The 72,089-nt window shown below is 45.6% G+C and overlaps 1 protein-coding gene across 1 annotated transcript; it reads right to left on the reverse strand.

Annotated features, from left to right (window-relative positions):
- Positions 1 to 8,994: 8,994 nt before the first annotated feature.
- On the reverse strand, positions 8,995 to 44,608 carry GALR2 (galanin receptor 2). The gene is made up of 2 exons (XM_044299992.1): positions 43,937 to 44,608; positions 8,995 to 9,993 (listed from the first exon to the last, which is right to left on the reverse strand). Exons 1-2 carry the CDS (start codon positions 44,278 to 44,280, stop codon positions 9,216 to 9,218), a joined length of 1,122 nt encoding a protein of 373 aa, XP_044155927.1. The 5' UTR covers positions 44,281 to 44,608; the 3' UTR covers positions 8,995 to 9,215.
- Between the last annotated feature and the right edge of the window lie 27,481 nt (positions 44,609 to 72,089).

Here is a 72,089-nt window from a genome sequence, read left to right on the forward strand (position 1 = left end):
TTCTGTACACCTTCCGTGACAGTTGCTAGCCATTAAGTTGGCTTTGAGGAATGGCATCATTGGTTGGAAGGAGCAATTCATCCTATTACGGTAATTACCAATCACAAAAATCTGGCTTACCTGGAGTCGGCTAAATGTCTGAACCAAAGGCAGGCCAGATGGTAATTGTTTTTTACCAGATTTAATTTAGTTGTCACCTATCACCCTGGGGTTAAGAATGTCAAGGCGGATGCTTTGTCGCATAGCTTTCCTGGGTGAGGGGGGGGGGGGGTCGATTCGGAAGATCCTGGTCTGATATTGGCTGAAGGGGTAGTAATATCCGCCCTTTATCCCGACCTTGAGGCAGAGGTGTGGGAGGGTCAGGGAAATGCACCAGAGTTCTGTCCTCCGGGGAAGTTGTTTGTTCCTTCCAAGTTATGACACAAGGTGTTCGAGGAACATCACTGTACAGTTCTTACAGGACACCCTGGGAGCAGATATCATTTCTCGTAGATTCTGGTTGCAGCTTGTGGTACTTGTGCACGTGCTAAGGTGACACATACTCGGCCTTCAGGATCTCTACTTCTGTTGTCCATCCCGTCCAGACCTTGGACTCATATATCCATGGACTTTATCACAGATTTGCCAAATTCTTTGGAAAAAACTGTCATTCTGGTGGTTGTTGATCGCTTCAGCAAAATGTCACACTTATCAGGTCTACCTAATGCTAAAACTCTCGCACAAGTGTTTGTCGATAACATTGTAAAGCTACATGGTATTCCCTCTGATGTGGTGTCTGATAGGGAGGCTCAGTTTGTTTTCAGATTCTGGAAGGCATTCTGTACTCGCCTGGGGGTATAATTGTCCTTCTCCTCGGCCTTTCATCCTCAGTCGAATGGACAGACCGAACGAATGCACTAACCAGAATCTGGAGACTTATTTGAGATGTTTTCTCTCAGAGAATCAGGAGGAGTGGTCTTCATTTTTGTCTGTGGCCAAGTTTGCCATAAATAACCATAGGCAGGAGTCCACTGATAAGTCGTTGTTTTTTGGGGCATATGGGTTCCATCCACAGTTTGCCACATTTTCTGGTACTGAGAATTCTGGTATACCTGAAGAGGAAAGATTTTCCTCTTCTTTGTCATCTTTTTGGCGGAAAATTCAAAATAATTTTTTTAAAAATGGGCAACAAGTATAAACTAATGGCTGACAAGAGATGTATGAGTGGTCCGGACCTGAGAGTGGGTGATTTCTGTGTGGCTGTCCACAAGAAACATTAGACTAAAGAGTGGAGTGCAGCATAAAGAAGGAATCAAAGTTTCTAAGCTAGCCTGTCTGTACAGCAGAGAGAAAGAGATAAAGCAGAGTTGAGTTTGCCTGCCAGTTCAGGCTAAAGCTTGCTGGAACCAAGACAAAGCCCGAAAACTGTTTTGGAGAGACATTTATTCAAGTAAAGCTTCCATTAAACTTCATCTCAAGGTCTGGACTGAAGTTATTTTTCCTTCATCCCTCAATTTTCCCCCCTTTTACTGCTTCATTTGATCGTGCCGCGGTGAACACTCGCTGGTCATTGGATGTGCAGTACAGGACCTGCGCTCTAGTGTGATGACATTTCACAGATCCTGTTGCTTCCAGTCAGTTCTGCAAAATGTCATCACACTGTAGCATAGGTCCTCTACTGCGTAACCAGGGACCAGCGAGTGTTCTCCATGGCGTGATCAGATGAAGGAGGTGAGATTTATCATTTTTTAGCACAAGCAGAAGAGGGGGCAAAAGCTGTACTAGTGAGCACTCCACAATGGAAGCGCTCATTGGTAATAGTGCACAGGTGGCGACCAACGCACGGTCCACACAGAGCCACATGCCCATAGAGAGGGCTTTGAGTGCCCCCTCTAGCACGTGTGCCATAGGTTTGCCATCACTGCTCTGTGGCAAAGAACCCCCTATCCAACTGCCCCTTCCAATAGCACCAATACTGTTCCCACTGCTGTCCCGTGTGCCCACAGTACTGTACTAATAATGCTGCCAATAACCTAAAATACTGTTCCACCAAAATAGAAGAGCCCCGGACCAGACCCTAAAATTAATACAGACCTCCTGACAGACCCTATAACTATTAAAGAACCCAGATTAGCCCCAAGTTAATACAAAACCCAGGTTAGACTCCAAGTTTATACAGACTACAAATTCATACAGGCTCAAGGCCCATACCCCAAATTCATGGCCTCTATAATCTACTTCACTTAAATGCAGACCTCAGATCAGACTCTAGCTTAATGTGGCCCGCTAAACCCCCTTCTCTCACACCCCTGCAGACCTTGGATCAAACCCCACAATTCATGTGGCCCCCTAAATCCTCTTCCCTCAGATCCCTGCAGACCTCAGATCAGACACAAAAAATGAATAAAACAACTTACCTATCCTGCTCAGGAAGGACCCACCACTCTGGAGATCCAGAGTGCACCTCCTGTTGTATGCAGTCAGGAGAGAGTGCAGAGCGGGGCCTGAAGAAAACCAGGGAGTGGTGCGTAATACCAGTGAAGTGCTACACTCAACGCTCTCTCCGGTTCGCACCTCCTGTGTACTAATGAACAATGAAAGCACTTACTAGTAATAGTGCCCGTTCAGTGGTGCCACCCACCTTGAGAATCCCAAACATTTTTGTTAGATTATAAATCCTGGCCGGACAGTTTTTCTATATCCCAAAAAGTAGACATATTGGGAAAAAGAGGACGTATGGACACTCTAGTCCAGTGGTCGGCAAACCGCGGCTCGCGAGCCACAAGCGGCTCTTTAGCCCCTTGAATGCGGCTCTTACAGGGGCCCCCCAGCACCGGCCCGCAATACTAGTGCTGCTAAGTTTTCTAACTCCGCTACGCTAAGCGCAGCTGCGCATGGAGTCCTGGGCGGCGCGGAGTCCGGACTAATATGGAAAGGAGGGGGCCCCTCCGCCGGTGGCCACTCTGAGCCCCGCTCTGCCTGCCTCTTTAATAGACTCGAGCGGTGGCAGTGAGTGAGCGTGCTGCCGCACAGGCAGGCACGTCTTCCCGTCTGTCTGACGTTGCCACAGCTCCGCCCCCAGAAGAAGAAGAAGGAGCGAGCAGACTCTGCCAGGGAAGTCCCGCTGCCCACACAAAGAAGAATCTTCTGAGACTGTGACAGGAGGCAGCCATGTAGGTAGGTTGATTAATTATAACAACTTAGTTACTGGATCCCATACCCACCATCTCACCTGTCCCAGTAGTGCCAGCCAGTGTACTAGCCCGCCCTGGTTCTATTTTTTGGACTGGAGAAATGTGCATTGGATTGAGGGGGGTGGGGGAACAGTCATGAGAGAGATGTCTGTGCATGTGCTGGCACTGGCACTGCTGGAGAAATGTGCCATGGGGCCTCCCTGGTTCTGTTTGAACTGGAGAAATGTGCATGGGGGGGGGGGAGTCATGAGAGAGAAGTGACAGAACCAGGGCATCCCCATGGCACATTTCTCCAGCAGTGCCAGCACATGCACAGACATCTCAGATTGCTGAAGAAATGTGCCATGGGGCCGGGGCCGCGGCCGCCCTGGTTCTGTTTGGACTGGAGAAATGTGCATTGGGGGGGGGGGGGCCTTATTGTTTTTTGCCCCAGGGCCCCATTTCACCTAGCAAAGCTGGAGAGGGCGTGTACATCTCATATAACCCATATTTCCTCCCACTATTAGGAACCTCCTCCTTCCAAACGTCGGAACGTGCTGTGTCACAACAGGAAGTGATGAGGGTAGTTAAAGTTCCCGGGTAGGGAAAAAATGTGGCTCTTAAAAGAAATTTCAATTGCAGTTTAGTTGCTATTTGGCTCAGTTGACTAAAAAGTTTGCCCACCACTGCCCTAATCTATTAGTATCTATCAGTAGGCAATGCAAAACCATTGACAGCACTAGGTAGGGTCAGGATCAATACCATAGCGGGCCCCAAAGACCCAGAAGAGGAAAAAAAAAACATTTGGCTGCCTTTGGAGCCAATCACTTGCCACTAGTGTATATTTCTTTGATCCATTAAACTTTATTGATAATGTAAGGAAAATAATTTCCTCTGGTGGGCCCCAGGAAGCCCAGTCAGACACTAGGTAGGGTCCAGGGACAGTAGAACGAAGATACCTTTTTGCATACTACCCAACTTTTTGGATGGACAAAGAGGAATACTTGCAGCGCATTTTGTAAAAGATCCATTCACTGGCGGAAAGTGAGGTGCTGCGGGAAATTAGCTCCATTAGAACTACAGGGCTGGGGATCGTTGGGGAGCGCATAAGTGCTTTTATTTATTTTTTACTGCATGTCCAACCCCTGGGACAGTTTTTTCTTTCCTTGCGATTCAATATCCCTTTAAATATTAGCATATAAACCATCAGATTATAGATATTATAAGGTTCAAATTGCACCAAATAATTAATTTGAGGTCTAATATACAGGTAGAGACCATACGGATAGTTTAGCAAGAAGCAATTTAGTAAGTTTATTCATGCACAATTATTTCCGTGGTCAAAAAAACAATACATATAAGGAGCAGAGAGGGACAGAGGGACGTGCATCAAAAAGGGGGCCTGTCCCACCAAAAGAGGGACACTTGGGAGGCATATTCTTTTGGAAAGCTCTTATCAGAAATAGTGTTAATATGAACTTTTATTCTCCCTGGCACTGCTCCTGCAAGTAGCCTAGAGGTGAGGCTTCACTGTGAATTGCACTCTGTTCTCTGCAATTAGCTGCTGCACAGCCCCTCCCTTCCACTCGGTGCCAGTTGTAGCATCCGACCAGAAAACTACTACAGCTGTCACTCAGAGCAGAGGAGAGAAGCTGTGAAGAGAGCTCATCACAGTGAATCCTCATATCCACACTACTCCTGATAGCAAAGGTACACAAAAGGTATGTTTATAATGCTCTTCCCAGCCCTTACTTAGTGCTGTCAGCAGTTTTTTATGGTAAAGACTGCTGACAGACATCCTTAAAGGCATTGGCCAGTTTCCTAAATTAATTACCTATCCTCAGGATAGGTAATCATTATCAGATTGGCGGAAGTCTGACTTCTGGCTCCCCCGCTAATCAGCTGTTTGAAGAGAATGCAGTGCTCATATAACATCACAATGGCGAGCAGGTGTAATTGCTGTTTTTCAGTCCCATTCCCTTCAATGGAAAATAGCAGTAACACTCTGTTTGCTCCTTCCTATTGGAGTGAACGGGGACAGAGAAATTGCAATTACACCTGTTTGCTACTGCAATGTCGATGGTCAGCAGATAAACAGTGAAGAGAATGCAGTGCTCCTACGAGCACAGTGTTCTCTTCAAACAACTGATCAGTAGAGTCTCATATTGATGATTTATCCTGAGGATACGTCATCAATGTAGGAATCTGGCCCACCCCTTTAAACTAAAATACATTGCAGTAATATGTGCAAATTTATTAAAAGGCATACATCATGGTGTGTCCTTAGGTTGTCTGTGCCCCAGAAATTGAAATCTATGTGTTCGGGGGAGCTTTATATATTAAAGTTACACCCCTGTATTCAAGATGCAGAGTACGTACAATATAAGTTCCATTATAAGTTTAAAAGTGAGCAAGCATCAAGATACCCACAATTCTATTTGTACCTATGACTCTGGCTGACCTGTTACATGTGCGCTTGGCAGCTGAAGACATCTGTGTTGGTCCCATGTTTATATCTACCCGCATTGCTGAGAAAAATGAAGTTTTAATATATGCAAATGATCCTCTAGGAGCAACGGGGGCGTTGTCATTACACCTAGAGGCTTTGCTTTCTCAGCAACTGTCACCCTCTCTGCACTTTGATTACATTTGCAATGCCCGGTCCTGTCAAAGTGCAGAGGGTGCGGCACTTGCAGAGAGAGCTGAGTCTCTAGGTGTAACGGCAATGCCCCCATTGCTCCTGGAGGCTTATTTGCATACATTAAAGCATCATTTTTCTAAGCATTGCAGGCACATATGAACATGGGACCGACACAGATGTCTTCAGCTGCCAAGTGCACATGTAACAGGTCAGCCAGTGTCATAGGTACAAATCTGCTGACAGATGCCCTTTAAACTCTCTAAACCTTTTTCTCTTCAGGCTAATCTCCCACTTCAAAGTGAGAACGGCTTCTTTGTGAACATTTTTATCATTCTGCCTGTCCATAAAGCAACCTGATATAAAGTAAGTCAGACAATCTGGATATAACTGACGTACATATCCAGAAAATAGGGCCAGATCAAGACCGGTGTAGACCACTGACTAAAAACTTTGGTGGAGACCAGCACTGGGAAAGGACCCCACCATACCTCATATTGCAACCACACATGTACATAACACTCTCCATTGGTCTTTGAGATCATGGACAAACTGAGAAAACTAACACCTTAAGTCTAGATCATACTTCAGTGTTGTTCAGTTCAGTGATTTCCATCAGTTATTGTGAGCCAAAACCAGGTGCAGGTCCAAAACCCAGAACCGAAGCAAATCTTTCTAATATCTTATATCTGTGTAGACTTCACTCATGGTTTTGGCTCACAATAGCTGATCAAAACACTGAAGTGTGAGCTAGACCTGAAGGCAGGTTTCCACTGCACAATGTTACAGCCGATTGTCTGGAAGGAAGTGTTCCTTCCAGACAGTCAGTTGCTCTTTCGGTGAAGGAGACTGCTGCATGGTCTTCTTTATAGTATGAGGACGATGGATCTTTATAGTATGAGGCCGACGACTATTGAGATTGCTCGTCCCCATAGAGAATCATTGTTTCTGGGCAGCAGATCGCTGTTTAGACAGCACGATTTGCTGCTCAGAAAAGATGATTGGTGTGCCTGCATGAATGACAGGATCACCCCATGAACGAGCATTTTGCTCATTCATCGGGTGATCGGCGGCACATTTAGATGGGCAGATTGTCGGGAACAAGCGTTCGCAGGAACGTTCATTTCCGATAATCTGCCTGATTGTAGGGCACTGTAAATGCTTTAGACTCCAGGTGAGAGAGTCACATACATATATGCCCACCTCTCCTGTTTCTTCTTGGCTGAAGAACTGCCATCAGTTGAACCCTGTTTTCCTAGAGGTGGTGGTCTAATAGCCCAGACCTATAATGTGAATGGCAGGGTAGGGAGTGGGAGGCTCCATTGCACCTGCTGGACAGCTCGGTTACCTGATCCAGTTGGGATTTTAACAACCTTATTGGAAGAAGCAGCCTGGACAACAACAATGGATTGTGAAGTGCTCCTGAAGATGGCCACATACATGCAAGATCAGATCGGTTTGGCCCAGTGTGCATATGGAAAGAATGGAATAAGGCGCTTCCAGATACAACTGTGTTTTCTTATCTTCCATGAGAACGAAGATTATGGTATGTCATCTTCAACATGCCCGATCCTTCTTTCTATGACATCATCTGTATGTGTGGTTGCTCTCCATTCACTTCAGGTCCCAGTTCTTGAGATAGGAGTGGGTCCCAAAGGACACGCACCTATTGGACATTTATGGCATATCCTATGATATGCCAAGAACATTCCAAATGGGACCACCAAGGGCATAGCTAAAGGTTCATGGGCCCTGGGGCAAGAGTTCAGCTTGGAACCCTCTTCCCTCAGTGCTTTGTGACCAGGGGCAAGGAAGCACATAGTCTTCGTGCTGCCTGAGGCAAAAATTTAAACAGCAACACCCTTCCCCCCCATGCCAAATTCTTGACCTAACCCCTTCCCTCCAGCCAGAGGTGTAACTTGACCAGCATGCACTTTCTATAATATCAATGTCTTCTTATGTGGCACAAGGGTCTTTGGGCCCCCTCAGGCACCTGGGCCCGGAAGCGACTGCTACCTCTGCACCCCCTATAGCTACACACCTGGGGGCCACCCTTTAAGTTCCCAAGGTAGTGAAGGCCCCAGAGATCATGGCCTATAAATCGGGCCCCATTTGGTCGTATTCATCCTTTTTTTTTTATACAGCCTGATGAACACGACATCATGTTGATGTCTGTTGATTGTAGGTCCCTACTAAGTGCAATAGACACTGATAACTTCTCCTTCTTCAGTATTATTTATTCAGCTTCTGGTTATACATTCAATAAGCAATGCTGCGTCTTAAAGTAACACATCAGCAAATTAAAGCAATTAATAATTACTGAGTTTATACAGTTGTGCTGCACTATCCGAGGCACGCTGGCTTCACAATTATAAAAATAAGGCCTGGATAAGTGCCTGAAAGGGCTTGCCTGAGATTTCAAAAGGGCTCAGCTGCAATACCACATAAAAGCTTTGGAAAGGAGGACTGCCGTTTCTGAAAGAAAAAAAGCAGACCCTTTCTTAAATCTCAGACCATCCCTTTAAGATACATTTATTAGCGTGTTGCTAAATCAAAGATATACTGCAGATACCAGCTTTTAGTTTTCTTACACAGTGATGATAATCGATGGCTCAAGTGCATTATCCTCTCAAGGACAATCAAGAAAAAGCTGTTATGTGCTGGTACTGCAGCTTTCAGAAAAAAGGGGTACCGGTCATCAGTCCGGAGCAAAAACCCAGATTTCTCAGTTTAACTCATTCTATGAAAAGCCCATTAAAGGACATCTGTCAGCAGATTTGTGCCTATGAAACTCGCTGACCTCTTAGCAGCTGAAGACATCTGTGTTGGTCCCATGTTCATATGTGCCTGCATTGCTGAGAGTTACCATTACACCTAGAGGCTCAGCTCTCTCTCTGCCATTGCCACACCCTTTGCACTTTGATTGATAGGGCAAAGCAGTGTCAATGTCATCACACCTGGACCTGTCAAAGTGTAGAGGGTGCAGCAGTTGCAGAAAGAGCTAAGCCGCTAGGTCTAATGACAACGCCCCCGTTGCTCCTAGAAGCTCATTTGCATAATAAAACCTCATTTTTCTCAGCAATGCGGGCACATATAAACATGGGACCAATACAGATTCCTTCAGCTGCCAAGCGCACATGTAACAGGTCAGCCAGTGTCATAGGTACAAATCTGCTGACAGATGCCCTCTTAAGGCCACAAGAATGTGTAAAGTCAATGCTGATGGTGCTCAGATTGATTTGCATATGTAGTCCTCAAAATACACACGTCTTCTGGACTATCAGGGTCCAAGAGAACAGTTGCTACTTTGGTTTTAGAAATGTTTATTGGTGGATAGTAGCTTTGCTTCTGCAAATTTTCAGAAATGGATGGCGCTGATGGAGAAAGTTGTTGAAGACGTTTCTCCTCAACCTTGACTCTCCTAACTAGGTAACATTAAATGTGATGAACGCCGGACCTCTTTTATCTCCAACTCTTTCTGTCTCTTTCCATGGGCTTCCAGGATCATGACAACAGGCAGAGCAATGCAATGCACCTTCACTTAACTGAGTCACCTCTGTACACGCCACTTCTAACGTGCTGACTCCTGCATGGACTCGAGGGACCACGTGGATCTTGTTGGCTGACCTTTGGCGTAACAACAAGCAACGAAATATCTTACGAAATCCCTTCCGGAAGTGTTTGGAGACTAAGGCATAGACCACTGGATTTACACAAGAATTGGCATAGGACACCAGGTGTGAGAGAATACGTAGGGCGTAAGTGAAGTTATTAAGGGGGAAATATCCAAACCACATGCAGAGAATTACGAGGTGGTGAGGAAGCCAACACAAGCAGAACAAGACAGCAACGATGATGATCATACGAGTCACCCTCCTCTTGGCCCTCTTCGATTCAGACATGTGTTCAATGGGGTCTACAGAAGTCCAGAGATATCGTATGGTGCGGGCATAGGTCAAACTAAGAACCAGCACAGGGATGACATAGCTGAAGATAAAAGTACAAAGATCCATGGTCTTACGATCAGAGATTTGCCACACAGGGTGGCAGACAGTAAGGTTAACCAGCTGAAATTCCTGGTAGTAACTGAGATAAGGTCCAGAGAAGGTTAATGACAAGCTCCAGATGAGGGTGATGGCCATCAGAGCATTCTTGGGTGTACGTAGTTCTCTTGAACGCAATGGGTAACGTATAGCAAGGTACCTGAAAGGAGAAAAAAAAACATTAATGAGGTCCCACAAAAATATTTTACATTTTTTCAAGGCAACATCTGGATCTGAATGCTTTTGGAATTGCATGCAATTCAAATTACAGATACATTTTTAAAGGTTCACCTGTTGTTTGTTCTTTTCCTTATTTCTCTGTCCAACTCACCCAGGTGGTTGCAGGTGTTCAGTTTCATCTTTTAACTGCTACCAGCCTGATCTACTGTTAGAAGCTGGGACAGTTACTGAGGAAAAGCTGGACATGTGCCCGAAAGGACACCACCCTGAACCCACCGAAGAAATACCTTATGAAGGCTGAATGGCTAATGTGGAAGTTTACTTTAGGCTTAGGGCCTGTTCTATTTTCTATACACGATTATTCGGGCTGCTATCTTGCTACGTGGGCATGGTTTGTGACCTGCGCAAATGTCATTGAGCAGGGAGGGGGAAATTGAGTGGTGACCATCACCTATGATCAGCATCTTTTTTCTCCTATTTTGAAAAGCCAGTTTATTCAGTGCTCTGGGTTTAAATTAGAGACACTTCAATAAAGAACCTTTCATAATTATGATCAATCCATAACTCAGGTTCCATTGCCACAAAAAGTCTGCAGCAATGATCGCTTGATTTGTAAGTGCCAATTATATTAAGCGGCTATACTTGTGCCAATCAGGATGAGGTGTTACCACTGAGAGCAATTTCTAAAACGTTCAATGCCCGACTTCTTGTCAACAACAATTTAAAACTACACAGTCGAGTCACACCAGCTAATATCCAGAGCAGTGATGGCCAGTTCGCAGTGTTCGCTGGCAAATGCGGTCACCGGGAGCAGGCAGTTCCGAGAACAGCCCGATGAAGGCCCCCGGCAGCTGTTCTTGGAACTGCCTGCTCCCGGTGACCACATTTGATTTCAGACCGGCTTGCGGCACAGGTAAGGTAAAATATTCCCCATAACGCTACCACCATGAGCTTGTGTTCTTCCAGCAATGGTTGTAGGGTGTTTGTTGGCGGACACTAGGGGTGAGTGAATCGAGCTTCGGTCCAAGATCCGAACTCTATTCGTTTCCCAACTTTGTTTTAATGCTGTACGGAGACCTGTCCGAAGCTGACTCCGGATTCCTGTTTTAAACATGACTTATCAAAGAAGGCAACCCTTTGCTAATCAGCAGAGGTCCAATTTCGATACAGCTTTGAAAATTGAAGCCTTTTCTGACGATTTTCTGCCTGTTCTGCCGAGGTGCAGTGACTATCTGTTTGCTTTGGAGCCCCATACACAGTAGGGTTCTTGGAACTGTTGTGTTAGACATGTTTGGTAGCCCTCTGGTTCATTTTGGTAGTGAGCTGTTCCACTGTAGAGTGTTGCCCTCATCCAGAGTCAGACTGGTGGGCCTAGGGACCACCAATAAAATGTATTGTGGGGGCCCACCACATGGATACATTCAGTTATTACCTCCTCACACAGCATCAGACCGCAGCAAGACGCTACAAGATGATTATGGGGGCCCCTGACTTTGGAAAGGCAGGTCTGTGGGAAAAGAGGATATTTACTGGCCTTCCTCTGTACCTATGTCATCTTGGCTACCTGATCGTGTCTATAATACACTGGGGAGTTTCGTAAATAATTTACCAAGTGTTTGAACATAGGCTGGCTGAGGTGCAGCACGCTGCATATATGTATGTAGTGCAGTAAATCTACTGTGTTATGTGTCATTTGTGCCGGGGGCGGGAGACTAGGGCCCACGGGGGGATTCACATGTACCCCTGTAGGTCAGTCAGAGCCTGCTTGTGCTCCTTTAAAGCCAACGTGTACTTCTCACATCAATGGCACGTGGTTCTCTGCAGTTTCCAATGTGCCATGTGTCCACTCATGATACACTTTCACCACAGCAGCACAAGAACAGTTCACACTGCGCAGTTTCAGAAATATGGTCACCCTTGGCCCGAAATCATCCTTTTTTGCAACTCTGATAAATCGGCCCTTTTACCCACGACAGCAACAAGGAATATTTGTGAAGACAGCCTATCGCACACCTTATATACCCACGTGGCTTGCTTCATAAGTTACTTGCTGCAGAAGTCGAAAGTAGGAAGTGGTCATAATAATGTGACTCGACTGTGATCTACTGGTATACTCATATTCCTGCCCTGACATACAGAATGGATTTTGTGTGGTTGGGCAACAGAATAAAGAAACATTATTCACTTCTACTTCTGTTGTCTACTGGGAAGGGCTGTGACAACCTCTCATTTATTTTCACAGGAAACAGAATGGTTGTCACCATTAAAAGTGTCAACCATGATGTTATAGGTACACGTAAGTATGATAAAATTGACACAATTTGATACACTATCTCACATAAGTGAGTACACCCCTCACATTTATGTAAATATTTTATTATATCCTTTCATGGCACAACACTGTAGATCTGACCCTTTGATACAATGTACAGTAGTCAGTGTACAGCTTGTATAACAGTGTAAATTTGGTGTGCCTTCAAAGTTACTCAACACTCAGCCTTTAATGTCTAAACCAGTGGCAACAAAAAGTGGATACACCCCTAAGTGAAAATGGCCAAATTGTGCCCAATTAGCCTACGGCCTCTTTCACACGGGTGTCATGTTTTTTGCCCGGATAAGATGCGGGTGCGTTGCGGGAAAATGCGCAATTTTTCAGCGCAAGTGCAACAGATTGTAATGAGTTTTGCACGCGTGTGAGAAAAATCGGCATGTTTGGTACCCAGACCCGAACTTCTTCACAGAAGTTCGGGCTGGGGATCAGTGTTCTGTAGATTGTATTATTTTCCCTTATAACATGGTTATAAGGGAAAATAATAGCATTCTTAATACAGAATGCATAGTACAATAAGGCTGGAGGGGTTAAAAACAAATACAAAATTATTTAACTCACCTTATCCACTTGATCGCGCAGCCCGGCTTCTCTTCTGTCTTCTTCTTTGCTGTGCACAGGAATAGGACCTTTGATGATGTCACTGTGCTCATCACACGGTTCAATCACATGGTTCATCACCATGGTGAGGGACCATGTGATTGGATCATGTGATGTGACGTCACCACAGGTCCTTAGCCAGCAGCTCAACATTACAGAAGAAGACAGAAATTCGCAACTACGCGATCAAGTGGACTCTGTGAGTTAATTTTTTTGTTTTTAACCCCTCCATCACTATTTTACTTTGCATTCTGTATTCAGAATGCTATTATTTTCCCTTATAACCATGTTATAAGGGAAAATAATACAGATCGGGTCTCCAGCCCGATCGTCACCTAGCAACCATGCGTGAAAATGCTTGCGATTTTCTCGCGGCCCCATTCACTTCTATAGGGCCCGCGTTGCGTGAAAAACGCAGAATATTGAGCATGCTGTGATTTTCACGCAACGCACAAGTGATGTGTGAAAATCACTGCTCGTGTGCACAGCCCCATAGAACTGAATGGGTCAGGATTCAGTGCGGGTGCAATGCAATCAACTCACGCATTGCACCGCACGGAATACTCTACCGTGTGAAAGGGGCCTACCCGTTGTCATGTGACTCGTTAGTGTTAAAAGGTGTATTACATTTGGTGTTATCGCTCTCACGCTCTCTCATACTGGTCACTGGAAGTTCAATATGGCGCCTTATGGCAAAGAACTCTCTGAGGATCTGAAAAAAAGAATTCTTGCTCTACATAAAGATGGCCGAGGCTATAAGAAGATTGCCAACACCCTAAAAAACTGAGCTGCAGCATGGCGGCCAAGACCATACAGCGGTTTAACAAGTCAGGTTCCACTCAGAACAGGCCTCCCCATGGTCAACCAGTGAAGTTGAGTGCACATGCTCAGCGTCATATCCAGAGGTTGTATGAGTGCTGGCAGCATTGCTGCAGAGGTTAAAGAGGTTGGGGACCAGCCTGTTAGTGCTCAGACCATACACCGCAAACTGCATCAAATTGGTCTGCCTGGCTGTCGTCCCAGAAGGAAGGATCTTCTAAAGATGATGCACAGAAAGCCCACAAACAGTTTGCGGAAGACAAGCAGAATAGGGACATGGATTACTGGTCTGAGGAGACCAAGATAAACGTATTGTAGCCAGATGTATTATCACAAACGGAAGCAGTTTTGCTGATCCCTGATCAGGCAAAAACGCAAGTGTGAAAGTAGCATAAAAACAGTAGCAGCACTGGATTTTGCACCAAGGTGGAGACACAAACAAAATAGTAAATCTGGGCCAATCTTCTCACATATATCTATGACATCAGAAGATCATTTCAACTAGATTCCTCCTAGAAGTAAGGTGAAAGCCTCATGAACCCCAATAACGCAATAATGATAAAATGTTTTAAAAATAATAGTGTAATATTCTGTATACACATGTAGCCATGTTTGCCAATTGGCTCAGTGCAAAATATCACAATGTATTTTATCTGTAAGGCCTCTTTCAAACGGGCGTCATGTTTTGGCTCCGGAGGCGTCCCGGGTGCAATGCGGCAAACCCGCGTGAGTAGGTACCCAATTGCAGTCAGTTTTGACTGCGATTGCGTTCCATTGTTCAGTTTTTATTGCGCGTGTGCAATGTGTTTTGCACGTGCGTGATAAAAAACTGAATGTGGTACCCAGACCCGAACTTCTTCACAGAGGATCAGGTTTGGGTTCAAAGGTTGTGTAGATTGTATTATTTTCCCTTATAACATGGTTATAAGGGAAAATAATAGCATTCTTAATACAGAATGCTTAGTACAATAGCGCTGGAGGGGTTAAAAAAAAGAAAAAATAATTTAACTCACCTTAATCCACTTGTTCGCGCAGCCGGCATCTCTTCGTCTTTGAGGAATAGGACCTTTGATGACGTCACTGCGCTCATCACATGGTCCATCATACGATCTTTTACCATGGCGATGGATCATGTGACGGACCATGTGATGAGCGCAGTGACATCACCACAGATCCTTTTCCTGCACACAGCAAACATGAAGACAGAAGAGATGCCGGCTTCGCGAACAAGTGGATTAAGGTGAGTTAAATTTTATTTTATTTTTTAACCACTTCCCATCTGGGCCATTTGCCCCCTTCCTGACCAGGCCTAATTTTGCAAAACTGACATATCTCACTTTATGTGGTAATAACTTTGGAACAGAGATTGTTTTCTCGTGACACATTGTACTTCATGATAGTCATAAATTTGAGTCAAAATATTTCACCTTTATTTATGAAAAAATCCCAAATTTACCCCAAAATTTGCAAAATTCGCAATTTTCAAAATTTCAATTTCTCTGCTTTTAAAACAGAAAGTGATACCTCATAAAATATTTATTACTTAACATTCCCCATATGTCTACTTTATGTTGGCATCATTTTGGAAATGTCATTTTATTTTTTTAAGACGTTAGAAGGCTTAGAAGTTTAGAAGCAATTCTTCAAATTTTTAAGAAAATTGCCAAAACCCACTTTATAAGGACCAGTTCAGGTCTGAAGTCACTTTGTGGGGCCTACATAGTGGATACCCCCATAAATGACCCCCATTGTAGAATCTACACCCCTCAAGGTATTCAAAACCGATTTTACAAACTTTGTTAACCCTTAATGCGTTCCACAAGAATTAAAGGAAAATGGAGATCAAATTTTTAAATTTCACTTTGTTGGCAGATTTTCCATTTTAATCCAATTTTTTCTTTAACACATCGATGGTTAACAGCCAAACAAAACTCAATATTTATTACCCAGATTCTGCGGTTTACAGAAACACCCCACATGTGGTCATAAACTGCTGTATGGGCACACGGCAGGGCGCAGAAGAAAAGGAACTCCACATGGTTTTTAGATGCCATGTCCCATTTGAAGCCCCCTGATGCACCCTTACAGTAGAAACTCCCAAGAAGTGACCCCATTTTGGAAACTAGGGGATAAGGTGCCAGTTTTATTAGTACTATTTTTGGGTACATATGATTTTTTGATCATTCATTATAACACTTTATGGGGCAAGGTGACCAAAAAATTGGTTGTTTTAGCACAGTTTCTATTTATTTATTATTACAGCGTTCACTTGAGGGGTTCAGTCAAGTGACATTTTTATAGAGCAGATTGTTACGGACGTGGCGATACCTAATATGTATACTTTTTCTCATTTATTAAAGTTTTACACAATAATAGCATTTTTGAAACAAAAAAATTATGTTTTAATGTGTCCATGTTCTGAGAGCTATAGTTTTTTTATTTTTTGAGAGATTTTCTTATGTAGGGGCTCATTTTTTGCGGGATGAGGTTTTATTGGTACCATTTTGTGGGACATACGGGTTTTTGATCACTTGGTGTTGCACCTTTTGTGATGCAAGGTGACAAAAATTGCTTGTTTTGACACAGTTTTTTTTTTTTTACGGTGTTCATCTGAGGGGTTAGCTCATGTGATATCTTTATAAAGCTGGTTTTTACGGACGCGGCAATACCTAATATGTATACTTTTTTTATTTGTTTCACTTTAACACAATAATAGCATTTTTGAAACCAAAAAAATTATGTTTTAGTGTCTCCATGTTCTAAGAGCTATAGTTTTTTTTATTTTTTGAGAGATTTTCTTATGTAGGGGCTCATTTTTTGCGGGATGAGGTGACAGTTTTATTGGTACCATTTTGTGGGACATACACGTTTTTGATTACTTGGTGTTGCACCTTTTGTGATGCAAGGTGACAAAAATTGCTTGTTTTGACACAGTTTATTATTTTTTTTTTTACGGTGTTCACCCGAGGGGTTAGGTCATGTGATATTTTTATAGAGCTGGTTTTTACAGACGCGGCAATACCAAATATGTCTATTTTATTTTATTTTTTCTATTTTTAAAATTTATTTTTTTATTCCTTACTTGGGGACTTTTTTTTTTTTTACATGTGAAACTTTTTTTTATTTTATTTTTTCAACCCTTTATTTTTTTTATTTTATTTTACACTTTTCGTCCCCCATAAGGTCATACAAGACCTCTGGGGGACATTTGCTTCACTTTTTTCATTTTTTTTTCACTGTTGATTTCTCCTGTAACTGGGGCTGACATAGTAGCCCCAGTTACAGAAGAAATGCACCCCCCAGAGAGGCTGTACAGCGCTGTACAGCCTCAGAGCAGGGCTGATCGAGGTCTCTGTAAGACCTCACACAGCTCCTGCACTCTCCGGTCCCGGCGGTCACATGACCGCCGGGCCGGAACAGGAAGCGCATAGCGCTTCCTGCTCTGCATACACAGCGCTCGGTGAGCGCTATGTCTGCAGCGATCCAGAAGGCAGGGACACCTGGGCACTGTCCCTGCCTTATCTCTGGGTTGCCCTGCTGTCACTGACAGCGGGCAACCCGATCAGCAGCTGCACGATTAGCGTGCAGCTGCTGTTTCTGAAAGGACGTTTAAAACGTGCTTTCAGAAATAGAGGTCCACCCATAGGACGTTTATATCCTATGGGCGGACGGAAAGTGGTTAACCCCTCCAGCCCTATTGTACTATGCATTCTGTATTAAGAATGTTATTATTTTCCCTTATAACCATGTTATAAGGGAAAATAATAATAATCGGGTCTCCATCCCGATCGTCTCTTAGCAACCGTGCGTGAAAATCGCACCGCATCCGCACTTGCTTGCGGATGCTTGCGATTTTCACACAGCCCTATTCACTTCTATGGGGCCTGTGTTGCGTGGAAAACGCACAAAGAGGAGCATGCTGCGATTTTCACGCAACGCACAAGTGATGCGTGAAAATCACCGCTCCTCTGCACAGCCACACAGAAATGAATGGGTCCAGATTCAGTGCGGGTGCAATGCGTTCACCTCACGCATTGTACCCACGCGGATATCTCGCCCGTGTGAAAGGGGCCCAACAGTGCAATCAATAAAGGCAGCCGTGTTTAAAGGAGTATTCTGGTTGGTTAACGTTATCCCCTATCCACAGGATAGGGGATAACTATCAGATCGGTGGGGGTCCTACCACTGGGGACCCCCTCACTGATCACGAGAATAGGGGCCCCGTACCCCCTGCTCTGGTGATTTCAGGGGAGCTGCAGGCGGTACAGGGACCCCGTTCTTGTGATCGGTGGGAGTCCCAGTGGGAGGACCCCCACCGATCTGATAGTTAATCCTATCCTGTGGATAGGGGATAACATAAGCCAACCAGAATAACCCTTTAATTCAAAATGCATTAACAATGTAGCACCAATGTACTGATAAACCAGGCTCTGCTACATTTGCACTGTTGATGCACAGCATTTGAATTATATAGAGGAGTTCCATAAATAGGAGTTGATCTGGTATACACTCTATAAACACATCTATACATATGGATCTATATATATATCTGTATGCTATAGGCTCTATTCGTGAATACAGCTTTCAGATTTCAGACAATTACATGAAGGCACCAGTAAATGGCATGCATTACGCACATATTGTCTTACATATGGACACGCTGCCTGACCTTTTCTTAGAAGTGCAGCTTAAATTAACCTGCTGCTTTTATGCATTTTGGGCTGAGTAATCTGGCTGCCTTTACTAGTGTTGATCAAGCACCAAAGTGGTCGGGTAGAACACCTCGGGATGCTGGGGTGCTCTACCTAGCACAGTGGACGTCAATGGGAGAACCCGAGAATTAAACCAGGCACCCCCTGCTCTGAAGAGGGGATGGTGCGTGATTCACATGAAAAGGTCAGAAATTGATGGAAACATCACTAAAATGGTTCGGGAACAGCATGGGGAGGATGTCTGGTTGCATCTTGGACTCCCAGGTCGCTGCTGGGAACGATGTTGTCCGAGTAGTACGCCACTTTTACAGACTGACAATAATACGCACCAAACCGAAAATAAAATCGATTTTAGAGGAAAAATCGTTAGGAAACATTCTTTTCTGTATATTTACTTGTATATAAAGTGCAAGTGCTGCCAAAAATTACAAGGAAGAGGCACTCCGATACAACCTGTAACACATAAAGGAGGGGCTATTCACACCGTGGTACAATTGTTCAGGTAGTGGGACTCCTACACTCATAAAGCCTATGCACGAAGTGAAAGGGCGGCCAAAAATTACAAGAAACCGGCACTCCAATACACCCTTTATTACACATAAAGGAGGGAATCATACACACTCTTGACTCCTAAAAAATTATGATTGATGGCCTGCTGGTGACCCTCAAAAACATTAGGGACGAGAGCCTGCTGCTGATCTGACCATCTAAAACATTGGGGGCGAGGGCCTGCTGCAGAGCTGACCATGGAAACAATTATGGGCGAGTGCCTGCTGCTGATCTGACCATCTTAAACATTAGGGGCGAGGGCCTGCTGCTGAGCTGACCATCGAAAAAATTATGGTAGAGGGTCTGCTGGTGAGCTAACCCTCTGAAACATTAGGAGCGAGGGCAGCCTAATAAGCATGTTGATATGATGGAGGAGGATGACGAGAAAAAGATTAAACCATATACCTTTTTTTGGTGGAAGGGGTGCAAGGGAATACAGTGTATTCAATACACCATAAAAGCCACATTTAAAGTGCATTTATGTTCATCTGCTTTCCTCTGGTGGAGTAGAGAAGTCAGGGGCAATCCAGGCCTTGTTCATTTTGATAAGAGTCAACCTGTCAGCATTTTTAGTTGACAGGCGGATGCGCTTATCAGTTATTATGACCCCAGCAGCACTAAATACCCGCTCTGACAAAACGCTGGCGGCAAGGCAGGCCAGCACCTCCAAAGCGTAGAGCGCCAGTTCATGCCACATGTCCAGCTTGGACACCCAATAGTTGTAAAGTACAGAGGGATCATTGAGGATGATGACATGGTCTGCTACGTACTCCTTCACCGACTTCCATAACTTTTCTCTCCTTGTGACACTAGGCCGCGCATCAGGGTGAGGTTGCTGGCGGGGTGTCATAAAACTTTCCCAGGCCTTGGAGAGTGTTGCCCTGCCTCTGTTGGAACTGCTGTGTGTTCCCCTCGTCTCCCCTTCTCGGTTGCCCAAGGAATTACGTACTCTGCTGCCAGCTTTGTCAGCTGGAAATTTTTGGAGCAATTTTTCCACAAGGACCTTCTGGTATTGCACCATTTTGCTAGTCCTCTCCACCACAGTAATGAGAGATGAGAAGTTCTCTTTGTAGTGGGGGTCGAGAAGGGTGAACAACCAGTAATCGGTGTTGGCAAAAATGCGTATATAACGCAAGGGTTACGGGAAAGGCAGCATAACAAAGTCAGCCATGTGTGCCAGAGTCCCAACAGAGAAGAGTTCGCTGTTCTCATCAGGAGGATGACTCAATCTCCTCATCCTCTTCCTCCTCTTTGGCCCATCCACGCTGAAAAGATGGAATAAACCTGCTGTGGGTACTACCCTCTGTAGCGGAGGCAACCGTCTTCTGCTCCTCCTCATCATCCAATTTGTGCTGAGAAGACGAACGGAGGGTGGTCTGGCTATCACCCTGTGTACTGTCTTCCCCCATATATACCTCTTCCACATGCAAAGTGTCCACCTTTATTGTGAGCAGCAAGCTTTCAGTAGACACAGAAGTGGGATGAATATGCTGATAATAGTGGCATCGCCGCTCACCATCTGTGTTGATTCTTCCAAGTTGCGTAAAACCTCGCAGAGGTCAGACATCAATGCCCACTCGTCGCTTGTGAAGAACGGAAGCTGACTGGAAAGGAGATGACCATGTTGCAGCTGGTATTCCACTACTGCCCTCTGCTGCTCACAAAGCCTGGCCAACATGTGGAACGTGGAGTTCCAGTGCGTGCTCACGTCGCACAACAGTCAGTGAGCTGGCAATTGCAAGCGCTGCTGCAGCGTTGTCAGAACGGCGGCAGCTGTAGAGGACTTTCGTAAATGGGCACACACGCGGTGCACCTTCACCTGTAGCTCAGGCAAATTGGGGTAGGTTTTGAGAAACCGCTGAGCCACTAAGTTGAACACGTGGGCTAGGCATTGTATGCGTGTGAGCTTGCCGAGCTCCAAAGCCACCACCAAGTTACGGCCATTATCAGACACAACCATGCCTGGTTGTAGGTTAAGTGGCGAGAGCCACAGCTCAGTCTAGTCCCTTATACCCTGCCACAGATCTGCAGCGGTGTGCTGTTTGTCACCTATGCAAATTATTTTCAGTACGGGCTGTTGCCGCTTCCCCACTGCAGTGCTACACTGCTTCCAGCTATTGACTGATGGCTGACTGGTGCTGCAAGATGAGAATTAAGAGGTGGAAGTGGAGGAGGAGAAGGGGGGGGGGGGGGTTTGCAGCCACTAATGTAGGTGGTGGCGGAAATCCTGATGGAAGTAGGGCCAGCAATCCTTGGCGTCGGTAGCACCTGTGCCATCCCAGGGTACGACTCGCTCCCGGCCTCCACAACGTTCACCCAGTGTGCCGTCAGGGAAATGTTCAATAGAGAAAAAGAATCCACCCAGTGGTTGGAATATAATGAGGGTTCTTTCTTATTAAGCAAGCGGTACAACGCGTTTCGGGAATATACTCCTTCTTCAGGTACAAATGACTTGCATGAAATGTAGAAATGTAGCGTCCCTGGTCAAAAGCAGTTGTTCATGTGTCAGTCATTAAGTGGACCTTCCCAATAACTGCGTTGGTCAGGGCACGGGTGATGTTACAGGACACATGCTGGTGTAAAGGCGGGGATGGCACACCAGGAAAAATAGTGGCGGCTGGGGACTGAGTAACGAGAGATGGCCGCCGCCATCAGGCTGCGGAATGCCTCAGTGTCCACAAGCCTAAATGGAAAAATTTCCAGGGCCAGCAATTTGGAAAGGTGCGCATTTAGTGCTATGGCCTGTGGGTGGATGGCTGGGTATTTGCGCTTTGGTTCAAAGGCCTGGGGTATGGACATCTGTACGCTGCTCTGGGACACAGAAGTGTATGTACTAGCTGATGGTGCTTGCGAAGGTCCAGGTGCAGGGCGGGAGGCATCCGGGCCTGCGTCTTGGACAGGGGATTAGCCAGCACTTAACCCAGGTGTTCGGCCCACTTATTAGGGTGCTTTGATGCCATGTGTCGGATCATGCTGGTGGTGGTGAGGTTGCTAGTGTTCAAGCCCCTGCTCATTTTGGTATGGCACAGGTTACAAATGACAATTCTTTTATCGTCCACACTTTCCTCCAAAAAGTGCCAGACTGCGGAACACCTACCCCTTGGCAAGGGAGATTGCTGCAAGGAGTTGCTCCAGGGAACAACGCTTGCCATTTTCTCAGGTTGGGTCAGTGATTTCATCATCCACCACTTCCTCCTCTTCCACTTCCTCACTCTGCCAAATAAGTGATCCCACACTCGGATGTTCCGAGGAGCTCTTTTCATCCCCATTCCTTGATTTGGGCATCTCGCCAAGCCTGCTTGAAGAGGAACATGAGGAGATTGTGTGCACTGATGCCCAAACTCTTGAGCATCCACAGTTACAAAAAGATGACTGTGGGGAACAGCAATTAGTGTTTCACGAAGTGGATGATGTTGATGAGACAGTTGCTAATTAGTCAACAGCAGGTTGATGAGGATGAGACACAGTTGTCAAATAAGTGAGGTTGTTGTTAGGTCAAGTAAGGAGGATGACCAGAGTGAGGAAGAGGAAGTGGTGCATGATGAAATCACTGACCCAACCTGGGAAGATGGCAAGCTGAGCGAGGACAGCAGTACAGAGGGGGATGGATCCGCAGCACTGCAACAGGCTGAAAGAGGCAGTGGAGTGGCAAAAGGGAGAAGGCGGGCCACACCAGACAGGCCCGCAACTGTTCCCCGGAGCAACTCCATGCGGCAATCTCCCTTGCCAAGGGGTAGGTGTTCCATAGTCTGGCGCTTTTTTGAGGAAAGTGTGGACGATAAAAGAATTGTCATTTGTAACCTGTGCTGTACCAAAATGAGCAGGGGCGTGAACACTAGCAACCTCACCGTCACCAGCATGATCTGACACATGGCATCAAAGCACCCTAATAGGTGGGCCGAACACCTGGGTCCACAATCAGTGTTTGCCGGTCACACCACTGCCTCCTCTTCCCCTGTGTTACGTGCTGGCCAATCCCCTGTCCAAGAAGCAGGCCCGGATACCTCCCGCCCTGCACCTGGACCTTCGCAAGCACCATCAGCTAGTACATCCACTTCTGTGCCCTAGCGCAGCGTACAGATGTCCATACACCAGGCCTTTGAACGAAAGTGCAAATAACCAGCCACTCACCCATAGGCCATAGTACTACTCAGTCCCCAGCCGCAACTATTTTTCTTGGTGTGCCGTCCCCACCTTACACCAGCATGTGTCCTGTAACATCACCCGTGCCCTGACCAACGCAGTTATTCGGAAGTTAACAACTGACACATGGACAAGTACCTTTGGCCAGGGACGCTACATTTGCCTGACGGCAAACTGGGTGAACATTGTGGAGGCCGGGAGCGAGTTATACCCTGGGAAGGCACAGGTGCTACCGACGCCAAGGATTTCGGGCCCTACTTCCATCAGGATTTGCGCCACCACCTACATTATTGGCTGCAACCCGCCCCACCCCTTCTCCTCCTCCACTTCCAACTCTGAATTCTCATCTTGCAGCACCAGTCAGCCATCAGTCAGTAGCTGGAAGCAGTGTAGCGCCTCAGTGGGGAAGCGGCAAAAGGCCGTGCTGAAACGAATTTGCTTAGGTGACAAACAGCACACCGCCACAGAGCTGTGGCAGGGTATAAGGGACCAGACAGAGCTGTGGCCCTCACCACTTAACCTACAACCAGGCATGGTTGTGTCTGATAATGGGCGTAGCTTGGTGGCAGCTTCGGAGCTCAGCAAGCTCACACATACCATGCGTAGCCCACATGTTCAACTTAGTGGTTCAGTGGTTTCTCAAAACCTACCCCAATTTGCCTGAGCTACTGGTGAAGGTGCACATTTCTGAAAGTCATCTACAGCTGCCGCCGGTCTGGCAACGCTGCAGCGGCGCTTGCATTTGCCAGCTCTCCGACTGTTGTGCGACGTGAGCATGCGCTGGAACTCCGCGTTCCACATGTTGGCCAGGCTATGTGAACAGCAGAGGGCAGTAGTGGAATACCAACTGCAACATGGTTGTCGCCTTTCCAGTCAGCTTCCGCTCTTCCCAAGCGACAAGTGGGCATGGATGTCTGACCTCTGTAAGGTTTTGCGAAACTTTGAGGAATCAACACAGATGGTGAGCGGCGATGCCGCTATTATCAGCGTAACCATCCCACTTCTGTGTCTACTGAAAGCTCGCTCCTCACAATGAATGCTTTGCAAGTGGAAAAGGTGGAAATTGGGGAATACAGTACACAGGGTGATAGCCAGACCACCCTCCGTTTGTCTTAGCGCGAATTGGATGATGAGGAGGAGGAGGAGCAGGAGACGGTTGCCTCCGCTACAGAGGGTAGTACCCACAGCAGGTTTATTCCATCTGTTCAGCATGGATGGGCCGAAGAGGAGGAAGAGGATGAGGATATTGAGTCATCCTCCTGATGAGAACAGTGAAGTCTTCTCTGTTGGGACTCTGGCACACATGGCTGACTTTATGCTGTCTCTCCTGTGACCCTCGCGTTATATGCATTTACTGGTTGTTCATCCTTCTCGACCCGCGCTACAAAGAGAACTTCTCATCTTTCATTCCTGTGGTGGAGAGGACTACCAAAATGGTGCAATACAAGAAGGTCCTTGTGGAAAAATTTCTACCTGACAAAGCTGGCAGCAGAGTACGTAGTTCATTGGGCAACCGAGGAGGGGAGACGAGGGGAACACACAGCAGTTCCAACAGAGGCAGGGCAACACTCTCCAAGGCCTGGGGAAAGTTTCATGACACCCTGCCATTAACCTCACCCTGATGTGTGGCCTAGTGTCGCAAGGAGAGAAAAGTTTTGGAAGATGGTGAAGGAGTACGTAGCAGACCATGTCAGCGTCCTCAATGATCCCTCTGTGCCTTAGAACTATTGGGTGTCCAAGCTGGACACGTGGCACGAACTGGCGCTCTACGCCTTGGAGGTGCTGGCCTGCCCTGCCGCCAGCGTTTTGTCACAGCGGGTATTTAGTGCTGCTGGGGGCATAATAACAGCTGAGCAGCAGGCCCTCGCCCCTAATGTTTTAGATGGTCAGATCAGCAGCAGGCCCACGCCCATAATGTTTTAGAGAGTTAGCTGAGCAGCAGACCCTCACCCCCTAATGTTTTAGACGATAGGATCAGCAGCAGGCCCTTGCTCGTAATGTTTTTGAGGGTCACCAGCAGGCCATCAATTATAATTTTTCAAGAGTGTGTATGATGCCCTCCTTTATGTGTAATAAAAGGTGTATTGTAGTGCTGGTTCCTTGTAATTTTTGGCAGCCCTTTCACTTAGTGCATAGGCTTTATGAGTGTAGGAGTCCCACTACCTAAACAATTGTACCACAATGTGAATGAGGCCCTCCTTTATGTAATATACAGGTTGTATCAGAGTGCCTCTTCCTTGTAATTTTTGGCAGCACTTGCACTTTATATACAAGTAAACATACAGGAAAGAATGTTCCCTAACAATTTATCCTCTAAAAACATGGATCTTCAGTTTTGTGAGTATTATTGTCAGTCTGTAAAAGTGGCGTACTACTCAGACAACATCTTTCCCAGCAGCGACCTGTGAGTCCAAGATGCATCCAGACATCCTCCCCATCCTGTTCCCGAACCATTTCAGTGGTGTTTCCATCAATTTCTGACATTTTCATGTGAACCAGACACCCTCCCCTCTTTAGAGCAGGGGGTGCTTGGTTTAATGCTCGGGTTCTCCCATTGACTTTTATTGAGCATCCCGAGGTGTTCTACTCGATCACCCGAGCACTTTTTTTTTTTATAAATCATTTGCGAGTACCCAGAGTAGCTCTTGCGCCGCCAGGCGCCCGCCCCAGCCTGCGTGTGTGTGCCTTGTGGCCTCAGAGTCAGCTCTCACTCACAGAGCAGCACGTGAGCACGGCAACACGGTCATGGGGTCAGCAGGGGGTGTGACGAGTGGTGCGTGGCGGGTAGTAGAAGCTGGGACTGGAGGGAGCTGGTGACTCATGGTGTGACTCACACAAAGCCAGACATTAAACATAACATAAAATGTTGTCAGTCTGTGCCAGCGCCATGGAGGGGGGGGGGGGGGGGAGAAATGTGACACAATAGGGGGTCATGGGGTTGATTTAAAAAGGAGGGGGTAATGTGCCATGGAGGAGGAGAAATTTGACATGGGGTGGAGAAATTTGACACAATAGGGGGTCATGTAAAAAGGAGGGGGAGAAATGTGACATGGGGGCATGATGGCTGACAATGGCGGCTGATGGATGGGGGCTGATCTGAGGCATTGGGGGGGGGGTCTGATCTGAGGTCTGATTAACATTGTGGGTCAGACCTGAGGTGTAATAAAAAAAAAAGTTTTTCTTATTATCCTCCTCTAAAACCTAGGTGCGTCTTATGGGCCGGTGCATCTTATAGTGCAAAAAATACGGCCCTCAAACCAGCGATTGTCTAAAGCAGAGCGAAGTACCAGGACCACACAGAGGAGAAGCCAGCTGCTGCAGACGGGACCAGGGCCAGAAGAGCTCCATGAATAAACTACAATATTTGAGGCATGTGCACACAGTGGTGTAGTTTATGCAGATTTTCCAGGCAGATTTTCTTGGATTTTGCTGTGTTTTTACGCACCATGTGTTAAACTTATTTGCAGATTTTGACACAGCTTTAGGCCTCATGCACATGGCCATAAGTGTTTTGCAGCCCGCAAATCGAGGATCCGCAAAACATGGATCCCGGCTGTGAGCATGCCACATCCCCCCCGCCCCCCGTGAGAGAATAGAGAGAAGTCCTATTCTTGTCTGCAAAATGGACAATAGAATATGTTCTATTTTTCTGCGGTGTCACGGAACGGACTTACGGGTGTGCTGTCCACATCTTTTATGGCCTCATTGAGATGGATGGGTGTGCATCCAATCTGCAAAAAAAAACTGATCGGATGTGGACCACATATACAGTCATGTATGAGACTAAAATAGTCTCAATCCCGTGATAAATGACCCCCGCAGTCTTTTAGGGGAAGTTTTGAGGCAGATTTTCCTGCAGGTTTTTCAGACAAAGCCAGAAGAGGATTTTAAAAGAAATCTGAAATATAAAGAAAGGACTTAGGCTAGCACTACGCAGCAACACTGGTCGAGGCCAGGATCGCTGAGTAGCGGTGATCCCATAGGAATGCATGGGATCCCCACAGCAGTCGCAAGAAATCCAACACTGCTGGATTTCTTGCGACTGCCGCTGCGATCTCATTTATTTCTATGCAATCCGTGTAACCCTTCTCCATCTTGCTGGATCCACTTCTGGCTTTGGCTGGCTTTCTGCAGGAAACTCTGTCTCAAAACCTCCTCCTCCATTCTGTGTTGACCTACCCTAAAAGTAAAATGCCTAAAATAAATAATTCTGTCGATCCCAGTAATAATAAGGGTGCTGCCACATGTTCAGGTTTTTTATGCAGTTTTTGTAGCCGAAACCAGAAGGGGCTTGGAAAAAAGTGGGGGAGTAGGATCTGTCCTAAATACTTTCTCTCCTGTTATGATCCACACCTGATTTTACCTTGAAAAACTGCTTCGAAATCTCTGAACGGGTGGCAGCACCCGGGCAAAGGGCAGAAAGAGGCCCTTTCACAAGAGCGAGTTTTCCACGGGGGTGCAATGCGTGACATGAACGCATAGCACCCGCACTGAATCCTGACCCATTTACTTCAATGGGTGTGTGTACATTTTTTTCACGCATCAGTTCTGCGTTGCATGAAAAATGCAGCATGTTCTATATTCTGCGTTTTTTTAATGCAGTCCTGGCCCCATAGGAGTGTCACGCTTCGATGTGGGAGGGAAACACCACACCGAGCAAAAGTGAAGGGGGGGACATGGAATCGGGCCTGAGAACTAACGAAGGAAGATGGACACCTCCTGTAATTTTCACAGTGAGAATCGCGGAAGCACCTCTAGCGGCTGTCAGGGAGACAGCTACAAGAAGCTTGATTAACCCTAAGGCCCCTTTCACACGGACGTTGCGGGAACACCCGCGATTTTTCTGCGCGAGTGCAAAATATTGTAATGCGTTTTGCACTCGCGTGAGAAAAATTGCGCGTGTTTGGTACCCAAACCCGAACTTCTTCACAGAAGTTCGGGCTTGGGATCGGTGTTCTGTAGATTGTATTATTTTCCCTTATAACATGGTTATAAGGGAAAATAATAGCATTCTGAATACAGAATGCATAGTAAAATAGCGCTGGAAGGGTTAAAAAAATAAATAAAAATTTTAACTCACCTTAATCGACTTGCTCGCGCATCTCCTTCTGTCTTCATCTTAGCTTTTTGTAGCAACAAGGACCTTTGGTGACGTCACAGTCATCACATGATCCATCACCATGGTAAAAGATCATGTGATGGATCATGTGATGACTGTAACGTCACCAAAGGTCCTTGTTGCTACAAAAAGCTAAGATGAAGACAGAAGGAGATGCTGGGCTACGCAACGCAAGCAAGTGGATTAAGGTGAGTTAAATAGTTTTTTATTTTTAACCCCTCCAGCTCTATTTTACTATGCATTCTGTATTCAGAATGCTATTATTTTCCTTATAACCATGTTATAAGGGAAAATAATAATGATCGGGTCTCCATCCTGATCGTCTCCTAGGAACCGTGCGTGAAAATCGCACCGCATCTGCACTTGCTTGCGGATGCTTGCGATTTTCACGCAGCCCCATTTACTTCTATGGGGCCTGCGTTGCGTGGATTATCGCACCGCAACGCACAAAGAGGAGCATGCTGCGATTTTCACGCAACACATAAGTGATGTGTGAAAATCACCGCTCTTGTGAACAGCCCCATAGAAATGAATGGGTCGGTATTCAGTGCGGGTGCAATGCGTTCAACTCACGCATCGCATCCGCGCGGAATACTCGCCCGTGTGAAAGGGGCCTAAGGGAAACATAGCAGTTCTTTTAATTTAAATGCTGAGAAAGGGGTGGAACATGTGTGATGTCATGATATGGGCAGATCATCTGAGAAGGGGGGAAGGGGGCGGCAATTTTTATGTTGCCTAGGGCGGCAAAAATCCCTGTACATACGGCTGCACCAATATAGGTGCAGAAGAGAATCATTCCTTAATCGCAGAAAAGGCTTGCAACTCTGAATCAGACCACACTGAGACATCTGTCCCTTTCTTAGTCATGTCAGTTAAGGGTTTTAATATTGTCGAATAATTTAGAATACATTTTTGGTATTAGTTGGTGAACCCCAAAAACCGCATAAGAGTCTTCAGATTTTCTGGTCGATTCCAGTCCAAAACAGCATGGATTTTCTCTGGATGTATTCGAAAACCTGAAGATGACAGCAGGTAGCCCAAAAACTTCATCTCATGTACAGCAAAAACACACTTCTCTAATTTTGCGTACAATTTATTGTCCTTTAGGATCTGTAACACCTGTCTAACATGATCCTGATGTGTCTCCACGTCTGGAGAAAATTAGTATGTCATCCAAATACACGACTACAAACCTCCCCACCAGGTGATAAAAAATGTCATTCACAAAATGCTGGAAAACCGCAGGAGCATTGGTCAACCCAAAAGGCATAACCAGGTTCTCAAAGTGCCCCTCAGAAGTATTAAAAACCGTCTTCCATTCACCCCCTTCCTTGATCCTAACCAGATTATATGCCCTCTTAAGTCCAACTTGGAGAACACCTTGGCACCAATAATCTGGTTTAACAAATTGGGAATCAAAGGAAGAAGGTAAGGATCACGGACAGTAATCCAATTGAGTTCACGGTAATCCAGACATCGATGAAGACCTCTGTCCTTTTTTTTTTAACAAAAAAGAACCCTGCTGCCATTGGAAGGTCTTATGTGTCCTTTAGCTAAACTCTCGGTAATATACTCTCTCATGGCCAGTCTTTCAGGCCCCGAAAGGTTATACAACCTAGATTTTTGGCAATTTAGCTCCGGGAATAAGATTGATAGGACAATCATATTCCCGATGCAGAGGTAAATCCTGGCATCCACTCTCAGAAAACACGTCGGCAAAATCAGATATAAAAGGGGGTAATGTCTTCGTAGTTAAAAAAGAAAAAGATGTATTCAGACAATTGTCAATGCAATAATCACCCCAATCCAGAATCTGTCTAGCTTGCCAATCGATAGTTGGATTGTGCTTGCTTAACCACGGTAAACCCAGAACCACTGATGCAGGGAGACCCTTCAACACAAAACACGAGATAAATTCTTGATGAAAGTCACCCACTCTTAATCTGATATCATGCACCACTTGAGATAAATACTTCTGAGCTAGAGGTGCAGAATCAATAGCAAAAACAGAAATGTTTTTTTTCTAATGCATTCGGTCACAACCCGTGTATACGGATGAACTGAGCATCAATCCGATTCACCCCAGCCCCACAGTTTTTGACTCTAGTGCCACCTCAGCAGCCAGCAGAAATCGGGTACTACCAGTAAAAGACAAATGCACATTTTCTGACTCTCCTCTTACCCCTCCAAGAGTCAGATGGGAATTAAATGTCCCTCTTTTTTCTTTTTGCCGTTGAATGCATGGACACACTCTGATAAAATGTCCCTTTTGTCCGCAGAAAAAGCACACTTCCCTCCTATTACCAGTATGCTTAAAAACGGATCCAGGAGTAGCCCCCCCTAATTGCATGGGTTTGTCCCCAGACATAAACTCAGAGTAGCTTCACCCAAAGTATCACAGGAGGACTGTCACGAGGGTGTCAAGACCCACGCCTGACTCCGTTATACACGGAGTCAGGAAGTCGCAGCGGTTGGCTGCGCGCTCTATGTAAGATAGGGCTGTTTCCTTATGGTAGCTTTCTGGGTTGCTTTGCAACCCTTTTTGGCTCACTCAGGGATCCGTAGCTCCTTCTCCTCAGCTGTTCCTTGTCCAGCACTCCCAACCTCCTTATATTCCCCTCTCACACTTCTCTGGTTGCCAGATATAGAGCTTCCTGCCTGGACTTCTATACTGACCCACTGGAGCTGTGTTGCTGCGTTCTCTGGTTGTTGTTGCAGAACGTTACCCTCCGGATCCCTGTTGGACCTTTGTGGTCTGCTGTGGTCGCCCACCTAGGTTTATGTGTTTGTCTGTATTGTCTGTCCTCTCCCTGGTGTTTCCCTCTTAGTGTCAGTGGTGCGGACTAGCGATCCCACCGGCCCGTTCACTATCTAGGGCTCATTTTAGGGAAAGCCAGGGTTTAGGCACGTGATCGCCGCACGGGTGAGGAACCCGTCTAGGGACGTCAGGGCAGTCAGGTGCCAGCCGCAAGGTGATTCAGGGGTCACCACCTTTCCCTCTCCCTTGGGCAGGGCTTTCCCTTTTCCCTCCCTGTGCGTGACGCCGGTCTTTACAAGGACGATACATCATGTGATAGTACTTCCTGAGAGTGGGGGCCCCTAGATCTCTCTCTCAGGCATCTATCCATGCGTATAGCCAGAGACATAGCAGCCTCCAGAGACACTGGGGTTTCATAAAAAGCCAAGGCGTCTTTCAGCCGCTCCAATAACCCCTGACAAAACTGGCTACGGAGGGCAGGATCATTCCACTCCGTATCGGTAGCCCACCTCCTAAACTCCTGAGCAATAAATTTCAGCGGAACGATCACCCTGGCAAAGGCTGCGCAACTTGGTTTCGGGTAGAGAGGTCCGATCCGGATCATCATAGATAAGACCCAAAGCTTCGAAAAAATGTATCAACCGACCGGAGAGACTACGATTTGGTCGGCAGAGAAATCGCCTATGACTGCGCATCCCCCTTAGCAAGGAAATAACCATTCCGACTCGCTGCTCTCATCCCCAGATGAGTGTGGACGTAGCCTAAAATACAGTTTGCACGCCTCCCTAAAGAAAATTAAATTATCACGTCCCCCAGAGAATCTGTCAGGGAGGGCAACTTTAGGTTCAAGACAGGCCTGGTAACCACTACCACTAGGACAGCAGAGGCGGTCATGCGGAGGTCAGCTACCTCCAAAGACAGCCCTTGCAGCTGACCTGCCAGTGCAGCAATAGGATACATGGCTGCACACAAACAAAAAAATGACGGTTTTGGAGGTTTATAATTAGGGATGAGCGAATCTACTTCGGATGAAACCACTTGGAACCGAACCCGAGTTCGGGAAATGTTGTTTTTTTTACAGTAAAATTTAATCTATGAAGTTATTATGCGAAGTCACATGAGACTTTGTGAAGTAATAACTTCGGCTCATCTGAGCCAATACATTCTCATACTGTATGGAGTGCTCGCTCTGTACAGTATTGAACTGAAGTTTTATGCAAATCGACTTCAGATGTTTTATCCGAAGTCGATTCGCTCATCCCTACTTATAATGTCACGCTTCGGTGTGGGAGCGAAACACCACAACGAGCAAGAGGGAAGGGGGAAAAGGCCTGAGAACTAAGGAAGGAAGATAGACACCTCTTAGTAAAACTCTAACCAAAATCCTGACTGACTAGCCGTATGAACAGACCCCAGAGGTAGTTGTGTTCATACACAGTATTACCTAGAGTCCTAACTAGCCCTATCAGACCTGGTACTAATGGCAGGGACGAGACTACCTGTTGCTCCAAAAGTAAGGACGAACAGGAGTCTCCTTCAGGCCTAATACAAACAATATGGAAATGCAACTCACAGAACCCAAACAAAATAGAAAAGGAAATACTTAACTTCAAAGAAGCAATGGAAGCACCAGGAACTCCGCCGAGATCCACACACCAGCAATCCAAAACTGAAAGTGAAGCTATAAGGATAGGTCTACACGACGACATTTGTCGCGCTACAATTTGTCGCGCTACATTTTGTTGCACCAATGTTGCGTGCCAATTTTTATGATGGCAGTCTATGGTGTAGCACTGCAACATGAGACATACTGCGACTGCGAAGCAACAGTCGCAGAAAATCCATTTGAGATGTTGTGTCGCAGTCGAGGCATGTTGCAGTGCGACACCATAGACTGCAATTATAAAAATTGTTGCGCGACAAATGTCGTCGTGTAGACCTAGCCTAAACCACACAGCATTGTGGGAGAAGCAACTATAAATAAGGAAGGTTATAAATGACCACATTAGCAACACCTGAGGCAAGGGGTGTGGCCATACCAGAAACAACACAGGCGCCTAGTAACCCCTTCCCGACATATGACGTAATAGTATTCCCGCATTTTGATGTACTATTGCGTCATGGTGATCAGGCGGGCACCGGAGCAGTGCAGTGATCGAGCGCGGCAGTCCCTGATAGCCGGGCGCCTGCTGTATCCGGATTAATCCCTTCTATGCCACGATCAGCACTGACCGCGGAATAGAAGGGATTTCCGGCGGGTGAAGGAGCCCATCGGGTCCCCGCACTTCTGTGGCGGGGACCCGATGGGTGAGAAGGCAGCCAGATGCCGTACAGAGGCTGCCCAATGCCTTGCATGGCATCGGGACCTGCCTTCTACAGAAGCCGAAGAGATCCAGCCCCAGGCTCGGTCTCCTAGGCAACCTGTTAGTGTATTACTCAGTGTAATACACTAACAGGCAATGAATTACAATACAGATGTATTATAATGCATTTCAGAGGGGATCAGACCCCCAAAGTAAAGTCCCAGAGTGGGACAGAAATAAAGTTAAAAAAAAGAGTTCTTAATAAAAAAAAACGTTTTAAGTAAAATAAGAAAAAAATACCCCTTTCCGCTGATTTAACATAAAAAAAAGAAAACACCACATATTAGGTATCGCCGCACCCGTAACGACCAGCACTATAAATATATCACATGATCCACAGCATCCGATAAACACCGTAGAAAAATAAAAATAAAAACTGTTTAAAAAAAAAAGCCATTTTTGTCACCTTACATCACAAAAAGTGCAAAACCAAGCGATCAAAAAGGTGTATGCCCCCCAAAATGGTACCAATAAAACCGTCACCTCATCCCGCAAAAAAGAGCCCCTACATAAGACAATCGCCCCAAAAAATTTAAAATAAATATAGCTCAGAACATGGAGACACTAAAATATTTTTGGGGGTTTCAAAAATGCATTTATTGTGTTAGAGTGAAATACATGAAAAAAGTATACATATTAGGTATCGCCACGTCAATAACAACCAGCTCTAAAAAATATCACATGATGTAACCCCTCAGGTGAACAAAGTAAAAATAAAAACTGTGCCAAAAAAAAGCTATTTTTGGTCACCTTACATCACAAAAATTGTAACACCAAGCGATTAAAAATGGTGTATGCCCCCCAAAATAGTACCAGTCAAACCCTCACCTCATCCCACAAAAAATGAGACCCTACCTAAGACAATCTCCAAAAAAATAAAACAAACTATGACTCTCAGACAATGGAGACACTAAAACTATTATTGTGTTAAAGTGAAATAAATTTAAAAAAAAGTATATATATTAGGTTTCTCCTGTGTCCTTAACAACCTGCTCTGTAAAAATATCACATGACCTAACTCCTCAGGTGAACACTGTAAAAAGTAAAAAATTAAAACAGTGCCAAAAAAGCCATTTTTTTTCACCTAACATCATTTACAGTGCAACACCAAGCGATCAAAAAGGCGTATGCCCCCCAAAATAAAACAAATAAAACCATCATATCATCTCATCTTGCATAAATGAGCCCCTACCTAAGACAACTGGTCAAAAAAATTAAAAAGCTATGGCTCTCAGACTATGGAGACACTAAAACATCATTTTTTTGTTTAAAAAATGCTATTATTGTGTAAAACTTAAATAAATGAGAAAAAGTATACATATTAGGTATTGCCACGTCTGTAACGACCTGCTCTATAAAAATATTATGTGACCTAACCCCTCAGGTGAAAGCTGTAAAAGTAAATTAATAAAAACTGTGCCAAAACAACCCATTTTTTTGGTCACCTTGCCTCATAAAGTTTAATAATGAATGATCAAAAAAAATACGTATCCAGAAATGGTACCAATAAAAACGTCAACTCTTCCTGCCAAAAATCAGCCCCTGCACAAGACGATTGGCAGAAAAATATAAAAAATATGGCGTTCAGAAAATGGAGACACAAAAACATATATTTTTTTCTAAAATGCTTTTAGGCCTCCTGCACACGAACGTGTGCTTCCCGTTGCCATATTGCGGACCGCATTTGCGGATCTGCAATATACAGGGGCTGTTCCGTGGCGATTCCGCATCACGGATGCGGACCAATTCACTTCAATGGGTCCACAAATCCAGAGATGTGGAACCTTACGGGAGCACTACGGAGTGCTTCCGTGGGGTTTCATTCCGTACTTCCTTTCCGCAAAAAGATACAGAACATGTCCTATCTTTTTGAGGAACCCGCCGAATCGCGGACCCATTAAAGTGAATGGGTCCGCGATCTGCTGCGGCTGTCCCACAGACGGTGTTCGTGCATTGTGGCCCGCATTTTGCGGGCCGCAACACGACCACGGGGTGCACACGTTTGTGAGCACGAGGCCTTATTATGTAGAACTGAAACTAAAAAAGTTGACATACTTGATATCACCACGTCCGTAACAACCTGCTCTATAAAAATAGCGCATGATCTAACCGGTCAGATGAACATTGTAAAAAAAAAAAAACGTGCCATTTTTTGGTTACCTTGCCTCACAAAAAACTTAATATAGAGCGATTAAAAATCATATGTGCCCCAATATAGTAGCAATAAAACTGTCACTTTATCCCCTGGTTTCCAAAATGGGGTCACCTTTGGGAGTTTCTACTGTAGGGGTGCATCAGGGGGGGCTTTAAATGGGACATGATGTCTAAAAACCAGTCCAGCAAAATCTGGCTTCCAAAAACCATGCGACAGTCCTTTCCTTCTGCACCCTGCTGTGCGACCCTTACATCAGTTCACGACCACATGTGGGGTGTTTCTATAAACCTCAGAATCAGGGTAATAAATGTTAAGTTTTATTTGGCTGTTAACCCTCGATGTGTTAAAGGACAAAAATGGATTAAAATGGAAAATCTGCTAAAAAAGTTAAATTTAGAAATTTCATCTCAATTTTCCTTTAATTCTTGTGGAACACCTAAAGGGTTAACAAAGTTTGTAAAATCAGTTTCGAGTAACTTGAGGGGTGTAGTTTCTACAATGGGGTCATTTATGGGGGGTTTCCACTATGTAGGCCCCACAAAGTGACTTCAGACCTGAACTGGTCCTTAAAAAGTGGATTTTGGAAGTTTTTTTAAACATTTTTAGAATTGCTTCTAAAATTCTAAGCCTTCTAACGTCCCTAAAAAATAAAATGACATTTACAAAATGATGCAAACATAAAGTAGACGTATGGGGGTGTGAGGTATCACTTTCTGTTTTAAAAGCAGAGAAATTGAAATTTTGAAAATTGCAAATTTTTTAATTTTTGGGGTAAATTTAGATTTTTTTAATAAATAAAGGTGAAATATATTGACTCAAATTTTTGACTGTCATGAAGTACAATGTGTCATGAGAAAACAATCTCAGAATGGCTTGGATGAATAAAAGCGTTCCAAAGTTATTACCACATAAAGTGACACATGTCAGATTTGCAAAAAATGGCCTGGGCAGGAAGGTGAAAACTGGCCTGGGGTAGAAGGGGTTTAACCACAGGGAAACCTGTCAGATCAAACCACGTGTTGCCAGCCTCACTGATCTCCTGCCACTTGTCATGGGAATGTCGGTGACAAGAAGTGAATGAGGCTGCGTGAAAAACGCAATGCGTTTTTTGCTTGAAAAAATTCCAAAGGCGCACTCCACAAACCTTCTGGCCCTACTTAAAATAAAATTAAAAGTGAGACTCTTTTCATCCAAACCTCGTCTAGGAAAGGGACGCATGAGGTTGGTAGAAAGGGCAAATACCTCATCCCCTACAGCCACATAAGGCGCAGGTGGACCAGAGGAGCCAGGAAGGTTTGCTGGCTGTGGTATGTCCAGTTGGTTGGACTGTAGCCAGCGACCCATTCTGGAAGCCCTGAAGATGCGAGCATCTGCCGAACTTCCATAGGACCCAATATCTACAATTATAAGCCTGTAGTTTGTGTCAGCCAAAGCCAACAAAACTACAGAGAAAAACGTTTATAATTATAGAATCAGGACCCTGAGTTCGGTGGCTTCTTAACCCCTATGTGCTTCCCATCAAGGGCACCTATACAATTTGGGAATTGCGCCCTCTCCAGGAAGCCCTGGGCTATATCAAGCCACTGCTGCCTGGTTGGATGTGGCAGCACTGAGGCTTTCAGTCTCAACCACATGGTTGCACATGTAGCCTGTACCACGCCAGCAATTGTGGAGGTCAAACATTCCAAACTCAAAATGTAGTCGCCAGATATCTGAAAAGAAAAGAAAAACACATTAGCACCAAGAATACACAAAATATTACATGCTGAAAAAACTTCAGCATTACTTATGTATTTCATGGCAATGTGTCTGGCAAGTTGAAATAAAATTATACCACACAACATGATTGGGACTTTAAAGTAAGGAAAACCATTTAGCTACATCAACTTCCAGACCAATACCATATACACACAGGTGACGTATCCTCATGATTACAGCCAGGATTTAAAAAAACAAACAAAAAAACTGCAGAACTTTAATATGGTCTGACAAAGAATTTACTTGGTAGTACACCAAAGTAAACTATAAAAAGTGGCCAGGGGAGAAGCACACACAGTTTCTTACTGTAAATGTACAATATATAATACATGTGTAATACTATTAAGTACTTATACAGTTGTGGCCAAAAGTTTTGAGAATGACACAAATATTAGTTTTCACAAAGTTTGCTGCTAAACTGCTTTTAGATCTTTGTTTCAGTTGTTTCTGTGATGTAGTGAAATATAATTACACGCACTTCATACGTTTCAAAGGCTTTTATCGACAATTACATGACATTTATGCAAAGAGTCAGTATTTGCAGTGTTGGCCCTTTTTTTTTAAGGACCTCTGCAATTCAACTGGGCATGCTCTCAATCAACTTCTGGGCCAATTCCTGACTGATAGCAACCCATTCTTTCATAATCACTTTGTCAGAATTACTGGGTTTTTGTTTGTCCACCTGCCTCTTGAGGATTGACCACAAGTTCTCAATGGGATTAAGATCTGGGGAGTTTCCAGGCCATGGACCCAAAATGTCAACGTTTTGGTCCCCGAGCCACTTAGTTATCACTTTTGCCTTATGGCACGGTGCTCCATCGTGCTGGAAAATGCATTGTTCTTCACCAAACTGTTGTTGGATTGTTGGAAGAAGTTGCTGTTGGAGGGTGTTTTGGTACCATTCTTTATTCATGGCTGTGTTTTTGGGCAAAATTGTGAGTGAGCCCACTCCCTTGGATGAGAAGCAACCCCACACATGAATGGTCTCAGGATGCTTTACTGTTGGCATGAAACAGGACTGATGGTAGCGCTCACCTTTTCTTCTCAGGACAAGCCTTTTTCCTGATGCCCCAAACGATCGGAAAGAGGCTTCATCGGAGAATATGACTTTGCCCCAGTCCTCAGCAGTCCATTCACCATATTTTCTGCTGAAGATCAATCTGTCCCTGATGTTTTTTTTGGAGATAAGTGGCTTCTTTGCTGCCCTTCTTGACACCAGGCCATCTTCCAAAAGTCTTCGCCTCACTGTGCATGCAGATGCGCTCACACCTGCCTGCTGCCATTCCTGAGCAAGCTCTGCACTGGTGGCACTCCGATCCCGCAGCTGAATCCTCTTTAGACGATCCTGGCGCTTGCTGGACTTTCTTGGACGCCCTGAACCTCTTTCCTTGAAGTTATTGATGATCCTATAAATTGTTGATTGAGGTGCAATCTTAGTAGCCACAATATCCTTGCCTGTGAAGCCATTTTTATGCAACGCAATGATGGCTGCACGCGTTTCTTTGCAGGTCACCATGGTTAACAATGGAAGAACAATGATTTCAAGCATCACCCTCCTTTTAACAGGTCAAGTCTGCCATTTTAACCCAATCAGCCCGACATAATGATCTCCAGCCTTGTGCTCGTCAACATTCTCACCTGAGTTAACAAGACGATTACTGAAATGATCTCAGCAGGTCCTTTAATGACAGCAATGAAATGCAGTTTTTTTGGAATTAAGTTAATTTTCCTGGCAAAGAAGGACTATGCAATTCATCTGATCACTCTTCATAACATTCTGGAGTATATGCAAATTGCTATTATAAAAACTTAAGCAGCAACTTTTCCAATTTCCAATATTTATGTAATTCTCAAAACTTTTGGCCACGACTGGACATAGAACTGGTAATGTTCAGAATACACAGGCCATAGACCAAACAGCTATGTATTGGAAAACAGTGGATCATTCATGTACGAGTCTGATAATATAGTCTTACTTTAACCCCTTCAGGACACCTTAAAGGGCTTCTGTCACCCCACTAAACCGTTTTTTTTTGTGTACTTATAATCCCTATACAGCGATTTATCCATACATAATGTAATTAATCATTTTGGTTTAGTAGATTCTGCTAAAAATGTACTTTTATAATATGCTAATTACCTGTCTACCAGCAAGTAGGGCGGCTACTTGCTGGTAGCAGCCGCATCCTCCTATCCTAAAGACGCCCCCTCCGCATGTTGATTGACAGGTCCAGAGAACGCGATTGTCCTCTGGCTGGCCCTGTATGCTATCAAGATCTCGCGCCTGCGCCGTAAAGGTATTTAGTTGGGGCAGGCGCACTGAGAGGCGGACGCTCGCTCGGCCGCTCCTTCCTCAATGCGCCTGCGCCTATTTTTATAGAGCAGGTTGTTATGAATGCGACAATACCACATTTGTTGGGTTGTTTGTTTCAGTTTTACATAAAGCATTTTTGAAAAAAAAAAATTTTTTGTGTCTCCATATTCTGAAAGCCATAGTTTTTTTTATTTTATTGGGCAACTGTCTTATGTAGGGGCTCATTTTTTTCGGTATGAGATTACAGTTTGATTGGTACTATTTTAGGGTGCATACAGACTGTGCTACAGCCAGGGAGAAGGAACGCCCATTAAGAAAAAAGGGCAGTCTCCTCCCCATTGCTCAGATGCTAGAAATTAGCATACAAAGTGGGAGAATATACCGGGGGCCACAGCGGGCGAACGGAGCGCCGCCTAGGAATAATAGTAGGTGCAGTGAGATCCCTGGGCGCCGCTCTACATATCCTGATAGTTAGTTTACAATGTTTGGACCCATGAAAGGTCCTCTTTAACCTTTAATACAGGAGGCAGGTGTCGGCAGCAGAATCACATTGCCGGCACCCTGCCTCTGACAGGGAGCTGCAATCAGACCTGAGGGGTCAACTGCCGCTGATCTGCTGCCGGCACCCGCCTCATGTATTAAAGGTTAATTATCATTGGTGGCGCAGTGCGCCCTTCCCCCACCTCCTCCCCAGTATCAAAATAATTAGTGGCACAGTGTGCCCCCCACCCCCTCAACCCCACCAGTATTAAAATAATTGGAGGCAGTGGCCACAGGGTCACCTCCCCTTCTCATTGGTGGCAGTGACAGCTTCGATCGGTTACCATGGCAGCCAGGACGCTACTGAAGCCATCCATGGTAACATCCCTGATGCTGTGTGTACTATGCACAGGGCAGCAGGGAGAGTTTGAAGTCCTATTCACCCTAATAGAGCTCTATTAGGGTGAATATGACAAGGGATGAAAAGATCCCAGGTTCTACCCCTAAGGGGGGAAATAGTTATTAAATAAAAAGTAAAAAAAAAAAAGTAAAAAAACGCACCAAAATATTAAGTATAAATCACCCCCTTTCCCAATTTTACATATAAAATATATAAACAATAAATAAACATATCACATATCGCCACATCCAAAAAGTCCAAGCTATTAAAATATAAAAAAAATCTCCTATGTGGTGAACGCCGGAACAATAAAAAATAAAAACTGCGTGATTCGCCCTTTTTTTTTTAATGCGGAATGCACGTGGCTTTTTTGGCGTTTTATTTTTTCGTGTGGTATTGAATCGTATCGAGTATCGCAATACTTTTTTATGGTATCAAAATCGAATCAAACCCTATTTAACACAGTAATATCATTTTTTAAACAAAACAAATCATGTTTTAGTGTCTCCATAGTCTGAGGGCCATATTTATTTATTTTTTATTTGGGGCGATTGTATTAGGTAGGGGCTCATTTTTTGCAGGATGAGGTGACTTTTAGATTGGTACTATTCTGGAGGACATACACCTTTTTGATCGCTTGCTGTTGCACTTTTAGTGATGTAAGGTGACAATAAATGTTTTTTTAGCACAGTTTTTATTTTATTTTATTTTTACGGTGTTCACCTGAGGGGTTTATGATATTTTTATAGAGCCGGTTTATTTGGACACGCCGATACCTAATATGTCTACTTTTCTTATTTTCACAATTTTTTTACTTTATTTTGGGAAAAGGACGCTTTTTATTTTTTTACTTTAAACTTTGTTTTTTATTATAAAAAAACACATTTTTTTTCACTTTTTTACTTTTTATATTTTTCCCCTGTGGGACTTCACCTTTTCAGGGTTTGATCCCTGTTTCAATTCAGTACAATACATTATGTATTGTACTGAATTTAACTGTCAGTGTCTTACACAGTAAGACGCTGACAGTTGCCTAGGAGACCCAGCCCTCAGGCTGGATGTCCTGGGCTTCCGTACCTGGCAGGCTCCGATGCCTGTGGAAGGCATCAGGGCTGACATGGAAACTATCTGCTCCCTGTCAGCGCAGCGCGGGGGGCCCATGGAGTCAGAGGGAGACCTCTCCATCTGTAAACCCTGCACCTGCCGCGGTCAGCGCTAACTGCCGCATGTTAAAGGATTAATCCTCCGGCATCGCTGCATACAGCGATGCCGGTGGATGCAGCAGGGTCCCGGCTAGCTGTGGATCGAGCGGGTGCAGCTCCTGCACCTGCCCGATCACATCACGTACATGCACCTGGGAATGCAGTAAGGCACGTACATGTACGTGATAATGCGGGATGGGGTTAAAGGAATAATTAGATGTTCTTCAGGTGACACACTCCGCTGCATGTTGGTGTCCTGGAAAGTCAAGGCAGGCCGCAACTCCCACAACAGCCGATCAAAGGTAGCCACCAACATGCGGCAATAATTAACCCTTAGGCTACCAGAGATTTTTTCTTTTTGCATTTTCATTTTTCTTCCCTATTTTCCTTGAGCCATAACTTTTTTTATATTTCCAGTAACATAGCTGTATGAGGGCTTATTTTTTGCGGGAAAGGTTGTATTATCTAATGCCACCATTAATTATGGCATCAAATGTAGTGGAAAGTGGTAAAAAATTTCCAAATGGGGTGGAATTGGAAAAAGAACACAATTCCTCCACCGTTTCACGGGTTTTGTTCCCACGGCGTTTCGATTACGGCAAAACTGACCCATGCCCTTAATTCTGTGGGTCAGTACGATTACAACGATACCACATATGTGTAGGTTTTTTATGTCTAAATAGTGTAAAAGTAAATTTAAACTGATAAAATACTTATTTTTTTTTTACATCACCATATTCTGACCCCCATAACATTTTTATACTTATTTCTACTGAGCTGTTTAGGGGCTAATTTTTTGCAGAACAATCTGTAGTTTTTATTAATACCATTTTGGAGTGTGCGTGACTTTTTGATCACATTTTATTACATTTTTTGGGGTAAGAGAAGCAATGAAAAAATGGCAAATTAGCCATTTTGACCCTTTATTCCGTTACGCCATTCGCCGTATTGGAATTTTTTCGGTTGCGATGATATCCACGATGTTTATATCTATTGTTTTATTTTTTTTTGTTTATATATTTTTTTTGTGATGATTTTGAAGCTCAAATATGAGCCTATAAATAATGTTTTTTCAATTTTGTTTTATCAGGGATTTTTAAAATGACATTTAAACTAGAAGTTGCTCATTTCTTATCATGGCCTGCCATCTGATGGCCAAAACAAGAATTGCAGCATGAACACTTAAAGTCTCGTCAGCGAGGCTTACAGTGTTCAGTGTAGCTACCGATGCCCACGGCATCTAAAGCCTTTAATTACCACGATCAGCATTATTGCCGGTCACGGTAATTAGCCGCAGATCTGTATGAAACAGCAGAGACCTGTCGGCCATGACGTCCGCTGCACATGCGAGCAGGCGCCATGTTTACACATCACTCCAGCACCGTGTGGCGCTGGTAACGAATGGGTTAAAGAACTTAACAGGGTGCGCACGGAGGTCAGAATACAAAGTAACAAATTGACCTTTGCAGGACCACTGTGAAATGATAGGATGCACCCACATCTGCTTCCTCTGCGGTTCGTCCTCTATCCTTTCTGGCCGCTCTCCAAAACAATGGAAGACCAGCCAGTACAAGAACACATGGTCAGTCGATGATAAGGGGAAAGTGGACATCCTGCAAAGTAAATTGCAAAAACCCACCACACAAACAAGCCAAACAATCCAATCTCCATCCAAAAAATTGAGCTTTCTCAACAAAAAATGCATGCTGAGGGTATTTATATGTGTTTGCAGTGACCAGGTGACTCTAGAGGATGGTTCAATTTTTTTTCTTGTGTTAAAAATGCATGCAATCCGCATGTCACCCTCACGGAAAAAAAAACACACGCAATAACGTAACACAATCGCATACAAAACGGACAGCACAAGCAAGCAAAATCGTGTGATTATCACGGAACGCACCCTGAACGCATCCAATGCCAATCCGTGTGAAAGAGGCCTAAAGGGTTTGACAAATAATTGGAGCGACTATGCTTACATAAAGCAAGTAGTTAATTTAGTGAAAGCTGTTTGTTTGGATCTTTCCTATACAATTCCCTTCCCTTTACCATCCGCCCCTGACATTAGTCCGGCCGCCCTGGTGCTCATTCACCTCACTAGAGTATAGTTTTAACACTTTCTTTTCCAGGCACATAGCATAGAGCACAGCTCTAGCTGCATACAAAAAGGCCCTCCAGCCTAACAATGCAAAAGCCCCAACTTCGTAAACCCGAGAGGTCCTTACCTGTCAAGTGACACGGTGGTCAGGGTGAAGCTGGAGGCATACATGGTGAGATAGATGAAAAAGTGCACAGCTTTGCACATAAATGGGCCAAATACCCAACTGTCCAGGGTATAAATGGTGGCTTGAAAGGGCACGCAGAATATGATAAAGCAAAGGTCTGCCACTCCTAGGTTCAAAATGAAGAGATTGGTGGTGTTATTTATCTTGCCATTTCTTAACAGGACTGCCAGGACCAGGCTGTTACCCACTGTGCCCACCAGGAAAATAAGTGAATACAAGACAGGGATAAGCACAGACTCGGGATGATAGCTGTCTGAAGACGACACCTGGATGGAGATATTCATCTTCACTGCCTACTGTGGACCTCTAAACTATCCACATTACAGCTTACACCTAATCAATCCTCAGTCCATTAGGTGCGATGGGTAGAAAGTGAGCGCCGGTTATCTGATCAGCACCGCCATCCGTATACGCTACAGTCAATAAGGAATGTTCCTCATCAGGTCTCAAGTGTACGGAACAGTATTCACAGATGTCCACTGCTAGGTTAATCCAGCTTCGTGGATGGAGTGATGGACCTGTGACCAAGCCAAGAGAACAAGTCTACCAGAGAATTTCAATAATAAGAATTAAAAAAATCAGATACGGTCAATCCAAATTGGTCTACATTGCTCTTTGGTCAAACGACAGGACTTCTAGTTTGTTCCAGGTCTTGGAGAATTTAAGTTGTCTCGCAGGCTCTTGAGTTTAATGTTGTGTTCTTGTAAATGTCTGTTCGCCTTCCTCAGAGTTTTACAGGTTCACTGTAGAAACGTATGTGCTGGCAGCGAGCATTTGCCGGGGAATGAAGACAAATCAGCAGAGACAGGATGCAGGACTAGGACCCCCCTCCTCGTACGCAGCCCGGTGATGTGTGTGTGTGCCGCGAATAGTTCCGAGAATGAATAGATCAGAAGCATCCCATTTCCACGGAGATAAGAAGGTACAAAAAAAAAATAGGGATGGTGTCCATAGTAACTAAACCCCCCTGGTCTATTCATTAGGCAGACGTCACCGGACTTCAGGAGAAGCATGTCATGTCTTTGGTGCTACTAAATTAACAAACTTAGTGAAGTGGCTTGCAGATAAAAGCCAGACCTGCCACACACACCGTATTCAGTTACTGTAATGGTTAATACTACGGGTATTCTGTTTCATGCCCTTAAGTAGATCATCTGCAAAAAAAATCCTCATCTTATTCTCAAAATACCTTTTGTATTTTTGATACATATGAACTTATTTCAAAAGGCGAAAGAAGAATGTAGAAAAGGAGAAAACGTAGTATTCTTAGTTTAGCGCCAACATATTCCACAGCGCAGTTCTGAGCAAAGGTGTAACTACCATAGCGGCAGACCGTGCGACTGCTAGGGGGCCCAGGGCAAGAGGGGGCCCAGTCTTAGTTAGGATTATCTCCTCTTTTACTGGAGGTGAAAACTCTACCCTCTAAAGGAACAATTTTTGACAAACGAGGCATTGGGGAAAAAAATGGGCCAAGGCTCATTGAAAAGGGTTTAGGAAGTAACCCTTCTGTCCTGTGTGGAGGGCCTGGGCGGTGACTGTAGTGCCCTGGAGTAAGGGTACCTTGCACTAAGGACATTTGCCCGTATTGCCCCTATGCAAAGCCATCAACCCCTTTGTTACTTTATTGCACTTTGAAGGGTTAACCTGCACGGCGATTTATATTGCTGTATGCACTTATACAGTTTTATATGGCTGAACTACATTTATGTTTATTGTAATATATCCTGTTCCTGTGCACTGTTATTACACTATATTGTGGAAAGGGTTAATGCACAGCCAGCTAATACTGAGGGACTTTTTGGAGGGGAAAAAAACAAACACATTGACCTTTTGAATTTCCAGTTTAGCTCTGTTGTGTATGTCTGAAGATTTGTTTATTCATATCCCCAAACTTTAGAGGGATGAGGGACAATATCCGTGGCTTTCGTAGCAGGCTCAGCATTTTTATTCATACTAGGCCACACCTCCTCCCAAAACATAACTATACACACTATACATATAATTATTCCCTCTGTGCCAGCACATAGTAGTAATGTCCACACTGTACCCCTTAGTAGTAATGCCCACATGTGCCCCATCACAGTAGTTATGCCCAGATGTTCCCCTTCATAGTAGAAATGCTCACATGTGCCCCTTTTACATTAGTTATGCCCCTCACAATAGTTATGCCCAGATGTGCCCCCATCATAGTAGTTATGCCCAGATGGGCCCCCTTCACAGTTACTATGCTCAGACATGCCCCTTTCACAGTAGGTCTACCAAGATATGTGCCTTCTCACAGTAGTTATGCCCAGATATGTGCCCCCTTCACAGTAGTTATGCCAAGATATGTGCCTCCTTCATAGTAGTTATGTCCAGATATGTGCCCCCTACACAGGAAGTAAAAACAAAACAAAACAAAAAAAACAGTATTTACCTAGTTCCTCCGATGATCACAGCTCAGCTGCCAGCGCTCCCTAGCAGGATACTGTCACACATCGCGCTTGCTGTGCAGGAGGAGTACAGAGGCTGATTCCTGGCCTGCACCACTCCTCCTACACAGACCAGCAGTGCGATGTGTGACGGCATATCATGCTTGCTGGGGAGAACCGGCAGCTGAATGGTGAAGTGGGAAGCAAACAGCTCCTATAGACACAAAGACAGCAGAGCAGGACATACCTCAGCCGTTTCGGGACAGACTAAAATGGTAATGCTTCTGTTTAGGCTGTGTTTTGTGGTAACTAGGGATATCCAATCGATACTTTTCTACTGGTATCGATTCAATACCGTGTTTTGCCTTTTACCGATACTAGACTGCGCTACTGAACAGCCTAGTATCAGAGAACATGGCGCTCACTGCTCCCAGCGCGCTCCATGTTCTCCTCAGCAGCATAGGGGCGAAGGAAGCAGAGCTCTATTAGGGTGAATAGGACAAGGAATTAAAAGATTTCAGGTTCTAGCCCCTAAGTGAATGGGTCCGCATTGAAGTGTATGGGTCAGCATCCAAGCCGCAAATACTGCGGCTTGGATGCGGACCAAAACAACGGCCGTGTGCATGTAGCCTTAGGCTGTGTTCTGTAGTAACTCTTCTGTTTAGGCTGTGTTCTGTAGTAACTCCTCTGTTTAGGTTGTGTTCTGCAGTAACTCCTCTGTTTAGGTTGTGTTCTGTAGTAACTCTTCTGTTTAGACTGTGTTCTGTAGTAACTCAGAGCCCGTGACGTCACCGAATATACTGCTGGGCGGAAGCCTCCTCCCAGCAGTGTTGTCACGGCGGGCGTGCACTCAGACTCACAGATAACCAACCAGCCAGGCTCTGGGCGAGAGACAGGGGAAGTGTCACCTCCTAGCTAATCCCTGACCTCTTTCCCTGCACTGCTCAGCCCACATGCAGACCTTAATGGTAGGTATGATGTGCCTGGGCTGAAAACACCCTGAATTCCCTGAGATGGTGAAGAGGGGAAATAGGAGCAGCCTGCTCGCACAGAACCTGAATGGGAGAGATGACACAAAACAACCAAACTTGAAATCACACTTATCTTTCTGAGCTGGAACAGACAACCTTCCTTCCTAGCTTCCTAGACCACAATGATTCCTATAATCCGCACAGGGCACTGGGATGGTGTGCTATTTAAACTAATCTGACCACCTTTACATATCTCTCCCTAACACATGGCGAAACATGTCGGGGGGCAGATAGCGTGTTTTAGCCAGTGTATGCATGGCTAGGAAGTGATCTGATAAAAACATAAAGAGAGAGAGTGCACCTCATGAGGGCGACTGCTGTTTAAAGTAGCGCACTGTGCCAAAAACAGAGCGCAGTAACATAGCACTGGGGCACCGTAATAATAGGCAGGAGAGCCTCAAACAGCTAATAGTTACAAGCGCCCTCTAGTGGAATCACTCAGTAAACAGAGTCACTGGCACTATTGATGTATGTATCTAGCAAGCATAGCTGATTATTTTAATTGTAGTGTTCGAAACATTTTAAGGACAAGTAATAAATGTTAAATTTTAGACTTGATAACACGTGTCAATCAGGGACATCTATGGTCCTAGTGACCAATTGTAAATAAATTTTTGTATAGTCCCAACACGTGTTAGGGAGAGATATGTAAAGGTGGTCAGATAAGTTAGTGGGGGAAAACCCCAAAAATTACTCCCAAAGAAAAGGAATCTTGATCATAGAGGGTCAGCTAGGAGAGAGATGGCCAGCTTTCTGTCCAATCAACCCACTACGTCAGCCTTTCTATCTGAGGCAAATAGAGTCTTCTCAACACAAAATCTACCTGTAAATGCTCTGGATATTAACTTTGCATTCAAAGAACTGAACAGAACATATAAACAATATATAAGATCAATCTGGGAAATAACCAGTTTGGAGACTTACCTACAGCAAAATATTGTATATAGGGGTATTAGGATTAACATCAGACCGAACTCCCATCAGGATGACCCAGAATTCTTGAAAGGTTGGGAGGATTTGTTGACTGATTGCTCTCTGCGTATGCAAACATACTTGTTAGAGTATGAAAAACAGTCATTGAGTAAAATAGCAATACAGCTAGAGAAGGAGATCAATGATATACAAGTATTCCGGGCTCAAACGGAATTCACAAACCTAGAGACTAAACTCCAAAAAAATATTGAATATTTGCAAAGCGAAGTTAAAGAAAGGAAACATCGCAAGTATAACAGGGATAAAGAGGATTTTGAGACAGGGAAGGTATATGTAAAAAATAACCAAACCAACTATCGCAGCAATTACAACCGCAGCGAAAATACTGACATTTCAGAGTCAGATATATCTGAACCTGAAACTTATACTACCACGTATAAGACTGGCTATAGACCCAGATATAAACGGAGAGGAAACAATAGATCTAACAGACAGGCCTATAGTAGAGGATATTCGCAGGATACCTCAAGATGTCCCAATCCAGTACTAACAAATATGAGTGGAGCAACAGGAGGAGGAGGAGAACAAGTTATGACAGCACAGTCATCATCTTGTTCATCATTGCCTCAACCAACTGGCAGTGGTTTACTGGGAAATCCCAATCAAGCAGGGAATATTACCCAGACATTGATGCCCCATTTTTTAGTACCGGGGGTACAGCTCAGGGACAGAGACAAGTGGGGGTATCGCCAGGGGACCTAGCTGCAATAACATCTAGTGATATGCAAATTATCAATCTCACTGACATGACACTGACCCCAGAACATCAGACCATGTTAAGCAAAGGATTATCATTTATACCATTACCCTATTTTGACTGTTTTAGTTGGGTCAAAGATGTTAATTTATTTGCGAGGAAATTGGCATTATATAAAGAGCATAAAAACTTGGAAAGAGACCCAACAAAACAAAGTGCTAAAGAAGCAGAAGCGGTACAAATTTTAGAAGATCTTCAGAGGGAACATCAGGGAGAAATAGACAAACAGCCTCCTACATTGGGAAAGCCACCATCCAACCAGCCTTAAAAAAGGAATCCCAATAGGACAATATTTGAGGGCAAAACGAAATTGTTCGACAACTGAAGACTTTGAAAGAGAATGTGGGCTCCTTTATGATAAGTTCTTGGCAAGAGGATATCCAAAAAAGACTCTACATTTCGCATACAATAGAGCGAAGAAAAGCTGTAGAATGAATCTACTTCTTGGCAATAGACAAATAAGAACACCAGATGACAAAACAATACGATGTATTGGCACGTATGATGGACAACATGAAAAGATACGTAAGATCTTGACACGTCATTGGCCTATACTACTCTCAGATGACGAGTTGAGGGAGATCATCACCCCTAGACCAGCCATTACGTACAGAAGAGGGCAGAATATAAAAGAAAAACTAGTGCACAGTCACTTCATTCAGGATAAAATACAAACAAAACCCACCTGGCTTAGAACGGTTGGGTCTTATCCATGTGGGGACTGTAGCTTCTGCAGGCTGATGTCACCAAGGAAGGAATTTACAAACCCTAGTGACAATAAAAAATATAAGATCAAAGAATATATCAATTGTAAATCAATGGGAGTAGTCTATGCCATTCAATGTGACTGTCCGAAGATTTATGTGGGTAAAACCATGCAAGAATTGAGAAGACGCATCTCAAAACATCTTAGCATGATCAATACTACTGGTGATACACCCCTCTCAAGACATATGCACTATATACATAATGGCAATGTTCAGAATTTGAAAGTATGGGGAATACAAAAACTTAAACTAGGCCCAAGAATGGGTAACTTAGACCAGAGACTACAACAAGTGGAAACCAGATGGATATATAGGCTAGGTAGTCTGGCCCCATATGGCCTTAATGAGGGATTTACCTATGCCTCATTCCTGTGAGAAAGATTCCTAAAAAACGAATTAACATTAATGTAAATAAAGAAATGTGTAGAACTTTATGATTTGCATAATATGGGACGGATAAGATGACTCCTGGGAAACCAAGAAAATGATCAGAATACTGGATATGATTCTGTTAGATATGATGTACCACCAAGCAGATATATGTGAGTACAAAAAATAGAGAGTAGATGATACAGAATAATATATCTCATATAAGATCCCTCTAAATATATCCGTATTTATATAAAAAAATAAGATCTATATATAAAAATAAGAAAAAGAAAAATAATAATAAAATAAAATACAATGAGTAAAGGAAATAATAACTAACAAACCTTAATCTAAAAAGAATGATAAAAATAAAAATCCCTACATTATAATGGACATAACAATACCAGATCAAAATAACTCAAGATCTGCTATTCACTATGATTAAGAGGTGTGAAAATAAGTAAACAAATATGATCAAAGAGTGCATTAATTTATAAAGATAGAATAAGTAGACACAAATAATGTCAGTAATGAATCACTAAATATAGAATATAAAATAACAATTTAATGGATAATAATAAAAAACAAAAATAAAACACATTAAAAAGTATATTGAAAAAGATTTAGAAATGAGCACGTGCCCAATTGCACAGTCATGCACTAATAAATACTTACGTGGTGAGAGTTTAGAGAATCCTGGGATGTGTGACATCCTATTAGAACCTATAAAACACAAAAGACAAAATAGATATTGATATAGGGTAGTTAGTGTCCAATAATAAATAAATTGCAGATAGAGGGGCTCAATCAGGTATAGATAAGATACTGAGATAACATCAGGGTGTACATCAGATAAGCCCCATAGAAGAAATTAAGAACAGGGGAGCATGTAGTATCAGATGATGAAGGGAGAAAAGAAGTACACCCAATGGGTCTCAGCATAGATTGTATGTAGGGGTAGTAAAAATATTAAAAAATAATTAAAAAATATTTAAAAATAAAAAATAAACATCAAAAATATCAATTTATAGATAGGGATATGGATGTAATGAAAGAGAAGGGAGTGCACATTGAGATGCATCATTATTAGTAGTTAAAATAAGGTCAAAGGATTAGAACCTGAAATGCACAGGGGAGAATAAACACAAGTACTTCACAAATCTGACGTGTCTGCACAATCACCCTGAGCAGCCGCATTACGATCTATGACCGGACGGAACTGAGACTAAGTCAGATGACATGCGCAATGGGTGACGGCGCATAGTTCAGACGTCATCTAGAATGGAAGAGCGCATATAGGTAGAATTGACATCAGCCAGCGACCAAGTGCCCAGACATGCGCATTTGATCAAAAGGATCGGCAATCCAGACCAAGGATTAGCGCAACCTAGTTGGCGCAGGAGAACGGTCATTGGCTGGGGAGACACTAGGAGGAGACATCAAAGAACGATAAGTGGTAGACACATTAAGAGTGGTTGAGCGGTCTGACTAAGAGAAAGAGAGACACGCATTGGACAACAGAACCGCCACGCCCATAGGGAGGTTTTATAAACCGGGATCCGCCCCCAACACACACTTCACTGCCCAAACCCCTGAAGACGCCAAGTGTTTGGCGAAACATGTCGGGGGGCAGATAGCGTGTTTTAGCCAGTGTATGCATGGCTAGGAAGTGATCTGATAAAAACATAAAGAGAGAGAGTGCACCTCATGAGGGCGACTGCTGTTTAAAGTAGCGCACTGTGCCAAAAACAGAGCGCAGTAACATAGCACTGGGGCACCGTAATAATAGGCAGGAGAGCCTCAAACAGCTAATAGTTACAAGCGCCCTCTAGTGGAATCACTCAGTAAACAGAGTCACTGGCACTATTGATGTATGTATCTAGCAAGCATAGCTGATTATTTTAATTGTAGTGTTCGAAACATTTTAAGGACAAGTAATAAATGTTAAATTTTAGACTTGATAACACGTGTCAATCAGGGACATCTATGGTCCTAGTGACCAATTGTAAATAATTTTTTTTACTATTTAAACTAATGACCCCACCCAGTGCCCCTGATGAGAGGCGGATTCAGCACGGCTCCAAAACAAACACTAAACTCGTGCTGCTATCCTGGCGGACCTCTGCACATCGTCAGAGCGGGGCATGACAGTACCCCCCCTTCTACGGGTGACCTCCGGACACCCCGGACCAACCCTATCTGGATAGGACCTATGAAAAGCCCTCACCAGTCGGCTGGCGTTGACATCCAACGCCGGAACCCACATCCTCTCCTCAGGGCAGTATCCCCTCCAGTGCACCAGGTATTGAAGGGAACCCCGAAGAACTCTAGAGTCGAGAATCCTGGAGATCTCAAACTCCAAATTTCCCTCGACTAGACCAGGAGGAGGAGGCAATGGCAATGGTTCTGTAATAAAATCCATAGACAAATGCGTCCAAGGACGAGACGGAATAGACAATGGAAGATGTGAACCAGCCGGTGGAGTATGAGCAACCTTTGACCGAGCGCAGGTTTCACAAGCTGTCGTGTAATTCTCAATGCTCTTACGTAACCCTGGCCACCAGAACCTCTGGGATACTAGATCACAGGTGGACTTACCACCAGGATGTCCAGCGAGGACAGTATCGTGATGTTCCTTGAACACCTTGTATCGCAGGGACAAGAACCAGGAGCCCCCTCCTGGGCTCCCAACACCTCCATCTCCAATTCAGGGTACAGAGCAGAGACCACCACCCCATCCGCTAAAATCGGCGCAGGATCCTCTGAATCACCTCCGCCAGGAAAGCTGCGAGACAAGGCATCTGCCTTGACGTTCTTGACCCCTGGGCGAAAGGTAACCACAAAATTGAAACTGGTAAAAAACTGTGACCATCTGGTCTGCCTAGGGTTCAGACGCTTGGCAGATTGCAGGTAAGCCAAAATTCTTATGGTCTGTATATACCGTAATGGGGTGAGACGCCCCCTCTAACCAGTGACGCCATTCCTCAAAAGCCAACAACTCGCTATCTCCAACATCATAATTCCTCTCGGCGACCGAGAGCTTCTTGGAGAAAAAGGCACACGGGACCCACTTGCCAGGAGATGAACCCTGTGACAGCACCGCTCCAACCCCCACCTCTGATGCATCAACCTCAACTACGAATGGCTGGGACAAATCCGGCTGCACCAGAATGGGAGCAGACAAAACGCTCCTTAATATGCAAAAAGGCCTGCAATGCCTCATCTGACCAGACAGAGACATCGGCGCCCTTCTTGGTCATATCAGTGAGAGGTTTTACTATGGTAGAATAATTCAAAATACATTTTCTATAATAATTCGTAAACCCCAAGAACCGCATCAAAGCTTTCTGATTCTCTGGTCGGTCCTACTCCAGAACCGCCCGGACCTTTTCGGGGTCCATACGAAAACCAGAATCACAAAGCATGTATCCCAAGAACGGAAGCTCTTGCACCGCAAACAAACATTTCTCCAATTTGGCATATAATTTATTCAACCGAAGGATCGTCAAAACCTGTCTCACATGATCCTGATGGGTCTTCAGATCACGAGAATAAATTAAAATGTCATCCAGGTAAACTACTACGAACCTCCCCACCAGGTGATGAAAAATGTCATTGACGAATCGCTCAAATACTGCTGGCGCGTTCGTCAAACCAAAAGGCATAACCAGGTTCTCAAAATGACCCTCGTTCGTATTGAAGGCCGTTTTCTACTCATCCCCCTCCTTGATTCTGATCAGATTGTAGGCACCTCTCAAATCCAACTTGGAGAACACCTTGGCTCCAACAATCTGATCAAAAAGATCAAGAGATCAAAGGCAGGGGATATGGATCCCGGACTGTAATACGGTTCAATTCCTGGAAATCCAAACACGGTCTCAGTGATCCATCCTTTTTCTTCACAAAGAACAAACCTACTGCCACTGGAGACTTAGATGGTCTAATATGACCCTTTGCCAAACTCTCGGCGACATACTTTCGCATGACCTCTCTTTCGGGTTGAGAGAGGTTGTAAAGCCGAGACTTTGGCAACTTAGCCCCTGGAATGAGATTAACTGGACAATCATAGTCTCGATAAGGGGGCAATTCCTGAGCCCCACCATCCGAAAAGACATCCGCAAAATCCGAGAGATACTGAGGTAAAGCCGTAATGGACACACCAGAGATAGATGTGCTAAAGACAATTATCCGAACAAAACTCACTCCAACCAATGATTTGTCTCGCTTGCCAGTCTATAATTGGGTTATGTCTAGTCAACCATGGCAACCCCAAAACTATAGGAGCTGGCAAATCCTTCATGACAAAACAAGAAATAATTTCAACATATGAATCACCCACCCTTAAGTGAATACCATGAACAATGTGAGTAAGGCTCCTTTGAGAAAGAGGGGAAGAATCAATTGCAAAAACACAAATCTCGTTCTCTAAAGTGCAAGTACTTAGTCCTAGGTTTTGAAGGAAAAGAAAGTTAATTAGGTTTACCCCAGCACCACAATCAAGGAATACATCAACAAAAACATTTTTTGACTCTAGCGCCACCATAGCTGGAAGGAAAAAACAGGAACTGCAGGGAGCTTGCATACCTGCCTGCTCCACCACACCATTCATACTATTAAGTGTCAGGGAAGTTTTTTTTCTTTTTTCTTTTTCTCTTCCACCTGTGGTTTAACATAAGAACAAGCAAAAATAAAATGACCCCTCTTTCCACAATAGTAACATAGTTTGTGCACTTTCCTAAAGTCTCTACTATCAGAGTGGCAAGAAACCTGACCCAACTGCATGGGTTCCTCCGCTACCCCAGAGTTACCTGTAACATCACCGGGGGAGGCAGTTGAGACGAAACCACTTACAGAAGGGATACCTTGTGCAGGGGGAGCCCTATACCTCTCTCTGATACGTCTATATAGCCGTACTGCTAAAGACATGGCGTTCTCCAAAGAGTCTGGGTATTTATGAAAAGCAAGGGCATCCTTCAATCTTTCAGATAACCCCTGACAAAACTGACTACGTAACGCAGGATCATTCCACTCTGATTCAGTAGCCCACCTCCTAAACGCAACACAGTTAGCCTCTGCAGTATGATTCCCCTGAAACAAATTACATAATCTCGACCCTGCCATCGAGACCCGATCTGGGTCATTGAATTAATCCCAGAGCCCTAAAAAATACCTCCACCGACCGGTGGGCCCGAGAAGCAGGTTGCAGAGAAAAAGCCCAGGATTGCGCGTCCCCTTTAAGCAGATAAATAATTATACCTATCCTCTGACTCTCATCACCTGACGACGATGGACGCAGCCGAAAGTACAATTTGCAGGATTCTCTAAAACAGATAAAGTCATCCGTACCTCCTGAAAATCGATCAGGAAGAGCCACTTTAGGCTCCACACAAAGAGCCACTTTAGGCTCCACACAAATTTGACCTGCACCAGCTGCCAGAGCATTCTGACACTGTGTGACCGAACCACGTAGCTCCACAACCTCTAGGGATAGCCCCTGCAAACCAGTGCTTCAATTGACGCCATAAAAAAACACTGAGTAATGGCAGTCACAGTAGGGGGATTATAATGTCACAGCGGGCGTGCACTCAGACTCACAGATAACCCACCAACCAGGCTCTGGGCGAGAGACAGGGGAAGGGTCACCTCCTAGCTAATCCCTGACCTCTTTCCCTGCACTGCTCAGCCCACATGCAGACTTTAATGGTAGGTATGATGTGTCCCCGTGCCTGGGCTGAAAACACCCTGAATTCCCTGAGATGGTGAAGAGGGGAAATAGGAGCAGTCAGCTCGCACAGAACCTGAATGGGAGAGATGACACAAAACAACCAAACTTGAAATCACACTCATCTTTCTGAGCTGGAACAGACAACCTTCCTTCCTAGCTTCCTAGACCACAATGATTCCTATAATCCGCACAGGGCACTGGGATGGTGTGCTATTTAAACTAATGACCCCACCCAGTGCACCTGATGAGAGGCGGATCCAGCACGGCTCCAAAACAAACACTAAACTCGTGCTGCTATCCTGGCCGACCTCCGCACATCGTCAGAGCGGGGCATGACAAGTGTATTATTGTAAATAAAAAAGCCCTTGCCCTGCGCAATCCAGCGCAGGGCAAGGGAGCGCATCGGAGCATGACATGCCCTGATGCTATCATCGGGGGGGCTGCCTGGGTGAAAATATGGGTATGTCCAGATTCAGATATGAACCCGAACAACCCCTATAATAGGAGAAACTCTGCCAGTGTGCAGGAGACTAGTGCTTAGCAGGAGAGACTCTACCTGATAGCATGAGTGACCAAAAGAATATGCTGAGCCACAGACCCCAGGTTACCAGGCCATTGACCAGGAAGCCAGATGAACAACTGAGCCACAGACCCTGGACCACCAGCCTTTGTTGAGGATACCAGCCTTTAGAGAGAGGGACAGCTAGCTGTCCCGGAAGGTGTACAGAAAACTAGAAGACACAAAATGAAGATCCGACTGACTGGATCCAAAACTAAGGAACCAAAGGGAAAACCCTGCAACAGACCTGGCTCTCCCCTTAACTGCTCAGCCTATGCAAAAATCTCAATGGTAGATGATCGCATATCCTCGTTCCTCGACTGTATAACACCTGAACACCATATAATAGTGAGGGGACATGACCACCGGCTCCCTACACTTGATACGGAGGGAGTCAGGGTCACCTGGGATCCAGCAAACAGGAAAACACAAATGAATGAACAAAACTTATCTGTAGAAGACTCAGTAGTAGCATCCAGCATGCACACACTCCAGGAAGTTGTATAAACCGCAAAGTGATGCAGTATGGGAAGGGATTTAAAGGGATGCAATCAGTGCAACTACATGACAGCTGAGAGAGGCTAGCGAGATGAGAAAACAAAAGGAACCTCAAGCAGGAGGTTCTGAAGAACGTCTGACAGAGCTTCTCAGATGTCTGGTGGTGACAGTACCCCTCCTTCTACGAGTGGACTCCGGACACTCAGAGCCCACCTTCTCAGGATGGGACCTATGGAAAGCCCTGATGAGACGAGTGGCCTTAATGTCCGTCACTGGGACCCACATCCTCTCCTCAGGACCATAACCCTCCCAATGAACGAGGTACTGGAGAGAACCGCGGACAACATGAGAATCCACAATCCTAGAGACCTGAAATTCAAGATTACAATCAACCACAATCGGAGGAGGAGGCAAAGATGAGGGTACAATGGGTTGGACATAAGGTTTTAATAAGGACTTATGAAAAACATTATGGATCTTCCAAGTCTGAGGAAGATCTAGACGGTAGGCAACAGGATTGATGACGGACAAGATTTTGTAAGGCCCAATAAACTTAGGACCCAACTTCCAGGAGGGAACCTTCAATTTGATATTCTTAGTAGACAACCACACCAGATCACCAACATTCAGGTCCGGACCAGGCACACGTCTCTTATCCACCACACGCTTATATCTCTCACTCATGCTCTTTAGATTATCCTGAATCTTTTGCCAAATAGATGACAAAGACGAGGAGAATCTGTCCTCATCAGGTAAACCAGAAGACCCCTCTCCAGAGAATGTCCCAAACTGCGGATGAAACCCATATGCACCAAAAAATGGTGACTTATCAGAGGACTCCTGACGACGGTTATTTAAAGCAAACTCAGCAAGGGACAAAAAAGAACACCAATCCTCCTGATTCTCCGCCACAAAACAGCGCAGATATGTCTCCAGATTCTGATTGACGCGCTCTGTCTGGCCATTCGACTGCGGGTGGAAAGCAGAAGAGAATGACAACCGAACCCCCAAGCGAGAACAGAAAGCCTTCCAGAATCTGGAAACAAACTGCGTGCCCCTATCAGAGACTATGTCTGAAGGAATACCATGCAATTTGACAATGTGATCAATAAATGCCTGCGCCAGCGTCTTAGCATTGGGCAAGCCAGGAAAAGGAATGAAATGCACCATTTTGCTAAAACGGTCCACCACCACCAGAATCACAGTCTTCCCCGAGGAACGAGGCAGGTCCGTAATGAAGTCCATGGACAGATGTGTCCAAGGACGGGAAGGAATGGGTAACGGAAGGAGAGGACCTGATGGCCGTGAATGAGGGACCTTGGCACGAGCGCAGGTCTCGCAGGCTGCCACAAAACCCTCAACTGACTTACGAAGCGCCGGCCACCAGAATCTCCGAGCGATGAGATCCACTGTGGCTCTTGCCCCCGGGTGCCCAGCAAGGACAGTATCGTGGTGCTCCTTAAAAATCTTGTGTCTTAAAGCGAGAGGCACAAACAACCTCCCAGGAGGACAAAGATCAGGAGCCTCTGACTGGGCTACCTGAACCTCTGCCTCCAATTCAGGATAAAGAGCAGAGACCACCACACCTTCAGCCAAAATGGGACCCGGGTCTTCAAATTCCCACCTCCCGGAAAACAACGTGACAGGGCATCCGCCTTCACATTCTTAACCCCAGGGCGGAACGTAACAACAAAATTAAACCTTGAAAAGAACAAAGACCATCTGGCCTGTCTCGGGTTCAGACGCTTGGCTGACTCCAAGTAGGCCAGATTCTTATGGTCAGTAAACACGGTAATAGGGTGTCTGGCTCCCTCTAGCCAATGGCGCCATTCCTCAAAAGCTAACTTGATGGCCAACAACTCCCTATCTCCCACATCGTAATTTCTCTCTGCGGAGGAGAGTTTCTTCGAGAAAAAGGCACACGGTCGCCATTTGGCAGGAGAGGGACCCTGAGACAAGACCGCACCCACACCCACCTCAGAAGCGTCCACCTCAACTATGAAGGGACAGAGAAATATCAGGTTGTACCAAGATGGGAGCGGAAGCAAAACTCTCCTTGATACTAGAAAAGGCCTTACGCGCCTCTCTACCTCCTTTCTAGTCATATCAGTGAATGTTTTAACAACAGAGGAATAATTCAAAATAAACTTCCTGCAATAATTGGCAAAACCCAAAAAACGCATCAGCGCCTTCTGATTCTCAGGAAGCTCCCACTCAAGCACAGCGTGGACCTTCTCGGGGTCCATGCGAAAACCAGAAGCGGAAAGAAGAAACCCCAGAAATTGAATTTCTGGAACCGCAAACACACATTTTTCCAGTTAGGCGTACAATTTATTATCCCGCAGGATGAGCAAGACCTGACGTAGGTGGTCCTTATGAGTTTTGAAATCAGGAGAAAAAAATGAAAATGTCATCTAGATACACTAATACAAATTTCCCCATTAAATGATAAAAAATGCTGTTCACAAAATGCTGAAAGACGGCTGGATCATTCATCAAACCAAAAGGCATAATCAAATTCTCAAAATGGCCCTCAGGGGTATTGAAGGCTGTCTTCCATTCGTCTTCTTCTCTGACCCTGACCAGGTTGCATGCCCCTCTTAGATCCAACTTGGAAAAAACTTTAGCCCCAACAATCTGGTTAAACAGGTCCGGGATCAGAGGAAGCGGATAAGGGTAACGAATTGTGATACTGTTCAGCTCCCTGAAATCCAGACATGGTCTTAAAGAACCATATTTTTTCTTAACAAAGAAAAAACCAGCGGCAACAGGTGACTTCGAGGGTCGTATGTGTCCCTTTCTCAGACTCTCAGAGATATAAGCACGCATAGCGACCCTTTCAGGTTGGGAAAGATTGTATAAACGAGATTTAGGCAGCTTGGCGCCTGGGGTGAGATTAATAGGGCAATCGTACTCCCTGTGAGGGGGCAATTCCTGAACACCACTCTCAGAAAACACATCCGAAAATTCAGAGAGAAAAGATGGTACAGTCTTAGTAGAAACCTCAGAAACAGATGTCGTGAGGCAATTCTCTCTGCAAAAGTCACTCCAACCATTTATTTACCTCGCTTGCCAATCAATGGTGGGGTTATGTTTAGTGAGCCAGGGTAGCCCCAACACTAGAGAAGTAGGCAACCCGCTTAGGACGAAACATGACACATCCTCAACATGAGTATCACTCACAATCAAACGGATATTGTGAACTATGCCCTTTAACGATTTCTGAGAAAGTGGAACGGAATCAATAGCAAAAACAGGTATATCCTTTCCCAAAATGCATACCTGGAAACCATGAGTTATAGCAAATTGATTATCAATGAGATTGACAGCTGCTCCACTATCTACAAAAATCTCACAAAAAATGGTCTTGCTCTCTAGCACCACCCTGGCAGGTAGGACAAAACGGGAACTACAAGCAAACGGAAAACCTTCAATTTCCGCATCAACCTTGCCATTAGTAACAGATGGAACGTTTTTAGAGGATTTTTTTCTTTTTGTTTCTTTATTACTCTAAAAAAAACTGCCTGAATCTCCTAGAGGGACAAACATTTGCCAAATGATTTATACCTCCACAACAGAAACAAACCTTCCTATGAGAGCTGAATCTTCTATTGTCAGAGGCAAGCAAACCCAGCTGCATGGGCTCCTGCTCAGAAGGGATTGAGAGCGACTGAGACCCCTGTGCACTGAATGAGACCGCCGCACTGTCCTTGGACTGAGTATGACAGGAAGGAGTGATCTCTCCTCTCTCTCTAAGACGCCTGTCAATACGAACGGCCCGAGACATGGCAGTGTCCAGGGAGGTAGGTCTCTCATGAAAGGCAAATGCATCTTTCAATCCCTCTGAAAGACCATGGCAAAATTGACTTCGGAGTGCAGCATCATTCCAACCAGTATCAGCTGCCCATCTCCAAAATTCTGAACAGTATATCTCTGCGAACTGTTTACCCTGGCAAAAAGACGTAGTCTAGACTCAGCCAGAGCAATACGATCCGGATCATCATATATCTGACCCAGGGCTATAAAAAAAATCATCCACTGAACAGAGGGGCCGTGCCCCCACCGACAGCGAAAAGGCCCAGGACTGAGCGTTATCCCTGAGCAGCGAGATGATGATCCCCACCCTTCGCTCCTCATCACCAGAGGAATGGGGAAGTAGGCGAAAATGGAGTTTGCAAGCCTCTCTAAAACGAACAAAATTCTCACTACCCCCGGAGAACGCATCCGGAAGCGAGATTTTAGGCTCAGAACAAATTCCATGAAGCAGAAACGGTCACCTTAAACTGAAAGACAGTTTTCCGGAGATCTGCTACCTCCAGTGAAAGACCCTGCATGCAGTCAATCAAGGTTGAAACCGGATTCATGCTTAAGTCGGTTTTGGCGGTTTATAATGTCACGGAAGGTGTACAGAAAACTAGAAGACACAAAATGAAGATCCGACTGACTGGATCCAAAACTAAGGAACCAAAGGGAAAACCCTGCAACAGACCTGGCTCTCTACCTAACTGCTCAGCCTATGCAAAAATCTCAATGGTAGATGATCACATATCCTCGTTCCTCGACTGTATAACACCTGAACACCCTATAATAGTGAGGGGACACGACCACCAGCTCCCTACACTTGATACGGAGGGAGTCAGGGTCACCTGGGATCCAGCAAACAGGAAAACACAAATGAATGAACAAAACTTATCTGTAGAAGACTCAGTAGTAGCGTCCAGCATGCACACACTCCAGGAAGTTGTATAAACCGCAAAGTGATGCAGTATGGGAAGGGATTTAAAGGGATGCAATCAGTGCAACTACATGACAGCTGAGAGAGACTAACGAGATGAGAAAACAAAAGCAAAACAAAAGCAAAACAAAAGGAACCTCAGGCAGGAGGTTCTGAAGAACGTCTGACAGAGCTTCTCAGATGTCTGGTGGTGACACTAGCTCAGGCTCAGCATGAAACCTTCCTCTGCCCAGAAGGAGACTGGGGAAGTGTCATGGTCTTACCTCCTTGCTGTTCTCCTTCGTTTGACATGTGCTGGCGGCCATCTTGGTTTCTGGGTTTCTTGTAGCCTCCCACCCTGCGGCTCCTCCTTCCCACTGGGAGGAGCTGGATGCCTAGCTCATATATATAGGAGGTCTGTGGCTTCAGTTCCCTGCTTGGTCCTCCTGTGCTCACATGCTTCTAAGACTGCTGCTGCTTCTGGTTCCTGATCCTGGCTTCGTCTGACTACCCTGCTGATTCCTGATCCTGGCTTCGTCTGACTACCCTGTTGGTTCCTGATCCTGGCTTCATCTGACTACCCTTCTGGTTCCTGATCTCTGGTTTCGCAAGACCCTGCTTCGGTTTAGCCATCCGTTTGGACTTTTGCATTAAAGCTTTATTTTCAATAATACCTTCTTATTTCCACTCATCTCTTGTTGTACGTCTGGTTCATGGTTCCATGACATTAGGACCAAGCCATGAATTCTGACGGTACAGGGCCATCCTCGCTACCTACGCTGGTTGCCAGACTTGATCAGCAGGATCACCTGTTGGGTCGGTTCGCTGTGGCGTTGCAAACCCTGCTTGAACGCACGGCTCATTTAGCTTCCGTTGCCGATGGGTCGGTTGTCGCTCCTGGGCCCGCTCCTACTGCCGCTCCGGTTGTTGCGCCAGAGTCTACCCCGACACCTGTTGCTGCGCCTGCGGTGTTTCGGGGTATGACCGGTTCTGCCCCCCTTCCACAGCGCTTTGGGGGAGAGCCAACTCAGTGCCGAGGTTTCCTTAACCAGGTGGGCATTTACTTCGAGTTGCTGCCACATGCCTTTCCTACTGAGAGATCAAAGGTGGGCTTCTTGATCTCGCTGCTCTCGGACAAGGCCTTGGCCAGCCCTTTATGGGAGAACAACAATCCGGTGGTTGCCAAGTTTTCCGGTTTTGTTGCTTCTCTTCGGAAGGTATTCGATGTGCCGGCTCGTGCTGCCTCTGCTGCGAAGCTCCTTATGTCCATCAGACAGGGTTCACGATCCGTAGCTGAATACGCCATTGAGTTTCGTACCCTGGCAGCAGAGGTGGGCTGGAATAATGAGGCTCTGGTCGCTGCTTTCTCTCATGGTCTCTCGGATGCCTTGAAGGATGAGGTTGCAGCTAAGGACCTACCTGTGGAGCTCGAGTCTCTTATTTCTTTCCTGATTTTGATTGACACCAGACTCAGGGAGAGACCTTCCTTTCAGGAGAGCCTGCGGAGGCCTTCTAACAGATTGGCGCCTACGTTTGCTGTCCCACCCGTGCCTCCCTCTCCTCCCACGCCTCCTGGGGATGACTTGTCTGGGGGTGAGTTGAGGCCTTGCATCGATTACAGGGGTCTCAATCGCATCACGATCAAGAACGCTTACCCGATACCCTTGATTTCCGAGCTGTTCGATCGCCTCAAAGGGGCCACGGTCTTTACCAAACTCGACCTGAGGGCGGCATATAACCTGGTAAGGATCAAGGCGGGCGATGAGTGGAAGACCGCGTTTAACACCAGGACCGGTCATTATGAATCCTTGGTTATGCCCTTTGGGTTGTGCAATGCGCCCGCAGTTTTCCAGGAATTCATCAACGATGTTTTCCGTGACCTGTTGCAGCAGTGTGTGGTGGTCTATTTGGATGACATCTTGGTATATTCTGAATCCATGGAGGCCCACATTCTGGATGTCAGACGAGTGTTGCAACGGTTACGAGAGAACAAGCTGTTCGGTAAGCTTGAGAAATGCGAATTTCACCGATCCCAGGTAACCTTCTTAGGTTACATCATTTCCGCTGAGGGGTTCTCCATGGATCCTGAGAAGGTTTCGGCTGTCTTACAGTGGCCCCAGCCCAGTGGTCTTCGTGCCCTTCAGCGCTTTTTGGGCTTCGCCAATTATTATCGGAAGTTCATCAGGGACTTTTCCATGCTAGCCAAGCCTCTCACGGATCTGACCAGGAAGGGCAGTAATCCCCAGGTCTGGCCGCCCGAGGCCATCCGAGCTTTTGAGGCTCTAAAGTCCGCCTTTGTGTCGGCTCCGATTCTGTCGCATCCCAACCCTGGGTTGCCGTTTGTCCTCGAGGTGGACGCGTCTGAGACGGGAGTAGGCGCCCTCCTGTCTCAGCGTAGAACACCAGAGGGTCCTCTGCTTCCTTGTGGGTTTTACTCCCGGAAACTGTCTTCCGCGGAGTGCAACTATCAGATTGGTGACAGGGAGTTATTGGCCATCGTGCAGGCCCTTAAAGAATAGAGGCACTTGCTCGAGGGCTCGGTGGTTCCGGTTCTCATCCTGACGGACCACAAGAATCTGACCTACCTCTCTGAGGCCAAGAGATTGACACCACGTCAGGCCAGATGGGCTCTGTTCTTGTCACGTTTTAATTACGTGGTCTCCTACCTACCCGGTTCCAAGAACATCAGAGCGGATGCCTTATCACGGCAGTACTCCGAGCTGTACGGGGAGGAGTCGATTCCGACTTCGGTCATACCTCCGAATCAGATCCTGGCCGCCATTCGCACCAGCCTGACCTCTCCCCTGGGTGAGCAGATTTTGGCGGCTCAATCTGGTGCTCCCTCTGGGAGACCCAACGGCAGGTGTTTTGTGCCTGAGGAGTTGCGCACTCGGTTGTTGCGAACCTACCATAACTCCAAGGCCGCGGGGCATCCTGGAAAGAATCAGCTGTCCTGGGCTGTTTCACGTCTGTTCTGGTGGCCTTCTCTACGTTCCGACATCGCCGCATATGTAGCGGCATGCTCCGTTTGTGCCCAGAGTAAGTCCCCTCGGCACCTTCCGTTGGGCCTTTTGCAACCCATAGCCACCGGGGAGCGTCCATGGTCACACCTGGGGATGGATTTCATTGTGGACCTCCCTGCATCCCGAGGCCATACGGTCATTCTCATGATAGTGGATTGGTTTTCCAAAATGTGCCACTGTGTACCTCTCAAGAAGTTACCCTCTGCACAAGAGTTGGCCTCGATTTTTGCCAGGGAGGTCTTCCGGTTGCACGGTTTGCCCAAGGAGATTGTGTCGGATCGGGGGAGTCAGTTTGTGTCCAGGTTCTGGCGCGCCTTTTGCTCCCAGTTGGGGATTCATCTCTCTTTCTCATCGGCCTACCACCCTCAGTCCAATGGGGCCGCAGAACGATCCAATCAGGCCTTGGAGCAATTCCTTCGTTGCTATGTCTCCGATCACCAAGACAATTGGGTTGACCTCCTGCCTTGGGCTGAGTTTGCCAGGAACACGGCGGTGAACTCTTCCTCTGGGACGTCTCCCTTCATGGCCAATTATGGGTTCCAACCTGCCGTGTTACCGGAGGTATTCTCTCCCCAGGATATTCCGGCTGTGGAGGATCACCTTTCCGTCCTACGTGCTTCTTGGGTACAGATCCAGAGGTCCCTTGAGGTCTCTGCGCAGCGCCAGAGACTCCAGGCTGATCGCAGACGAGCGCCCGCTCCTTCCTACCAGGTCGGAGACCGCGTATGGTTGTCCACCCGCAACCTCAACCTTCGAGTGCCCACTCCCAAGCTGGCGCCTCGCTTTGTTGGTCCCTTCCGAGTGCTTCGCAGGGTAAACCCGGTAGCCTATGCCCTTGCGCTTCCTCCTGGCATGCGGATCTCCAACGTGTTTCATGTCTCCCTCTTGAAGCCACTGGTGTGTAATCGTTTCACTTCCTCGATTCCTCGGCCTCGTCCGGTCCAAGTGGGCAATCGTGAGGAGTATGAGGTGAGCAATATCCTGGACTCACGCCTGGTCCGCGGCCGGGTGCAGTTTTTGGTCCATTGGCGTGGTTATGGTCCAGAGGAGCGTTCCTGGGTTCCCTCCGCAGATGTCCATGCTCCTGCCTTGCTCCGAGCCTTCCACGCACGCTTCCCTCAGAAACCGTTCCTTACTCCGCGGAGGAGGGGCCCTTGAGGGGGAGGTACTGTCATGGTCTTACCTCCTTGCTGTTCTCCTTCGTTTGACATGTGCTGGTGGCCATCTTGGTTTCTGGGTTTCTTGTAGCCTCCCACCCTGCGGCTCCTCCTTCCCACTGGGAGGAGCTGGATGCCTAGCTCATATATATAGGAGGTCTGTGGCTTCAGTTCCCTGCTTGGTCCTCCTGTGCTCACATGCTTCTAAGACTGCTGCTGCTTCTGGTTCCTGATCCTGGCTTCGTCTGACTACCCTGCTGATTCCTGATCCTGGCTTCGTCTGACTACCCTGTTGGTTCCTGATCCTGGCTTCATCTGACTACCCTTCTGGTTCCTGATCTCTGGTTTCGCAAGACCCTGCTTCGGTTTAGCCAGCCGTTTGGACTTTTGCCTTACAGCTTTATTTTCAATAAAGCCTTCTTATTTCCACTCATCTCTTGTTGTACGTCTGGTTCATGGTTCCATGACAGGAAGCCAGCTCAGTGCCTTGCCTGTATTGTTTTGCGCTTGAGTTTCTTCAGTCAAGAACCACACTGGTTAACTGCAGACCCTGACTTATTTCTCATTGGAGTCCACCCCAAATCATGCTACTCCAACAGACCAGCTTCCATTCTCCTGTAGCCGTGTACCGGGGAGGGCTCCACAGGATACAGTGAAGTCACGAAAGAGGAAAGCAACTCCAACACCAGTTTTTGCCAAAACGGTATTTAACTAAAACATGGTAATGTGCACGACCAAAAATGCTAGAAATACACAATTAAATTTACATACACCCAGCCAGAAGGCTGAGATGCTTTTGACGCCCAGCGTGGCACCCTCCGGTGTATGCTGGCAGGCTCAACTAAAACAGCCACACCTTACCTGTTATTACCCTAAAAATTAGGAACAAATGTTTGGGTCCATGGTACGGGCTAGCCTGCGGTGCAGCACAACAGTTTACAATCCTATAATACTCTATATCAGTGGTGCCCAACCATTTATCATCTGAGGGCCGCACTAGACATGGTATAAATTTTGCTGGCCAGAACCAGGTAGCTTTGCCAGAAAAAAATGCAAACACTGTGAGGGAGCACGTGTGCATTACTAAAATACATAATGCGTAGGCCTTCAAATCTGCGTTGGAGGCTGTGTTTTGAGCCTCTGTTGCAGATTCGGTCGAAAGACCAGACAAAAAAGCCTTGTATGGAGCACTTTTGTGTCCGGTAAAAAGACAAGATCCCGAACGGAAACTGAACAGATCCCATCATAGTCAGTGGAGTCTGTTCAGATTCTTCCCTGTGGGGTGGCAGGAGGAGGGGGGAGCAGGGTCACTAGTTGGGTCACAGGAGGAGGGGGAAGCAGGGTCACTAGTGAGGTGACAGGAGGAGGGGGGAGCAGGGTCACTAGTGGGGTGACAGGAGGAGGGGGGAGCAGGGTCACTAGTGGGGTGACAGGAGGAGGGGGGAGCAGGGCCACTACTGGGGTGATAGAAGGAGGGGGGAACAGGGTCACCAGGTACCAGTCACATGAGTCCACAGCTCCTTACCTCTCCAGTGGCCCTGTCATGTTTCCCAAGGTTCTCGGGCAGCGCACCCAGCTATCCTTACAACAGCCACCCCTGGAGCCGGCCCCTCCTCCTTCCAGCTCCCGCCGGCTTCCCCTGCCTGACCGACCTGTATCACTCCGGCGCGTGCCTATAGCAACCAATAGTAAAGCTCCATGCTGTAAGGAGCTTTGCTATTGGGTATTTCGGGCACAGGCAGCATCGCTGCGCTGGCTGTGCCGTTCACAGCGCTCACTGCGCTGATCAATGTGGGGCGTATTGGTACGCCTTAGAGATTTTCCAGGGAGTCGCAGGGGCCGCATGACACAGCTTTGCGGGCCGGATTTGGCCCTCGGCCCGTAGGTTGGGCATCACTGCTCTATACTATTCTCCCTCCAATAACTCGTCATCTAGCACGTACCTTAGTGTTTCTAAACGCCAGCCTGGCTTGAGTTTATGGTGAAGTTTATCAGCTCTCCGGTGTGAACTGTAACTTTAACTGTGAAGTCTTTGTAATGAACAGTTAACAATCCTTGTTGTCTGACACAAACAGAAACCCTGACTAACTACAGTCCTGGTCTCAGTCTCTAGGATCCTAGGCGCGAACACTGCAATAAGGTGCACGCACAATCGGTCTTACCGACCCGGGTCTGCTCTGTATCAGCTGGTGACTGTGAATCGAGCAAAGGCTTCTCTAACAAGCGTGCGATCTCGCAGTGTATATGGCTTTGCTCCTCGGCTCTCAGCGTTCTTGGCAGCAATCCTTGTTCCTCTGGACAGGATCAGGGTCATGGACACGATCCGCCCCACTTGGCTGCAGCTCTGGTCACTGAAGGATGCTCCCACACCTGGTGGCGATGGATTCTTTCCTCACTCAGGTCCTCAGTGTCTGTCTCAGCTCCTTTCTAAAATGGAAATGGAGGACCCTTCACTTCTTCTCCAGTAACTCCACGCCCTGAGAGTTCTCATCATCCCATGAATCCAGAAATGCAGTCCTTTTTAGCTATGCTAAGGAAACAGTGGCATCTTGTGGCCAAACAGCATAATATCAGTCCAAGTGATTTAACTTTATTTAAATGGGTTGTTTCATCATAGACAATAGGGGTCATATCGCTAGGCTATGCCCCCATTGTCTTATAGGTGCAGGTTCCACCTATGGGACCCACACCTATATCGAGAACGGAGCCCCGCAAGGTGGTGGCTGGAGGACTCCGTCCGGTCACCATTAAGCCGGCTCTCCATAGAAGTGAACGGGAGCGTACTGTGCATGCGCGGCCCCCGCTCCCATTCTTTTCTATGGGACCGACGTACATAGCCGAGCCAACGTTTGGATATTTTCGCCGGTCTCATAGAAAATAAATGGAGGGCGGCTGCGCATGCACAGTGCGCCCTCCTTGACTTGTGGGGCTCCATTCTCAATATAGGTGTGGGTCCCATGACAACCCCTTTAAACAAATACAGTGTTCACACAATGAGAGCCGTTTCCTCATCTCACACTCCCACCCATGCTGCCATCCGGCTCCTCTGGATTGGTGGCACTGCACGTGGCTCAATAGAGGGACACTACTAGATCCAACCACTTGATGGTGCTATAGCAACAATAATTGAACCATACTGTGTTCTGCTGAGAGAGGCAGAGCAGAAGAGCAGGCTGTCCCATTGACATGAGTGCTCATGCATGTCATCCACTTGTGAGGTAGTGTGGAAGGGCCCTGATATCTGGTGCCAACCTGTTAGTTAGTGTGGCTATAAAACAGTGCCACGTGTTTGCTGCTGGGTGAGTACTGAGTAAATTATGCAGTAGCGCTGAAATCTTTGCATATACCCTACCCGTGGATGGGCCAAAGACCAGGCTATCCTCTAGATGGCACTGTTAGGTAATTCATATATACTGATGTGTGTATCCTTAAAATGATGTATGTGGGTAATAAGGATGGTAAATAGTACATATAAAATATGAAAATATGTACTATTTGCCATCATTATTGATACTGAGAATACCCACGACACATAGATTTAAAGGGGTATTCTGGTTAGAGAAAGTTATCCCCTATCCACAGGACAGTGCATAACTATTCGATCAGTGGGGGTTCTACCACTGGGACCCCCAGCAATCACAAGAATGGGGGCCCCATACCCTGTGAAGCTCCCTCTGAAATGGATGGAGCAGCTAGTCAGAAATGCATGCCTTCGCTCTATTCATTTCTATGGGATGTCATCGGCTATCTCCGGCACTCTCATAGAAATTAAAGAAGCAGCGAAGAGCATTTTCAACCTGCCACTCCATCCATTTCAGGGGGGGCTCCACAGGGTACTGGGCCCCCACTTTTGTGATCGCTGGGGGGACCCTGTGGATAGGGGATAACTTTTTACAATAAAATACCCCTTTAAGGATACACACATCAGTATATAGGAATTACCTAACAGTGCCATCTGGAGGCTATTTGGTGTTTTTAATACATTTGTCCATCAATAGTGGATATCTTGTGGACATTATTAATTTTTCCGATTGTCGTACTAGTAGCTAATGTAGGTAAGGGCCCTGCTAAGTGGGCTACATATAAAGACCAGGATTGCATTTTTTATTTTAATTTTTATCTTATTTTATGTTCAATTTCTTGCTATATGCATGTTATGTTATATTTTTCTAATTCTAATTACATTATATTTTTTATTAAAATCATACCCTATACTACCACTAATTGCCTTTCTTAAGAATTGGTTGAGCTGGTCCTGGTATTTCATTTTTATGACTTTATTGTGGGTGTAAAGCAGAGCGAGCATACCTGGTGAGACCATTGTTGTGCACTTAAGTGAACGACTCACTATATAGCTACAAAATTTCCAAGCAGTGGCTTTTGTAGGGGAACTATACATGAGGTGGTCCAAATCGACCCATCTAATCATCAGATCCAACATCTCTGCTCTGTGGGTTAAGCCTCATGCACATGATCATATGTTATGTCCGCATCTGATCCGCATTTTTTTGCGGATTGCATTCGGACCAGTTTCTTAAGTAAAGAAAATGGCAGCATGCACATGGTCGGGATCCGTGCTTTGCAGATCTGCGATTTGCGGACCGCAAAACACATGCGGTCGTATGCATGAGGCCTTAATCTCATTTGTCCTACATTGTTATCGTCAATCCAGCCTTGGGGTGCACATACATGCTAGATGAAAGTCGCCTCAGGCTACTTTCACATATGCGTTTTTGCTGTCCGTTTTTGTTTGAGACCCGACATGGGATCTGAAAACCACAGCAAAACGCTTGTGTTTTAATAATACAACCGGCTGCATCAGTTAAGAACAGATCTGGTTGTATTATATCGAAAATAAACATGCTGCAACCATTGTAAGTCAATGGACGCCAGATCAGTTTTTTTTTCGTGTCCGTGGCACCATTGACTTGCATGGTTTTTGGTACCAGATCTGGCATGTTCAGTTTCCCATGCAGCGGTTTTGTGTCCGGCATGGGAACGCAACAAACCATTACGGAATACATTCTGGTGCACTACGATCCGGTTTGTTTGTAAAGAGGATTTCAAAACTGGGAAGGAAAATGCAGATGTGAAAGTCTTCTGAATCTGTCTATTTTGGCAGGACCTGCAGAGTATTGGGGTGGATGTCTTGACCCTCCCCAAGATGGCAGATGTTGGGGGAAAGAAGAATCTGGAATGTTGTATTTCAACAGGCCCGATCTTTTGTTTCTGCAGGAGACAAGCCACTGCCAAGGGTGTCTGGTAACGGCTTAGTCCATTGTAAAGGATCTCTCTCTCAAGCAGGGCGGCAATGACCGATTCCTCCTCAGGCAAAGGGGTTCAAGTCCAAATGGTGCTTTATTTTGGCACTTCAGCACCAGCACAAACATAGCAAATAAACACCTGCCCGTCTAGGCTCTACCTAATACATACAGTCAGGTCCATAAATATTGTGACACCAACACAATTCTATGGCTCTATACACCACAACAATGGATTTGAAATGAAACAAACAAGATGTGCTTTAACTGCAGACTGTCAGCTTTTATTCTGAGTGTATTTACATCCAAATCAGGTGAACGGTGTAGGAATTACAACAGTTTACATATGTGCCTCCCACTTGTTAAGGGACCAAAAATAATAGGACAGAATAATAATCATAAATCAAACTTTCACTTTTTAATACTTGGTTGAAAATCCTTTGCAGTGAATTACAGTGAAGTCTGGATCGCATAGACATCACCAGACGCTGGGTTTCATCCCTGGTGATGCTCTGCCAGGCCTCTACTGCAACTGTCTTCAGTTCCTGCTTGTTCTTGGGGCATTTTCCCTTCAGTTTTGTCTTCAGCAAGTGAAATGCATGCTCAATCGGATTCAGGTCAGGTGATTGACTTGGCCATTGCATAACATTCCACTTCTTTCCCTTAAAAAACTCTTTGGTTGCTTTTGCAGTATGCTTTGGGTCATTGTCCATCTGCACTGTGAAGCGCCGTCCAATGAGTTCTGAGGCATTTGGCTGAATATGAGCAGATAATATTGCCCGAAACACTTCAGAATTCATCCTGCTGCTTTTGTCAGCAGTCACATCA

Source organism: Bufo gargarizans, chromosome 6 (genome assembly GCF_014858855.1).
Source record: "Bufo gargarizans isolate SCDJY-AF-19 chromosome 6, ASM1485885v1, whole genome shotgun sequence".
NCBI classification, from domain to species: domain Eukaryota; kingdom Metazoa; phylum Chordata; class Amphibia; order Anura; family Bufonidae; genus Bufo; species Bufo gargarizans.

Bases quoted from the DNA above. Each gene is read 5' to 3' on its own strand.
- GALR2 (XM_044299992.1), bottom strand. From the start codon at position 44,280: ATGAATATCTCCATCCAGGTGTCGTCTTCAGACAGCTATCATCCCGAG. The intron at 9,994-43,936 runs GTAAGGACCTCT...TTCTCCTTTCAG, and splicing joins ACCACCGTGTCACTTGACAG to GTACCTTGCTATACGTTACC.